Source organism: Cinclus cinclus, chromosome 5, assembly GCF_963662255.1.
Source record: "Cinclus cinclus chromosome 5, bCinCin1.1, whole genome shotgun sequence".
Taxonomy (NCBI): domain Eukaryota; kingdom Metazoa; phylum Chordata; class Aves; order Passeriformes; family Cinclidae; genus Cinclus; species Cinclus cinclus.
Window position 1 is genome coordinate 72,991,603 of NC_085050.1, and position 68,282 is coordinate 73,059,884.

General features: G+C 48.0%; 5 protein-coding genes across 9 annotated transcripts in view; 2 read left to right on the forward strand and 3 right to left on the reverse strand.

Annotated features, from left to right (window-relative positions):
* Nucleotides 1–320: 320 nt before the first annotated feature.
* STBD1 (starch binding domain 1) lies at nt 321–1,466 on the reverse strand. Its single transcript, XM_062492870.1, has 2 exons — nt 1,229–1,466; nt 321–1,117 (listed from the first exon to the last, which is right to left on the reverse strand). The coding sequence occupies exons 1-2, from the start codon at nt 1,464–1,466 to the stop codon at nt 321–323; spliced, it is 1,035 nt and encodes a 344-aa protein (XP_062348854.1).
* Nucleotides 1,467–13,128: 11,662 nt separating this feature from the next.
* Nucleotides 13,129–29,666, forward strand: SCARB2 (scavenger receptor class B member 2). 2 transcript variants are annotated; one of them, XM_062494056.1, is made up of 12 exons: nt 13,129–13,246; nt 18,072–18,229; nt 21,651–21,798; nt 22,908–23,096; nt 23,676–23,767; nt 24,011–24,130; nt 24,943–25,121; nt 25,295–25,413; nt 26,058–26,131; nt 26,858–26,909; nt 27,473–27,631; nt 28,936–29,666. In XM_062494056.1, exons 1-12 carry the CDS (start codon nt 13,130–13,132, stop codon nt 28,975–28,977), a joined length of 1,449 nt encoding a protein of 482 aa, XP_062350040.1. In that variant the 5' UTR covers nt 13,129; the 3' UTR covers nt 28,978–29,666. The 2 variants fall into 2 exon arrangements, with proteins under 2 accessions (XP_062350040.1, XP_062350041.1); XM_062494057.1 differs by lacking the exons at nt 21,651–21,798; nt 22,908–23,096; nt 23,676–23,767.
* Nucleotides 29,667–30,691: 1,025 nt separating this feature from the next.
* Nucleotides 30,692–42,763, forward strand: NUP54 (nucleoporin 54). 4 transcript variants are annotated; one of them, XM_062493186.1, is made up of 13 exons: nt 30,764–30,815; nt 32,430–32,591; nt 34,553–34,636; nt 34,742–34,879; nt 35,492–35,721; nt 37,853–38,040; nt 38,490–38,686; nt 39,473–39,527; nt 40,067–40,160; nt 40,611–40,718; nt 41,068–41,187; nt 41,529–41,639; nt 41,961–42,763. In XM_062493186.1, the coding sequence occupies exons 1-13, from the start codon at nt 30,764–30,766 to the stop codon at nt 42,087–42,089; spliced, it is 1,668 nt and encodes a 555-aa protein (XP_062349170.1). In that variant the 3' UTR covers nt 42,090–42,763. The 4 variants fall into 4 exon arrangements, 3 of the variants coding, with proteins under 3 accessions (XP_062349171.1, XP_062349170.1, XP_062349172.1); XM_062493188.1 differs by lacking the exon at nt 32,430–32,591 and adding an exon at nt 31,041–31,047 and having other exon boundaries at nt 30,764–30,802; XM_062493187.1 differs by lacking the exon at nt 32,430–32,591 and having other exon boundaries at nt 30,692–30,815.
* Nucleotides 42,764–43,927: 1,164 nt separating this feature from the next.
* On the reverse strand, nt 43,928–56,635 carry PPEF2 (protein phosphatase with EF-hand domain 2). Its single transcript, XM_062494059.1, has 16 exons — nt 56,575–56,635; nt 53,789–53,916; nt 53,202–53,259; nt 52,531–52,706; nt 51,415–51,529; nt 50,533–50,579; nt 49,979–50,145; nt 49,859–49,895; nt 49,624–49,773; nt 48,597–48,932; nt 47,728–47,913; nt 46,910–47,052; nt 46,307–46,413; nt 45,264–45,427; nt 44,637–44,724; nt 43,928–44,412 (listed from the first exon to the last, which is right to left on the reverse strand). The coding sequence occupies exons 1-16, from the start codon at nt 56,633–56,635 to the stop codon at nt 44,231–44,233; spliced, it is 2,145 nt and encodes a 714-aa protein (XP_062350043.1). The 3' UTR covers nt 43,928–44,230.
* Nucleotides 56,636–63,675: 7,040 nt separating this feature from the next.
* Nucleotides 63,676–68,282, reverse strand: part of NAAA (N-acylethanolamine acid amidase) — a 7,706-nt gene continuing 3,099 nt past the window's right edge. The window contains exons 5-10 of the mRNA XM_062494060.1: nt 66,685–66,761; nt 66,053–66,225; nt 65,671–65,733; nt 65,077–65,143; nt 64,576–64,604; nt 63,676–63,751 (exon numbers count right to left, since the gene is read on the reverse strand). Coding sequence (XP_062350044.1) covers nt 63,676–63,751; nt 64,576–64,604; nt 65,077–65,143; nt 65,671–65,733; nt 66,053–66,225; nt 66,685–66,761 — 485 coding nt within the window. The remainder of the gene's footprint in view (nt 63,752–64,575; nt 64,605–65,076; nt 65,144–65,670; nt 65,734–66,052; nt 66,226–66,684; nt 66,762–68,282) is intronic.

The following is a 68,282-nucleotide window of genomic DNA, read 5'->3' on the forward strand; positions in this document are numbered from 1 at the left end:
GATGCATCCCATAGCCCCACTCAACACAGCACTAACTCAAGTCCAGGGTCCAGATGCACCTGGACAGGCAGGTGCTTGGAATGCTGCTTGTGCCTTCTTAGCCTACTCTGTGTCTCTTCAGCACTCGCTCAAAGCTGATTTTTCAGGTTGCCCAAAGATTTTCTACAGAGATCTGCTGCTTACGTGGTTCGATACGGGATTGCCAGAGCTTTGCGCTTTAGAGGGTCTCCTATAGAAGAAGGGGAGGCCCCCTGGGCTTTAGGGGCTCGGTGATTCACCTAGGCAGGTCTGCCATTAGATCAGCAGCTTCCACCTTCCCATTAATGGTATCCCCACCACTGATGAACAATTTGATCTTCGTGTTCAGTCACTAGGGTCCTGTTACTGCATTCTTCCCAGCGTCTGACCTTCCCATTCTCCACCAAGATGAATTTCCACTGTACTCTGGTGTCTGCAGGCAGGCTGATGGATTCAGACCAGAAGCCATCCTTGTCACACTTGAGGGGGACGTAGCTGTGCCATTGGCCCAGACACTCGTGGTCCCCTGTGACCCCGATGAGCTGCGCCTCGGAGTGGGTGATGTAGTGCACACGAAAAGCCACGTGGATGTTCTGGAACATGGGGGGCACAGCTGCAACTCTCTTGGCTTTCGAGTCCCCATCACAGCAGTCTCCTTGTTCCCATTCCTTGCTCTCTGAGTCTTCCATGCTGACATCCTTGCCATGCTCCCCTTGGACCAGGTGCTCAGAAACAACTTCCCACTCTTCATGGTCCAAGTCCTTCCTCTCAGCTGGCTGACACGGCTGCTCCTCACTTCTGTCCTTACAGTCATCGTCACAGGCTCCTGCCAAGTTCATCACGCACCATCCGTCACTTGCCTGTCCCACCTGGGCTCCCAGTTGGCCTGCCCGGCTGCCGGCCATATCAGCCGGATACTCCCCGGTGTCCGTGACCCCGTGCTTCGGGATCAGCTGCCCCAGCTCCACAGGTTCGTCCGGAACTGCGGCGCTCGGGGCATGGTTAAGCTCTTCCCTCGAAACAGCCGCCAGATCTTCTCCAGGCTCCCAAAGGCCGGACGGGGCCGCAGCCGCCGGCTCCCCGCCCGCCGCAGCATCCTCTGCAAGTGACATTGAGGGGAGAACGGGTTAAGCTCAGCGCCGGCGAACCCGAGTCCTCGGAGGCTCGGGCAGCCCGAGCCACCCCCAGCCCCGCTTCCCCGTCCCGCTACCTGTGGCCGTCGCGCTCTTCCGCCGGGGCCCCCCTCTGCCGGCCGCCGCCTCCTCGCCGCCCGCCTCGGCTCGCCCGTCGCTACCGCCGTACCACAGCCAGGCGACCACGGCGGCCAGCAGCCCCACGAGCAGCGCCGGCCACAGCCCCGCGCCCAGCCAGCTCCAGCCGCGGGGCTCGGCGGGCAGCGCGGCGGCGCCGGGCGGCCGCAGCACGGGCGGCCCGCGGTCACGGGCCATGGCCGGGCGCTGCAGCGGCGGGACCCCGCCGGAGCCGCCCCCCGGAGCCGCTTTAAGCCGGGCTCCGGATCCGGGGAGGAGCCGCCGCGGGCCGGGCGGGGCCGGGCTGAGCTGCGCCGCGGAGGCGGTGGGAAGGCAAGAGCTCCCGAAGTCGGGGCGGAGAAAGTTTGCGCTGTACGCGCGCCCACGGCGCTTCTCTGCCTTATCTCCGAATCGGTTGGGTAGGGTTGGGCTTAAATGCTCCAACAGAGGTGTGCTGAGGGGAGCTCATTTGCTTGTAATTTTAATGCTTGTGCTCGTGAAACTCCTGTCCTGCCCTGTTGCCTTTGGGAAGTGAGATGAATCCACTACTGATTTTGTAACCTCTTCATCATGCTCTAGTGACTACAGGTGGATTCCTCAACATTGTCCCGCAGTCCTGGCTTCTGTATTATGGCCAGGAAGCCTTTTAGACTACCAGGAGCTCAGATGCCATTAATGCAGAGGCTATTTGATGTTTGTTTAAATTCGCCTTCGTTTTGCTACTCTTGAGGTGATGATGTCAAACCTCATTTCAAAATTAAGAGGTTATACAGATAAACCTTACTAGAAACACAAGAAATTTAGTAAATGCCCCTGGGGGTTTTGTATTTTGAATTGGCAGTTCTGGAGTGACAGACTGTGGAAATGTTGATAACACCAAAGATTGACAGCAGGGAAGGCAATTCCATCAGTCCTGATTGGTGCCTTTTTTTAATCCATTCTCTTCACCTGACCAAAGGCATGGCCACGACTGCATCTCTCAAGCCCACTGATGAGATTTGGCCCACTATCTCATTAGACAAGAGAATGGCTAAGTGGATGTCCCAGTGAGTCTATTTCCAGTGTGTGAACTTCTTAATCTTTCAAGGCCAGTTTGAGCAGCCCTCCCTCAGCCTAGCGGGACAGTAAATGTCAGTCACATTTATAGAAGCACAGGGACGCCTCCCCTCCGTGGGGCAGCACCTTGGCTGACATGGAGGAGGGTGGCTGTGCAGAGATACAGAATTCATGATCTAAATATCTTCCCTTTCTTTGATTACCACAGTAGCTGAGGAACCGTCTCCTCCAGCAAAGTGCTGGGCTGGTGCGCAAGTCAAAATATCTATTTTGGTACTTGGCTGTCTGGGCTATGTCCTGGCGTGGGCTCAAAGTGCACTGCTCACATCTCCTGCTCAGTCACACAGGGAAGGACAGAGCTGTGGAGCCAGGAGGTGCCTGGGCACTTCCTCAGTGACTGAGGGCTTGGGTGCACTCTCTTGTACCGCTGTCAGTGCTTCAAGGTGCTGCTTGAAACAGACCCTTGGCTGTAATGGGCTGTGCTAGCTCCTGAAACTTTGCAGAGTAGGTGACATTTTTGCAGTTTACTTACCTTCCTTTTTTCCTAGCCTTCCAAACAGCCAGTTCCCTGCTCTATGTCTGTGCACCACCTTACTGAGCTGGGATTGTCAGCTGGGGCACCTACACGCTGCTGTTCTGTAATTACATTACACTGGAAGGGAAGCCTCCTGCCAGCTCTCAGCACAGATGAAGAGGTAGTGTTTGGAGCTGCTCACCTCACATTTCTCTGCTTAAGCATATTGGCTAAAACAGCGTAGGAAGGAAGAGACATGAAGCAAACAGCCTAGAAGAGACTATTAGCAGGAATCCTTAAGGAAAGGTTTATTTTGAAAATATAGAAATGCACGGGATGAAAGGCAGGGTGCCGCGTTAATGAGTAGAGCAAAGGTCTCCTCTGCTATTCATGTCCGTGCTCTTTGAGGCCTCTTCTAGTGCCAGACTTTCTCAGCCCGTACCTGCAGAGGAAACTGAAGCAAAGCACCTTAACTGCTTTGGGTACTCAGGGTAATTGTTGATACCACAAATGCATTTGGATTGTTACAAAAAGAGGGAGTCACCGAGCTTGTGACAGAGACAAGCTTCCTACATGGACAGGCAGGGAAGGATAGCTGAATAACCCACATTCCCAGAGCAGTCCTGCATACTCCCCAGAGCACCTTTCCCTTGGAGAGGCAGCATGGATTTGTGTGGCTGCAGTGAGCTTTACTTGTGACTCTAACAGTGATTGCCTGTGTGGGCAACAGCTGAGTTGTTTGCTTTGCAACTCCTCTTAGGGTCCCTAAAATTCATTTGGTGTCTCCTGTTTTTGTTTTTTTTTAAAAAAAACAAGGGTCTCGGTGAATCCTAAGGGTGAAGTTCCTGCTCAATTGCAGAGTGTTAGGTATACAGATGCTGGACAGGGGAGAACTGAGAAGGGTCGCTGAGGTTTCTCTTCTGAAGCAAATGCATGGACTGTTGCAGAACATAATTTATCCCTTTGAATCAGGCTTTGGTCCCTTCCCCTCTAGGAACTCTTGAAGTGCTCATATCCTGTAGAACTTGGAGACTTCTGTCTCCTTAGAGAGTTTCCAAAGCAGATAAACAAAAATGCTCCAAAATGCAACTGAGATTTTTTTCCAAAAGCTTTCATCAGAACCAGACATGGTATCTGTACAACAGAGGGACAAGGAAAGAAATTATTAAAGTCTCAGGGACATAATTCTGTTTCTGATTAACTTCAAGACTTCCAAGTCAAAGAATGACTTTGTTCTCACAGTCATTCCTGATGTAGCATTACTTTGGACAGCAGTGTTCTGTGAACCAGCCTCTGGTGCACCGTTGTTTGTTCAGCAAGTGGGAAAGCAGTGGAAAAGCAGGAGAGTATTTGGAAAAGCCACATGGGACTTTGTGGAATTCCCAGCCGGCTGGCCCGAGATCAGGAGCCCCAAGCCTGATACCTTTCCACGTTTCAGAGCCAAAACGAAAACAGGAGGGTAGATGTTTCCTGTCCCAGCTCTGGGACTGAGGCAGCAGCCAGAGGTGTAGTTAGGAAGGGCTGGCCCCGGGGCAGTGTCTCCCAGGAACTCCGTTATTGTGCCAGCTGTGCCATCTAGTGTGGTGACAGGGAATCTCTGCTAAGGAACAGAGCTCCTGCTCAGCCAGACCCGTGTGCTTCTGTCCCACTGTCCTGGCTCTGACATAGGCACTCGGAGATGTATTTGGGGAGCTCCTGTGAGTCTGGCCACCACCTGATCCTGGGGAGAGAATGCTCTTAAAGCCTTTTGTGTGTACGGTGCTTCCTCCAGCTCTTCAGCGGGACAAAATGGAAATGTGAGTAAGAAAGAAATACAAACCTGGGAGCCCTGCCACTCCCTGTGGATGTGCTCTTGGCTCATCTGGAGAGCCACAGGCAGCTCTGTTGCTGAACAGATGCCAAGTGCTGGTGCTGCAGCAGTGTGCTTTGGGAGTTACCCCTTGCAGGAGCTGCAAGGTATAGCCATGTTCAGCACCACTGACTCTTTCAGTGTGATGAATTCCTCTTCTGGTTCAACTGCAAACAGTCAGGTGTTAAAAGGAGGTGGAAAAAGGAGCCATGTCATCTCTGCTTTGTCCCATCTTAACCATAACCCCCAGAGCCCAGGCTAAAGTAGCCTTCCTGAGAGCCATGTTCAAATCCCAAATTCAACACTGATGCTGTGGGGCTTTTCTGGACATTTGTTTGATGCTTTCTGTATTGGATCCCCACCCAAGCAGGCAGAAAAATAGGAAGGACAGAGTATTCGTGTGCTTTGGAGGAAACCATGACCCTGACTGGCATTCTGTCCAATCTCTCTCCCATATTATTTGGAGTATCTCAGCTGTGAACACTGGACACTCTTGTGTAGCGCTGCACAGCAGTCAGCAGGTGGCACAGGAGGAGTGTGGCTGGCAGGGAAAGCTCTTCCCTCCCAAACAGAGAGGAGATGCTTTCTCTCAGTTGCTATTAACTTCCTGAAGAGGGGTCGGTTAGCAATGAGGACACCCCAGATCCAGACCTGCTTTCCATTATGAGCCACTAAAATCTGGAAGGCAGCTGAACAGGGACTTCAGGAGTCCCCTTTCGGCTTGGTGTCATACTTCTTTAAGAGCAGCGACCCAACCTGGACACAGATGTCACCCCTCTCAAAGGTCTTAGCCAGGCTGAGAAGCACATAGCACACAGGTTTTCCACCTATTTTCAAGGACACAGTTGTGATTCTGAGTTTGCTCTGCTGTTCTTCCATGTTAGAATGCATTTCATCCTTGCTTAGCTGTCTCAAAGCATCTAAGAGGTATAATGCCATTCTTTCCTCCTTACCCAGGGTAATTTGCCTTGGAATTCTTTCTTGGATTTGAGGTAGAGCTTATTGTTTGCCCTGCCAGTCTCTCACTGCATTTCCTGTGCTTTCTCTGGATTTCTGTACTGTGACAGTAGTGTCAATGACACTGTGTCAGTGACAGCTTTCCCTACATCCCTTTTCCTCCTGGCTTTGTTTCCCATGAGCCATTATTTGCCAGCTTTTTCAGTTTATTAGTCACTCTGTGCAAGTCCAAGTCACACTTTCTATTTTGTGGTTCTTCCTTCTCTGTTTTCCCAGCTGGTACAGCTGCATTCTAGGTGCCCTTTCATGGTTGGTACCTGTTGCTTTTTACCTCCTCCCAGGTATAAAACAAAGTATAATGTATTTAGCTAAATTGTCTCAAGCTCATCTCAGACTTCACTGAAGTTGTGGTACTCTGCAGCTCTTAGAAATTGAATTGTAACTGAGATTTCCCAGCAAAATCCTGCTGACCTGTCTCATGGTTTTCTCACATCTTGGAGACATCATGCTTTGACTTGCATGGGGATTCTTTACATTGTCAGGCCCATAGGAAAAAGCAGCATGAAAGGCAGGTGAAGTGTGCTATTATTTCCACACTCTTTCTTTGACTTAGGCCAAGAAATCTTTTTAGGACTTGTGAGTATGAGAGTTGATGCCCTCATATTTTAGATGCTGCTTTCCTGAAAGCTGCAAGAAGTTGTATTGTTTTCTAAGTTGCACGATTTAATTTAAAATGGAATTTTTTTGCTGTTGTTTCGTTTAGTTTTCTGTGTTGCCTGGCCGCTTATCATGTGGGGATTCATGGGAAAGGATTCTTCCAAATGGTCTGTAAGCTCTGATGGCAGTGCTTGTCTTCATGACCTGAGGAAGTTGGATCACAGGCCTGGCATCAGAGAGTTGCAGGCAGGTGCCTTCACCGGTGGTACGTATTTTTCCTGGCTGAAGTAAAAAGCCAGGGATATAAAATAAGGCCACAGCAGGGATCTTTGGTGTGCCTTGCAGTTGTGCTGCCATCGAATCTGCGTGTCCTGCTCCGAATGCATCCCCACAAGTTCCTCTTTCCCGGGTTCTGTGTGTGAGGGGGGATGGCACTGGTCACTTAGTCATGTGCTGCTGAGTCTGGTGACAGGGAAAGGCAGGAAGTCCTTTCCCACACAGTCTTGTCAGAGGGCAGGGCGGGCCCTGAGCCAGCACCTGATGCAGTGGCTCTGTTCTGGGGCCAGGGTCACATGCTAGAACCATGCCAGGGACACTTTTTTGCTTCCCCAAAGTATCCCCAAAGGGACACAGCTGACCTACACGAGGTACGCAGCAGGCTGTGCTGGAGCCTAGTGGCTCCCATGCTAGGGCCCAGCTCTGCTTTTGGCCTATATTTAAGATATAAATACTCAGAATTCAGGTTGGCAGGCACCCAAGTGCAACAGGGCACTGGGACTGGAGCCTGGGGTCTGACAAGGAATGGAAACATAGGAGGTGGGTTCTGGAAGAAGCACAGAGCTAGAAATAGCCAAAGGGTGCTGAGTTGCTTGGCTTTGCTGTCAGGCACCGTTTGCCTTCCTTTTCCCCCTCAGTGTTTTTTTCCTCGGTGCCTCCCTCTGTGTTGAGCAGAGGACAAGAGCAGCTGAAGGCAGCATGGCTGTCAGCAGCTGTGAACAATTCTGGAGGGAGCCTGGAGTCCTGCCCACCCAAACAGTCCTGGGATTTTGTTTACTGCACTGGGATAAAACCCTGCTCCGCAGCCGTGCTGGCACATCGTGGGGCCAAAGCTTTGCCTTCAGCAGGGATTTGCAGCCACATGCTGCAGCCTGGCTGGGGGTACAGGGAAAACTGGTCCAAAGGTAGGAATTAGACAGCTTCCCTACCAGAATTAGACCTCTTTGTTCCTTTAATCCTTTGCACAGCGTTTCCCTCATCCTTCTCCTCACCTGCCACTTGGGACCTCCACCCCGTTTCCAGGGAAGCTGGTGGTGTCATGGCCTCAGACAGTGCTGCCCTGGCTGGGGTGGGAGCTGAGGGCTGTCCCACACACAGCCCCACTGTCTGAGCTGGCAGACAGGAGCTCGTTGTATCCAGGCTGACATACAAAGCTTTTGTTTTCCAGTGGCCAGCTGGGGATAAGGATTACTCATCCTGGGCCTAGCAAGTATTCATTTAAGTGCAGTGGATACTGGGAATCAGGGAGACACTTCTAATGTGAGTTTTTGGTCTTTCCTGATCTGTGGCAGTGAGTTGGGTACACTTCAAGGATGGACACCGAAGGTTTTGTGGTTGGGTGTTCTGCTCTGGAGCCACTGGTGCTGCCAGCTAGAAGGCACTTACACTGTAGAGTTTTAATTAGCGTAAGTTGATCACCCAAGTTAAATCATAATGTGATGCAGGCAGGTAGGATCATATAATTGCAGCCTTCAATCCCTATGTTTACTTCAGGAACGGGGGAAGATCTCAGGCTGTGATACAAGACAGGCTCAGAACAAAGCAGACTCTGATTGTAGGCTTGCAGCCTCTCTCAAATGCAGTCAGCAAAGACTCTGAAAATCCCTGTCTCTCTGTGCAAGACCTCCACTTTACCTCAGTAAAACTGTGTGCTGAGGTAGTGTGCATCTAGTCTTTAATGCAGCAGCAGACATTCCAAGGGCTGGAGTCTGCCCTTGAACTCTGTCAGATCAAAAAACAGCTGAGGACAGGCTGCAGAAAGGTGAAAATGAGACTCCTAGAGTTTGTGCTATGGAGCATCCCTCACCTTTGTATGTCAGAGTGGCATTTATGTGGGACAGGGCACTCAGGTGAGGGAAATGTGTGCCATTGCTTTGCTCATTTTGAATGTGCCCTCCCTGGTGCCTGCAGTTCCACTAAAACTGGGGATAGGTTGAAACTCCAAGTCCTGAATGGAGCAAACTAATGGAACAGCTCTCTCTCTCTCTCTGCCCCCTCCCTTTGGGAAGGTCTGGGTCAGGGGTGGAGTGTTCATCCACTGCTGTGGGATTTAGGCCCTGAAGTCCCACTGGGAGTTGGTTGTAGACTGTAATTATCTCCTTTTTAGGAAGCATGCCTGCCATACTATAGGAGAAGTGTGTGCTCACCATGGATTCTGTTTGAATGAGGGGTTCTTTATAACATCTGTCACGCCCAGGGTTACCAGGAGAGGTTTTCGAGGCTGGAGGGTCAAGTCTCTGCTCTGCAGTGTCAGATATTGATGAGGAAGTGTGTGACTGATCAAGTACCTGGCCTGCATGACTAACCTGCCTCTGTCAGTCACCTGTGTCAGTAACTTTGCCTGCTCCTTAAAGCTCTCCCTAGTATAAAAGCAGCGACGTATTTTTATGGTGATTCGGGCTTTGTTGTCTGCTTCTTTGTAAGACAAGAGTGAACACAATCCTGGTCTGGTTTTGCATTTCTCCAGGCTGGTTTTGCCAGGTTCTCCTTTGCTCTACTGCTGGGAACACCATGGGCTCCTATCAGCTGTGTTTTTGATTCCTCCCTGGCTGCTTCCACACCTGTGCTTATCCCTTGGTGTGCAGAGGATGTTCCCAGTAGTCCAGGGCTGTTTGCAGTACTCAGCAGCAGCAGAACAAGTAAACCTGGTTCATCCTGGAGCTGCCTCAAGGGCTGGATAGAAAACTGAGGGCTTGGAATACTGTGTCAGTCTCTGTGGGCAATGCTCAAGACTATCAGATCAAGCACTTGAAAAGACAGCGTTCTTCCTGCTGCAATCTGCGTTGCAGAGGCTAAAACCTGAATTAAGGTAGTAAAACTCTGACAAGAGGAGCTTCACTGATGAGATAGGCTTGGCACTGCAAGCCAGGCCCTCAGAAAACCTGTGTAAGGTGTCCAGATGGTGTGACTGGCCAGAGCGTCCCATCCATCCCTGTGCAGATCCTGCTGCTTCCATGCCTCCCTTTCCCAGTGAGGTCTCTTGTTTCACAGCCACTGGTGACATGCTCCCACCCCAGAAGGTATTTCCTGGGTCAGCAGAGAGGGCTCCAGCACTGCTCTATGCCAGTGCTGGGCAGGAATTGTTTTGAGTGAGGGATTCAGCTTTGGAAAAGCTGCGTGAGGGGAGAAATCCGTGCGGAGAGGCCGGTGAGGAAAAGGTGGCCTGGAACGACGCTCAGTCCCACGGAGGCAGCACAGCTTGGCACCCCCGAGTCACGAGGCTCTTGCTGCACAAGCAGATGAGTCAGGGGAGCAGCAGACCCAAGCACAAGTGACTGATGGATGTGAGTGGCTGTGCTTGCTGGTTTTGGTACGGCTGAAGTTACGAGGAATATGTTTGTGTGGTTATAAAATGTGCCACGTGGCTTGTATCACAATCACGACGTGCATGTGCGTGTGAGCAGTGTACAGTCCACGAGGGCTGCGGTTGTTTAGCTGGGCAGTGTCAAAAATATGAGGGTCAGCCCTAAATTTCAGAAGGAAAATTATTTTTGCTGCTAATATCATCACAGTTAAAAGGAATAGTTTCATCAGAAGCAAAATTAAGTGCTATTGCAGGCAAATTTGTAATTTCTTGGGATGTCACGGTCCCAAATCTGGAACTCAAGCAGTGTTCTAACCCAAGAGCAAAGGCAGCTATTAGAAAAGCACCAACTTTACTCCCAGGCCTTTCTAGGGTCACTGATGGACCCAGTAACTGCAGTGTAGCTCTGCCCTACAGTGAACTGCTTTCCTGCCAGTAATTCATTTGTCTCTGTGGGAGGAATAAATTGAAGCTTGAGACAGTGAAATGTGATCACTACCCACTTACAAACCTTTCAGAAATGTCTCAACTCTCAGCTGAAATCAGGATCTTCTAATTAGCTTATTATTTTATTAATTAAACATAGAGTACATGATAGCCACAGTAAGTGTGACCTCTCTGGTGTGAGCTGTGCAGGGAAAGCAGAAGGGTGAAGCCTCTGGAATGCTTTTCCTTGTGTGGTACTGATGCACTTGGGTGTTTCCTAAGAGCTGCTCCTCCAAGGCTGGGAGTGTGCTCTGCATGTGCTGCTTCTGCATGTGCTGCTGTCCTTTTTGGCCCTTGCTGTGGAACTGCAGCCAGCACAGGCTCTTTGTCAGGAAACTGGGAGTGAGCAGGACCTGCAGGTTCCCTGCAATTTGTTTTATGTCATGTGGGTGAGCTGGGCAGCCAGGTTCCAGGGACCCACAGAGAGAAGTGGACTGCAAACATCATGCAACAGCAGGAGATGAATGGACAAGGCTACCCAAACTGGAGATAAGACAGAAACTGGTAGAGTGTTTATGAGGTAAAGCACTTTTTTCTAGTTACAGCTGCATTTTCAGCGTTGAGATGAAACTACAGTCACTCTTGGAGAGGCTGTTTGACGTGTCTGTGTGCCCTGAGGTCACAGCTGCTGAAGGGAGCAGTGCAAGGCCTGCAAGTCAGACGTGGTGTGAACAGGTCTGTCAGCAGTGGCAGATGATTAAGGAAGGGCAAGCAGGATTCCTATCTCAGGTGTCAAAGTCCAGAGATCCATGAGGTGCCATGGATGCACACCAAGGGACGAGGAACAGAACCCCACCCTCCCGTGTGCTCTTCCAGCCCTGTTGTGGGCAGCATTAAACAGCCACTGGAGAAATGTCTCATAGTTACTAAACCACAGGAGTAGGATCAAGGATTTCTGAGATCTGTTCTGGTTTGGCTGATAGTGTGCTGTGTGATTTCCTTATTCTTTTCCTTACAAGCTTTTCCTGCCTTGCATAGACTCCAAGGAGCCGAGCAGCTGGTGTTTCACAAAGTGAAGGAACCGCATCACAACCTCAGTAAGCCTGGCTTTTTATGTTGAATAAGATATTCCCAGTGCATGGGACAGGACACTTTCACCACGTCCATGCTTTCCAGAATGTGGAAAAGCCTCTTCTCAGTAACATCATCATCATGGTGCTGGAAAGGCAAGATGTGCCTCTGCTTGTTTCAGGGATCTGTAATTATGACACACGATTGTGCCTGGAGCCAGCAGAGCACCCACTGCATTCCCAGGCTGCACTCCACAGGTGGAGCCACTCCTTACAGGAATATTTGCAGTGTATCAAGGCTGGTGAGCACTTCCTTGGCTTCCAAAGCTAAAATAATTTGCCAAAATAGAGAATTTCATTCACAAAGAGAATCTATAAAATCTGTATGGAGAAATGATGTGGTTCTGTGCATCACGTGGGTAGATTTTTGTGGGAAAATAAACCAAAAAGCTGAATTAACCAAAGTTCTGTAGGAATCTTTGCTTCTATAAATATTTGTGCAAGGGTTCAGCTACAGTATTTTATGGTCGCCGGGAAGGTTTATGGTTCCAAAGAAAGAATTCCCATGGAAGACTCGTTCTAAGGGGAGGGTTTTATTGCGGTAGTCACATGAGCCTTCAAAACCAGATTCTAATTATGTACTTTGGTTTTTGGAGAAACGGTGAGGAAACAGGGCTAAGAATGCCACTCTGGAATGAGAATCTAAATGAAAGCAAATTGCCAGAACAACCTTTTGTTGTTGTTGTTTTTGGGCTTTTTTAACTGCATGGGTGGAACCACAAAAATTCTGGTTTTCCAAACAACCGTGACACGTGACCTCAGAACCTTTCATAAGCAAAAATATCCGAAGGGGCACATAATAACATAACACTGTTGCTGCAATCACAATGGCAGGAATAAGTGTTTATAAGGGAAGGTGCTTCAGTCCATCTCAGCAGGAAATCCGCCTGATGGGCCACTCGCCCCCTTGCTCAGGAAGGCATGGCTTGGGTCAGGCTGCCAGCTCTGGCCAGCTGCCAGCCTCGTGCTTTGGAGAGGGAACTCGCTCGTGACTCGGGAGCACCAGTGCTGCTGGGACCTGGGTTGTGTCGCAGGGCTTTCCTTCCTTTTGTGCCACAGCAAGGCCGTCCCCGCGGGAAAGGGGTTGGCGTGACGTCCATCGCTTGAGAAGCCCCTGTTGCAGGTGTCTTTCCCTGCTGCTGGCAGTTTCGGGTGGGAAAGTGGAGCGGTACACCCCCCTGGCTTTTCAAAAAGCGGGCACGTGGATTTGATTGAATTTTTCAAGAGCGGCTTAGCTTAGTGGGAGCTGAACCGCGCTGACTTGTGGCAGAATCCCCTCCCTGCGATGCTTAATTCAGTCTAGAGGCGCGTCACCCTCCCCGCAAGTTTCCCCCCAGTAATCTCGCTGTGCAATTCCCTGTCTCGTTTTCCAGAACGCCCTTTGTTTGGCGCTGCCTGCCGCACCAAGACAGCCGCTCCAGCAGCGCCATCCCCAGCGGGCAGGAGACTTTCCGGCCGCGCCAGGAATCCGTGCGGGCAGGAGCCACGCCCCGTTACTTTGGGATACGCTGTCCCGGCGCCGGAGAGCATCCCCTGGGCGAGTAGAGCATCCCCCGAACTCGGGGCGGGGAGGCGGCGGCTCCTCCCGGCGCTGGCGGGCGGGGCCCGCGATGCGCCCGCCCCGGAGCCCCGGCCCGGCGGAGCCCCGGCGGTCCTTGCTCGGCAGCGGCAGCAGCAGCCAGAGCCGCAGCCATGAAGTCGCTGTGTCTCGTCACCGTGGGGGTCCTGGCCATGACGCTGCTCATCGCCAGCATCTCCCTGCTGGTCGCGCACGTCTTCCAGACGGTGGTGGATCTGCAGGTGAAGCAGGTAAAAACACTGCCGCCTTCCCGTCTCGGTCCGTGTTTACCCGTTTATTCCTTCTGGAAACAGCCGAGGGAGGGAGCTGCTCCTTGCAGTAGCTTGGGTGAGTGGGCAGGAACATCCCTGGGCCGTGAACCCCCCCTGCTCAACACCGCCCGGCTGGGCTGGGGCTCAGAAAGGAGCTCAGGCTGCACTTATCCCTAGGCTGGGTGAAAATGGTGTGAGGATGGATAAAAATGCCTCTTCTTGAGGCAGCTTTGCTGGTTGTGGGGCAGCAGCTGCAGCAAGGAGCTCTCTCCAGAGTAGCAGCACCTGAAGAGAGCAGGGGGCACGTAAAGCACCCCTTTTTGCAGTCTCTGCTATAAATTGTTTGCAGCTTTCTTACTTGTTCTGCTGCTCCATTTACTGGTGCCTCTGGAGCACAGCCAGGGCTACTGAGGGCTGGAGCACGTGGTGTCTTCCCAGTTCCCCAGGCCGGGTGATGGCAGCCAGGCATTTCACCATGGTGTTCCACACCTGGGGACACCCATCCTGGCACCGCTGTGGATGCAGAGGCCTGCACTATTCCTGCTCTGCCTAAGCTCTTTGTTTGTCTCCCAAAGTGGCTCTGTGCATTTACCCAGGGGTTCAGCAAAGGTCAGCTGTATTAGTAACTCTGTTGGAATTCCTTTGTAAACGAACAATTATTTATCTGTCTGAGGACTATCGTCTTAATTCTTACTCTGACAGAGAAACCAGGAATGCTAAACAATGAAGGGATTTGACCAGTGCTGCTGTCTAATTGGTGACCAGATCATCTGTGATCTCCTGCCCTACTGTTCTTTCCTCTGGGCTACTGACATGTAGCATTTCCTGCCATGGAAACTGCATTGTCTCAAATCACTTTGGTTTAGCAAGTACGGTTTCAGGTTGGCAGTGAGCTTACAGCAGGCTGTGCCACTTGGAAGTGCAGCTCCCTCCCCTTGATCTTGGCTCTCCTTGGGAGGGAGTCTTCCCTCCTCTGCATCCTGGAAGATCTACTTCCAGGTGTTCTCCATGCAATTAGCGCCCGAGCAGTGGGGTGGAAGCCGCGGTTTGGAGCAGGACTGTCGGGAATTAGGCGTGATCCTCCTTACCACGCATTATCTCCCAGCTGCCTGCTCCTTCCCCGGAGCGGAGCCTTATGTAACAGCAAGTTGGTATTCGCTCAGCAGGGCTTGCAGTAATGCAGGATAAAGTTTCCAGAGCTCAGTCTTTTTCCTGCCTGCTGCTCTCCAGCTCCTGCTGGCACACATCTGGATTGCAGGGAATGAGGTGTCCGGCTCCCTGCGAGAGCTGCCAACTCCCTGAGGGCCTTCTCCAGGAGCCACACCCCCCAGACTGGGCGAGCACAGCTTTCAGCCACAAAGCGGGGTGCTCCCAGTCACTCTGCTGATCTGGCTTCTTTCCACATTTGCTTTATCCCACGTGAGCTTCCCCTCATTTGTGTGGAGCCTAGAAAGCTGCTGTCTCTTGTGTAACCATATGTGTAGGTTAGAAAATCTTGTGCAAATAGACAAATCTCAATTTGCCTTGGAAATGGGGCCAGACCTGAGCTTTTGCAAGGAGTTCCTGTTCCTTTGAGGGCTTTCCAGCCGTCCCGAAACGGAGCTGCCTGGCAGTGAGGGGCTGCCTTTGCAGACTCAAGTGCAGCTGGAGTGCAAAGCTGTGTTTTGGAACAGCTGAAGCACCTGTGTCTCCAAGCCCAGCACCTGTGAACCGCTGAGGATGGCTTTACTTTCACAGGGGGCTGTGTGCAGCAGCCTGTCCAGCCAAAGGCAGGATGTGGGATACAGAGAGGGGGTGGGAAGAGTGGGAATCCAGCCTGCTGTCACACTTCACATCCCCTTGAAAATGAGTGGGCAGATGTGTTGTGACAAGAACACTGGCAGGACTTTTCCAGAAGGCATTCACATCTCATCAACATAGTCTTTATTTGCTATTTTATTGGATTTTTGTAGAGTAAATGTGCCATCCCAATCAGGTGGCCAAAATCTGTTTTTTATCAGGGCTTAGCACCTAGAACTCCAGAGAGCAACAGGAAAAACATTTTGAATAAACAAGGCTGAATCTTCCCCAGGAGAAGGGCATTCCCAGCTGCCAGAGGTGTTGCCTTGTGCTCTCTGATGGGTAGTTGCTGGTGTATTTACTGCCATAGGTGTGCAGGTTATGAATACAACCTGATATCGTATACATATATGTATATAGCATTGTATTGTGTGCACAATGTATTGTAATGTATGCACACAACACACGCAAGCAATCTTGGAGCTATGCTCCTAATTTCACATTTGGAAGTCAGTCAGTCCTTTGGCCTAGGTGTTTCCTTCATGCCACATCCCTTATGCTGAGAATTTTAGAAAGCACTTCTTCCTCAAACCCCTTGAAATTGCACTGGACTTGTCACCAGCCATCTCTCTGGAGCTGAGTTGGCTGGAATGTTGAAGGCCCAAATAAGGAAGATGTTTTCTCCTTTTATGTAGCTGTTGTGCTGATCATTTATTGCTGATGTTGTTTAATGCAAATTACTGGAGCTCTCAGGAAAGTTCAGTATGAAGGCCTAGCTGAAGGATCCCTGGGGATGCTCCTCTGGGGCAGGGCATTCCCAAGGTGCAGGAGTAGAGAGGTCTGTTCATGCTGGTCTGAACACTTACCCCTCACCCTAAGAAGTTGCAGTTAAACCCTGTCATATATGTTGAATTACAACATTTAGGCGTTCCAGGAGATGGAAAAAAAAATAAAGGAATTAAATTTCTTGTGTAGGTTTCAGAAATGTTCAGTACCATTTCCCACTCCCACCATCGCTGCCCGTAGCAGTTACATTTGGGAGGGAAAGCTCCCTTTTTATTTCCTGTGTGTAAAGCACAGTCAGAGCAAGGAAACAGCAGCACATTAGAGGGCTGTGAGTTCAGGGATGGCTGATAAATGGAGTGAGCAGGAAGGATGCTATAGAACACTGGAAATGAGAGTGGACTTCACTTGGAAAGGAGAAGCCCTGATGTCCTTGTAACATCATGTGATAAACTGAAATATCCCTGGTAACATTTGGTGAAAATCAGAAGGAAAGAGCTGACCATGTTTCATTATTTGACAGTTCTTGGGAGTCTCTCTGAATCCAGATCAGAAGTTTGTGAATCTGGGTTTGCTGTCACTGTACAGAGCTATAAATAGACACTTAATTTCTGTGAGAGATGCAAATTGTGCCATGCAATCCTAGAAATACATCTGGAATGAAAATGACCGGTGGATACTTGTGAATAGAGAGATGAGTCTCCTGGCCATAAATCATAAGAAAACAGGATCAAAGGCATCAGGCTGTGTAGGAAATGGTAAATATGAGGTGTTGGTAGTTCCAGAGAAATGCTCCAGGCTCCCCAAGGTGTGCACAGAATACATGGGGTTTAATCCCATGGGGAAAGCAGGCTGCAAGTGCCAAATGCCACCAGCTGGGCTGGCCCTCGCTGCCACTCGGCACTACTGCTGCCATGCCAAGCTACTGCCACTGAGTTTGTCTTTGAAACAGTCTTCTCTTTATCTCATCCTCCAAAATTAGGGTCTGCATGGAGAGAAAACAGCTCCTTAAGTGGGAAAGCCAAGAATGAGTCCCGAGGCAAGTGTGGCTGATAAGACCCCGTGAACATTGACCATGAGCTGGCAGCTGTCCAGCCTGCCCTGCTTCTGAGCTTCCACTCACAATATTCCACTTGTTTTCTCAGGCGAATGAAAAGAATGAGTGTTGATGAGACCCATTTAATTGCAAATCGTTCCCCTCCTCCCTTTCTTCCGCCTACAGGTGATGTGGTTTTTCACAGATAGAGTTTTCTTTGTGTTTACTCCTGAAAATTCACTCTGCCAGCCAGACTTCTCAGTGTGACCCCTGAAGCAGTTCCAGAGTTACAGATGCATGAAAAGCCTTGGTTTTGGTGGTGAGGCTGCTTTATAGGTGGGGTGAATTTAATCCAAAATGGCACAGTAATAAAGTGAGAGATTGAGGCCTCTGTTTGAGCTCTACATGACAGGCGTGGTTGTGACTTTCCATTTAACATGTGTGTACTGATAAGGGGTATCACTGAGGTAAGGGCATTAGTGTGTCATTTCTTAAGTGCTTCTGTTATAAAAGAATGGCTTATTGCTTGGTTACAAAATAAGATGACAGACTGTGGGTCTGGAGATGCTCATGTTGCTGTAGGAAAGAAATTACAGACAGAGGGCAAACAATCTTTCTCCTGTTCCAGGACCTGGGGAAGGCACAAACCCTACAGTGCCTATGTGAAAGAAATTTGTCATTCACAGTTTTTCTCTCAGGCCGTTGAAAAACACTGTCTCCAGTTGCTTCGGATACAGAATCTCACAGCTGTGTTGGAATCTGACATTGTTGGGCAAAGAAATCATCGAGGCCAAGACTCTTCTGGCCTCCCAAGATTTAGTTGTACTTTTATCTGTCTTGTTGGCTCGTTTCTGTGGTGTCTTGCACCAGGTGGAGGATTTTACTGATGCAGGAAAGGAGACAGGATTGCTGAGTAATAGCTGATCAGTCTCCATTGTGAAAAATGTTCTGAAAAACTGCCTATGGGGAGAAGTGGAACTACAAAGCAAGCAGTGCTGCCCCTGGCCTGTTGCCAGGAGAGCAGGTGCCTGGGCTGGCTGATATTGAGTGATATTGCTTCCAAGTGAAGCAAATCTAGAACTGGGGTCTTGAGTCTTGCTTACTGTAAGCCTGTGCTTGTTCCCGAGGCATGGAATTCCTCTCTTCCCTGTTGGCACCGTGCAGCCTGGCAGCATTAGGAGCTGATGTGCCTTTGTCTGGTTTCAGGGAACAGTCTTGAAGAACGGCACGGAAACCTTTGAGGCCTGGGAGGACCCTCCCCCCCCAGTCTACATGCAGTTCTACTTCTTCAACGTGACAAATCCTCTGGAAGTGCTCCAAGGTGCTACTCCTCTCGTGGAGGAAATAGGACCATACACCTACAGGTAGGACCCTCTCAGGAGTCCCACACTTGACAAAACCTGTAGGGTTTGTGTGAGGAATCCAGGAAGCTTGGGATCTTGTTCTAGGAGAAAACCTAGGTGCTCATGGGTGAGGGAAGGTTTGTCCAGGGGAGCATGGTCACAGCCCACACAGACAGCACCACCACTTGTGACAGCTTTCAGGTGAAGCCAGGGACTTCTGTCAGATATTGGGCGCAGTTTTGCTGATGTGCTGCTGTTCTTCACTGCTGAACACAGAGGAAGCTGATGCATCCTGAACTGCTGTCTCATGACCTGGGTGATGTTTGGGAAGCTGGGGAGAGGAGTGTTGCACAAAAGTGTGACTCGTGCACACTCAGGAATCGGTTCCTAGCTGGAGTTGCACCATGCACACGGGCAAAATGTGGCCAGAAAAACACTTGGCGTGATACTAAAAGGGTCTTCTGAGCCAACCCTCACTGAAAAACCTGCTTAGGTTTTAAACCTCTCTCTCATTTTTACTGATGGATTTACTAAGGCCACGTGCAGTGTTCGATATTGTCCCGCTCCCAGAGCTGTCCTGTGTGGCATGGAGAGATGTTTAAAGTTACCTTATACACGAGTTTTCCTTTAGGGCTGTGTTCTGCTCAGCTGCCTGCAGCTGTGTAAACCAGGGGCAGGCCTGTGGCAGGAAGGGCTGTGGTCCTGGGAGTCCTGACTTAAGAGGAACTCTGTCACCACAGCAAGAAGGTGGATTTCTGACTGTCAGCCTCACTTCTGGGCACACAGTCTCACCCAGGCCAGGCACTGGCTCACTGCCAGAGGGAGCTGTCTTTACCTAAGATGTAAAATTATCTTGGGATTTGAAGAAGTGCTGGATGAAAGCGGGAGCCTTTGTGGGAGTCTCGGTTTCTGCATCATCTCTTGCCTCTCAGTTTGCTTCTTCCCCCAGCTCAGCTTTGCTTCTCCCTCTGCCAGCAATCCCTTCCCCTGTCTCCTCTGCATTCTGGTCCTGTGTCTGTTTAGCCCTGGCAAACTCCATGTGGTACTTTGGCAAAATCCCTGCTATTACATGAGCCAGTAGAGCTGGAGAAAAGATGATGCACAAGCTCTCAAGTTCCCAGGCTTTCCTTCAGGTGTGTGCAGCCTAACGGTGGGCATTAGTCAGCAATGCATTCTGTGTCAGGAAGATGAACAGGACCAGCTCCAGGGTTCACAGAGCTGCAGGGAACCACACAAGCTGGTATTCGGTCCACTCTACCAGCTGAGTGGACTTCTTTTCCCTTTCCTTAGCTCTGAGTCTCTCCTGAGCATCACACACAGCCTGCTTTGGGAAGCTGCACCTTGTCCATGGAGGAGCTCAGCAGGGTGAATGGGGCTGGTGCTGTGCTGGCCGGGCTGGTCCCTGCCCCAGGGGAGGCCCAGCGTGAGCTGTTGGTGTGCTGGGAGAGCCTTTCCCTGCATCCCGTGGATCCCTGGCGCCGGCCCTCCCTGCAGTGCTCTTGGTGGGGACGGGGAGGGAAGGAAAGAGGCTGCACGCTCCAGTTGCTTCTGGCTTGTTTGCTTAGCCCGATTCTTGGCATGTCTGGACAGGATTCCCCTGTGTTTTGCTGTGTCTCATAGGGGAAGGAGGGAAGGTTGGGAAGTGGAGTGCTCTCTTGCAGCAGATTCCATAACCCTCGCCTGGCTGAGGCTGTGCATGGCCCCGTGTTTTTATAAATCAGGGAAAGGCTGGGAGGGAACTAAGCCAGACAAACAAAGGGAAAAAATGCAGTCAGTGACGGGGAGGAGGTGGGAGGGCTCAAGGCAGTCTGCTGCTGCAGCTCAGAGTTTTCACCAGCATACATAGTGAAGCACTTGAGGCAGGTTCTGTAACAAAAACATAGGAGTGCTGGTGTTTTTAGATCCTGGAAGTTGAACTGACAGCATGTAAAATAAATAATTACCAAGTGCAAGCTGCCTATCTGCCCAAGCCTGCTGAGTCCCAAAGAACACTGGAATATTGTCGGGTCTTGCACGCATTTACAACTTTTTAACATCTTAGAGCCTCCTACTCATATCCCTCATCAGGGAGTATTATTTTCCTCTCCAGAGCTGGAGAGATATCTCAGGTTACCCCTGGCCTATTTTAGGAAGGCATTTCACAGCTGGGCATTTCCATCCATTTCCATGCAGTCCCAGCCCTGGCCTATAAAACAGATTGCTGTTCAGGAGACTATTGCTGGAAGTGTTGCCGCACCAAAATGTTTCTGGGTGGCCGGGAGGCTGGGGACTGGTAGAGACACTGTTTGGGTAAGGAAGATGGGAAGTGGCTGGTTTCTAATAACAGCAGGCCTTTCCAGTTTGCTTTAACTGTGAAAGCTGAGCCAGAGTAATGCAGCCTGTTGAGAAGCTGCGCTGATGGATGCAGTGCAGCCAGGACAGAATCTCAATCTGAACTGAATGCAGAACATCAGAGCGCAACATCTGGCAGAACAATTCTCCCTCGCATCTTGTGACTTGAGATTTACCCAGGCAGATGTGAAAGTCAACAGCCTCCTGAGTCATTGCAGGCTGAGGAAACAAGGAGTTTCCCCTCCAGTGTGTGCCAGGCAGTGAGCAGCCTGCCTGCCATTTCTCTTTTGGGGTTTGTTGTGTGTCAGCCTGTTCTGCATAACTGCAGAACCCTGGTTGGTCAAGTGCTAATGGCAGTGTAAATTGAGTTGTGTTCCTGACATGTGTTCCAGGGTAATTAGGATCTGACTTTCTCGTCGGGCCAGCAGGTAGCATTTGATGTTCCTTGCCAGTTGGACTGGTTTGTAAGCAATCCTGAGTTTTATCCTGCTGTCTGAGTGCTTAGACAGGAACCAGGAGCAGCCTCCCAGGCCATGGGTAGCAAGCAGCAAAAGTTCAGTTGAATTTCTGTCATGCCCAGGATTCCTGCTCCACAATTAAAGGAGAACTAAAATGAGCTTTGTTCTGTGGTCGTGCCACATGTAAGCCCTAGTGCCAAGTGCTCTGAAGCCAGCAGAAGGATTCTGGTGGGTTCTTAGGTCAGCTCCATGACACACATGCATCTTTCCGGGAGTGGCTTTTGCCTGCGGCAGAGGTAAAAGTTTCCTTTTCAAACTGGACTTTGAGGCAATCTAATTCATATGCAGTGCCTCTAAGTCCTTCTAAGCCCTCTGGAATTGTTGTCCTTCCTTTGAGGTTTTCAAAGATGAGGCCAAAATTTGAAGTGCCATTAGCATAGAGGGTGGCATTTTTGGAAACGCCCCATGAGGTCTGACTCAGCTGGCACTGATACGGCAGGGAGTTTTGTGTCAGTGGGAGAATCTACTTCCAGACAACTGAAAATGCCACCATTGAAATTGTGCTTAAAGCAGTAGAACAGCCCTAAGTTAACTGCAATGAATGCTATGTCTTCTTGTTTAACTTGATTAGAGAACAAACTCTTGTCTTTCAGGGAATACAGGCCAAGAGTGCACGTCCAGTTTTTGGACAATGGAACCAAAGTGTCTGCTCTAAACCCAAAGACTTACGTATTTGAACCTGAAAAGTCAGTGGGAGACCCTGAAGTGGACCTGATCAGGACAATAAATATTCCTGCAGTGGTGAGTTCTCTTTCATTCCTGCTCAGGATTCATCCTGACACACTTCAGAAGGAGCACTGTGTTGTTTCATCCTGTCTCACCCTTTGTGGTAGATCAGTGTGATGGAAGGATAAGAGAAGCAGATGCTGGTCTCAATTTGGGGCTGGACTCTTGTGGGGGGCTTATTTTGTTCCTCCTTCTCCTCACACCTCTGCCGGGTTAATGCCTTCCTCTGGTGCTAGGAGATCACATTCTCTCCAGGGGCAAGGGGAAATCAGGCTTGCTGAGCTTCCATGAGTCAGTAAAACCAGGGAATTAGTGATGTCAGATGCCTGGGAGGAACTCCAGTTCCTGCATGAAGGAGTTAGGAATGTTTGGGGTTGTTTTGTCAAAATTGGAGAAGTTGCCTCTAAGTCTGCTTCTCAAACCAGAAATCAACTCCAGCAGAGAATGAATGCAGAACTCAGCAGAGCTGAATGAAAAGGACCTCTCAGAGTATTAAAAGTCAAAAATGGATCCCCAGACTGTGCTAGGTGAAAGAGAGTCTCCTGGTGATCAAGGGCAGACCATTATTTCAGTCTTACACAAGGACAGCATTGAGCACAAGCAGATCCAAAGCTGTCACAGCTTCCAGAGGCAGTCAGGCTGTACTCCAATACTTGGGGGTGTGATTCAGCCTTTACTCCCCTTCCTATTTTAGTTTCAGTAGCAGGGTACCTTCATTTCAGCTTTTCCCCCAGCATTTCCAGAAATGCCTGATGTTGTCCATGAGTACAGAAATGCCCTGTGAATAGCAGTAGATAGGACTCGGCTTACTGAAAGCTGCAGACAGTACCAACACTGTGTTTTCAATTCCTCCCAGGCATCTCGTGGTGGTAAGGATTGTCTCTCCTGATTTTTGGCTGTGATGTACTGTCACAGGCAGTATGAGAAGAACCACAGGTTGGTTAGCCCAAAGAAAACCCTTCTTTTGTTATGACCTCTGTTGCAAACCCCCTTGTCAGCTAGAAAGGAAATAAACGCTCTTAGTGTTTGCATTTTGGGGAAATGAATGTGCAGCGGTGGGAAGTGCAGATATTTCATTCCCCAGTGAATCTGACCATTGCTCCCTCACTGCAATGCCCTGGCAGACTGCCATGGAGTGGACCAGGTCAACCCCTCTGCAGTTTGCCACGGAGGTGCTGCTGCTGCTGTACCAGGAGTCGCTGTTCACCGTGCGCAGCGTGCACGAGCTGCTCTGGGGCTACAGGGACCGGCTGCTGTCCACCATCCACGTCCTGCACCCCGAGATCGACCCCGTCTTCGGGCTCTTCAGCAAGGTAACAGCATGGCCGTGCCTGCTGCTGCTTCCCCTGGGGAGACAGCTGGTAGGGAGAGCAACTCTTGCCTGTGCTCCCTTGAATAACGTGGGCTTTGTGGGGCCATGTGTGCAAGCTGCTAGACAAATGAATCTGATTGCCGTGGCAATTGTCTGAAATTGGGTGTTATTTCTGTGCTGGAGCCATTCCTGGCTTGCGCAGTGTTTCTGGTCATTGCAGGTCGTTTTCTTCTGGGGGGAGTCCTTGCTTCTGGGAGGTGTCTGCAGTGCTGAGGTTATTTCTGTGGGGTTGTTTTCTCCCTGAGGGCTCGTTATTCAAGGGCAGCTCTCAAAGGGAGAAAAGGCTCATCTGGCTTTGTGTTTCCTGCCTTTGAGAGGTGTAAGGATCTCGGCCAGTCACTTCCACCTCGTTCCTGTTCAAGGTGGAGTTCAGTGAACTGCACAGATCTCAGGGGCAGGACATCACTCCTGGGGTGGATTTGCAGCGGTGGCCGCTTCAGCTCCCGCCACCGCATCGCAGTGACCAGCCAGGTGCCACAGGCTGAGTGGAGCCACTGAAAGCTCCTGTATCTGTTTGCAGATGAACGGATCTGATGATGGAGAATATGTTTTCCTGAGTGGGGAAACGAACTACCTGAACTTCTCCAGGATTGTGGAGTGGAAAGGAAAAGAGTAAGTTTTTCCATGTACTGTTGCCTCTGTCAGAATCTACCCTTTGCTTGCCTGGTGCCAGTTCAAAGAGAATGGAAGTGCAGCTTAAGGAAAGGGATTGAAATAATTTTGTTAGCAGAGCTGAGGCAAGAGGACTTGGTCCTGTACAGGTCTGATTCCCATTTGCCTAGGCCAGGAGCTGGCATTGCCTGACTGCTGCGGGACATCTTTTAGCCCTTGCTCTCTGTGCTTCCCTTTGTTCAGGTCCTTGAACTGGTGGACAACAGAGGCATGTAACATGATTAATGGCACAGATGGGACATCGTTTCACCCGTTGATCAGCAAAGATGAGAACATTTACATCTTTTCTTCTGATTTCTGCAGGTATGGAGAAGGCAGTGGCACTCAGGCTTCAAAGCAGAGCATTTACACCCATTCCTCTCGAGGTCTTGTGTTAGGCTGGTGGTTCTCCTCCTGTGATTTCGTTGAACAGTCGCAGTGTTCTGCATTTACTTGTGGTGGGAAGGATGAGACACACAAAAAAACCCCTCCCAATCTGCAGTTAAGGATGTGTTATTTGGAAATGAAGATTTGTGAGGTGAAAATTAGCAACAGTCTGGACTGCAAGGCTAGTAAGAAGGGGAATGGATGGATTTATGTGAACTTTTCTTAAGCTTCATTGCTCCAAAGCCTTCCTCTATGCTGCTTGAGACAACCCAGGTTGCCCTCTTCAGAGATGGATGACTTCACGTGATGCTGTCTGAACTGTGCCAAGGAAATCTTGGTGTTTCCTTCCTTATGTAACCCCTCGTCTCCCCTCTTGCTGATTTGCCAGTGTGTGAGGAACAAAAGCGACTTGAAATTATTTAAATCAGTACAATTATTTAAATCAATACAGACGTGTGTTAGGCTGAGTTCAGGACGTGCCAGGTTGTTCTGTCTCCCACGACCACGATCCTTTCCTGGTCCCTCTCAGCAGAGGTAGTGGGGTGCAGCAGTGACGTGGGGACCGTCTGCTTTGTGTGGCAGCAGGGTGATGAGATGCGTGCTTGCCGATCAGAGCCTGTTAAATTCCGTACAGAAAGCAGGGAATGCAGCCCAGGGCGGACATGCGGGCATCAGCTGGGGGACACGTGCTGCTGGGGTCAGCGCCTGCTGCACCCTGACACAGCCGGCTCTGCTCTGCTTCCCCGCAGGTCCCTGTTCCTGGTGTACGACAGCTCGGGAGCCGTGGCCGGGGTGCCCACGTTCCGCTTCGTGCCCTCCTCCATGGTGTTTGCCAACACGTCGGTGAACCCGGCCAACGCCGGCTTCTGCGTGCCCGCCGGCAACTGCCCCGGCACCGGCGTGCTCAACGTCAGCGTTTGCAGGCAGGGTACGCCCGGCCTCAGGGGCTTGTCCCGCACGCACGGGGCTCTGCGGCTCCGCAGGGGCCTCTTCCCCTCTCTGGAAACACCTCTGAGCTCTGACGTCCCCCAGGGCTTCCCCTTCCCATTTTTTTTTTCCTTTTTTTTTCTTTTGTGATCTCTCGGTGTTTTCGTTTTCCAGGTGCTCCAATATTTCTGTCAGCTCCGCATTTTTACCAGGCGGATCCGAAGTTCATTGAGGACATAGAGGGCATGCATCCCAGGAAAGAATACCACGAGACGTTTCTGGACATCAATCCTGTAAGTGGAGCCTTTTTGCAAGGGTTTTAAGTGAATGGATCCGATGGATCCTGGGTTTTGGTCACTTCCTTGGATGGTGTGCGCTGGTGTAGCCCCATTGACCTCAAAGAATCTGTAGGAGTTCCGTGATGCTGAATGGAATGGGAGATCCCTTTTTGGGGCAGCTGTCCCGTCCCTGTCCCCTCCCAGTGTGTCATATACCCCACCCACTCACGGCAGGGCAGTGTGAGAAACAGAAAAGGCCTGGAGCTGTGCAGGCCCTGCCCAGCAATCACGGGAACATCCCTGTGTTACCCACGGTGTTTTCATCACAGTTCCCAAACACAGCCCGATACCGGCTCCTCTGGAGAAAATTAATTCTCTCCCAGCTAAAACCAGTACAGCAGTGATCTCTACACCCCCACAAACAAATGTGGGTCGAGGAGAAGAGCACAATCTCCACCTGCCTGGTTTACAGAAACAGTGCTCTGACTCCCCGGGCTGTTACGTGCAGCTAAATCAGGAGGAAATTCCACAGCTCCTCTCCTCAGGTCCAGTGCAGACCCTGCTGTGTGGTGTGTACCAAGTTCTTCCTGCATTCCCACAGTTCTCATTCTTTCACCTTGACTGGTTTTTTTTTAACACAGATCTCTTTTGTTCCCCAGCTGACAGGGCTCGTCTTGCAGGCCGCCAAGCGCATGCAGGTCAACGTTCACGTCCGAAAATTGCCTGAATTTTTGTGAGTGTTCTCTGCTGCTGGGTGGAGTCTCATAGCTACACTGGTATCCAACATGCAGCGTGATTAAGTCCAGTTGAATCTCAGTTCTAACGGGCAGTATGCTCCCCTCTTGCAGATCAAGCAGATTCCGTAGTTCCACCTGCAGAGTAAAGAATGCTGAATGGTAGCTACTCCTCCTGATCTTCATTGGCACAGCTTGGCTGTCATGACCACAACAGAAGTGTTTTATCTGCCCAGTCCCCTTGAGAGATTTGGGGGTGTTCTTCAGGCTTGTTTCCCAGTGCCCAGGAGCTGTCAGAGTAACACAACTCCTGCCTGAGCTGGGATTCCACGTGTGCCAACTGTTGGGGGATTTTTGCTGCTGCGCCCATGTTGTTTGGACAATAGTTGCTGTGTTTTATGCATAGGAGTAACCTTCAACATCAGCTTAGTTAAATTCCTGCTGCCTGGGCACAAATCTGTCACTCAGTTAATTAATGAGCCCCAGATGGATCCCTGTTTTTCACTGCCCACCAAGTCCCAAAAATACGCCCTGCTCCCAAACCAGAATTTATCCATCTCTGAGACTGAGATTGTCCTACTTCAGCAGGGGTGAAAGTCCGCAGCAAAAAGGAACAGCCAAGAGGTATTTTAGGGACACTTTGTTTGCTCATTGTTCTTGTGTAATCTATATTCACAACCCTCAGGTCCAAACACTGGATTTATTATTTTTTTTTCCCCACACAGTGAAACCGGCAACATCCAAACGCTGATTTTCCCAGTGATGTATATAAATGAGGTAAATAGTTTTGCCATGTCTCGTCAAGCATTGTGGAATGGTAATGCTTGCAAAAATACCCTCTGAGCTAGGCAGGAAAGAAAATGCTGATTTTTCTTGTTGCTTGTACAGCAATAGGTAGGAAGCTGTTGCTGTTTGTTTACTAACAACCTCCTGGCCGCTTGTTGCAGTGCTGTGTTCAGCCCTGCCAAACGCTCTGTCAGACATTCTTTTTAAACTCAAAGGAATTGGCCATGAGGAAAAGGGGTGCTCAGACATAGGCAGGACTTGAGGAGATCCCACCTTGTTTTGAGTCATCTGTTGTGAATATTCCTGTGCTGTAGTTGGATCATTGAATCAATTTGTATTAGTCCATTCTAAAAATCAAAAGTTAAAAATCCCTTTTTTCCTTTGAAATACAGACTAGGTGACCCCTCTGCCCCCTGGAAGAATTTTAGGGAGGAAGTGTGTTTGGAAGCAGTGGTGGAGAGTTGTTGGAGTGTTGTTTCCCTGCCCTTCATAGAAGTGATCTTAGAGAAAGCACAGAAATCAATAAACTTCTTCTTCATCTTTCTCTTCTCCAGAGTGTTCTGATTGATGAAGCATCTGCCAGCAAACTCAGGCATGTCCTGCTGGAAGCCAGTGTTGTGACTGGGATCCCCTTTGTAATCATGGCTCTGGGCATTGTGTTTGGGATTGTTTTCATTGTGCTGGCGTGCAGGTCCCAGAGGATAAGTGAAGAGGTAAGCAGCACTTGGATTTGACTTTGCTTGCTCTCTGTCTGCCTGCATTTGATTTTTTTTTTTTTTTTTTTGTGGTTGATTTTACTTTTTGGTGTCTTTCTGCACGTGTTTTTATATTGTTTTTGTTGGGAATGACCTTTCTAGGGAGGGGAAGTTTTAATAGACTCAGAATAAACGTGCCGAAGCAAAGGAGCGGAGTTAATCTGAGAAGCCTGGTAAGGCAAGTCCTGTCTCTGTGCCCAATTCCCTTGCCAACAGTAGTGAAATGAATCAGCCTGTCTAGAGGACCCTGAGGGACAAGATGAACAAACTCCACCATATTTGATGACAGATTTAGTTAGTGTCAGTGTTCTCAGCAGAAAAACTGCCTTGTGCCAGTGGATTATTTCCCAGAATCACAATGCAGATTTGTGGCCAAAGAACAGATGAATTGCACAGACAGCAGCAGCAGGAAGTGTTCTCCAGTGTTGTCTGTTTACAAGACAACGTCTAAATCTGTTTACGAGAAGTTCTCTCCCAAGGTGACATGCTGGCATTAAGATGCCTGTCACCTTAAAAAAAAGCTGATGCCAGCATTTCACCACGACAGGATTCAGATGACACCAAGCCTTTGGTTAGAGGAATAGCCTGAGTTCTCTAGGAGGCTGTTTTCTCCTCATGGTTGCTGTGGCCTTACTGTGTTCTTGTGTGTTTGGTGTTCCCTAAATGCTGTCTCACAACTTCCCTCTGTGCCTGCGGGACCCCTCCGGATCCATGGGTCCCGCTGCCATCCCATCCCCACGGGATGTACCTCAGGAGAGATTGGTCCTTTTTCCTTCCCTTTCCTTCTGGGCCTGCCTACGTTGTCAGCAGCTCAGCCAGGGTGTCAATCTGTCCCACTGCCCAAGGCCTGTCCCCGGAATTCTTGCCCCACCCTACGTGCACAGCTTCAGACCAGATCTCTTGGATGTTCTGGAATGCTCTACGGGGGTTGAAATGACAAAGGGACACCTGCGTTCTGTGCTTTTCCTGCTTTGCTTTTTGTTGCTTTTCCTGCAAACAAGTAGTCCAGCAGTTTGCAGCTCTTCTTGTGATGCCTGCATGGCTCTGGCCTTCCTGCCTGTGTCAGGGGCTACAGCGGGTCACTGCCTGAGATGCCACTCACCCTCTGGTCCTTTCTTAGTGCAGCCCTGGCTCTCTCAGAGGGAATTGTCCTTAGGAGCAGGAGCTTTTCCTTTCCCTGCCTGGAGTCTGGGCAGCCCAGCTTCCCACGGTGGAAAGGCCACCATGGCCACAATTAACTTGCTGTGCTTTTGTTCTTCCAGAGCACGGAAGAAGAGAGGTCCCCACTCATCAGGACGTCTTAGTAGATTTTCTTTACCCCGTGAGCTTGGAGAGTAAACTATTAGAGCTGACCTAATACCACCTGTCCCCTGTGGAGACACGGTCGTGTCCAGCTGCACTTTTGGTGGGACAGAGGTGGAAGGCAATCTGCACTGTCAGCCAGGGAGGAGACTTCTTTCTCGCCAGCTACGTCACAACTTCCAAATTCCATTTTAAAACTGCTCCAGATCCTGCTTTTCTCAACCCTGCCCTCTGTTTGTACCCACACTGGCAGCCACAGAGGATCATAACCACTGGACGGGCGACCCCAAGCCGGCCTGATTCCCCGCAGGGGGGCAAGTGTGGACGACCTGCTGGGAACACGGCGGGCTCCTGGCTGGCCCCGGGCCAGGGACAGATGTGCTGTGGGCCGGGCGGCGTCCTGTCCTGAGCGTGTCCTTCTTCCAGTGTGCGCCGAGCGTTTGTTACTCGTGTCCTCGGTCCTGTCCCAGCGCACGGGCCCAGCTCGTCCAGCCCGGAGCCGAGCTTCCAGGTGGAACCGAGCCAGCGGATGGAAGTGCTTGTCCATGCACACCGCCACCTCAGTGTTCCCGCTCTGCTTGTTAGCCAGGCTTTTATCCTTCAGGTGTGGGGTTTGTTGTGCAGCTCCAGGCAGCGCCGCTCAACCTTGTTCTTGGGGTGGAGGGGGCCCAGCCGCTGGGGGTTTCTTGGGAATGTGGACTTGGCCTGTTTGCGATGAGAGCACCCCTGCGTGCTCCGGACAGGATTCTGACAACTCCTGACACTTTTTTACTTGTCGAGCAGAAACTTGTGTTAAGTCATCAAGGTTCCTCCGCCACCTTCCCAATTAAAATTATATTATCATTGAGGAACGTTTCCAGTGGACAGTGAAATGTGTTTTTAAAGAGTGTAATGGGCTTCTGAAGAGGGGCATTGGGGTTTGCATTGCGTGGGCATAGTTTGGGGTCTTTTTCCTGGCTGCTGCTTTGGTGTCTTCCTTGTGAGGGTGCTGAGGCCCTGGCACAGATTACCGGGAGAAGCTGTGGCTTTCCCGGGATCCCTGGAATGTCCAAGGCCCGGTTGGACATTGGGGCTTGAAGCGCCCTGGGACAGTGGAAAGTATCCCTGCCATGGCAGGGGGCAGAGCACGATGGGCTTCCACGTGCTTTCCAACCCAAACTTTCCCGGGATTCTGTGCTCTGCTGTCACCCTTTCTGCCTGTTCCCCCTAAATGTTGTTTTCCGGGCAGCTTTCCCAGGGAATAACCCTGGGACAAAGCTGCGGGAACTGGCTTTGCTTTTCACAGCCCCGTGAGATACACCGGGCGCCGGTACCACAAGAAAGCGTCCAAAGGAGCGGGGGCTCCGCGGTGCCGGCGTCGGGATCCAGGGAATGCCCCCTGAGCGGACCCAGCGAGGGGAGACCGCTGCTGGGGAGAGCGCAGGCTCAGCTCCCAGCTACCCGGAGCTGAGAATATTTTCCTTCGCACGAGCAAAGCCGGACCTTCCTCCACCACCGAGACTGCGGGAAGAGATGTTTGTCTTTATTGTCCTTCATTTCCCCGCGTCCCTTTGGACATTAAGCCTCTCCCGCGCCTTCCCCTCCCCCCCCCTTCCCGGTTCCCGTAGTGGTACGGTCCGCTGGCGCGCGCCGATGCGTCACCGCGCGCCGCCTGCGTCACCCGGAAGCGCTTGCGGCGGCGGCGGAAAAGCGGCGCGTGCGGTCGGTGTTGTCTGCGGCTGGACCCGCGGCGGGGGCTCGTACGCGCCTCCCGCGGGGGCCTCCGCTCGCCGTCCCACGGTCGGCCCCATGGCCTTCAACTTCGGCGCCACGGCAGGAGCCGGGGCCGCCAACCCGACCGGTGAGCGCCGGGGGGAACGGGACGCGGAGGAGCGGGGCGGGGGGAGCCGAGCAGCGGGCAGCGCGTGCCCCCTTCCCTCTCCAGGGCAGTGAGAGCCGCGGCGGCCGGCAGCGCGTGCCCCCTCACCAATGGGAATCGCGGTCCCCTCACGGACCCGCGCGTGCCCCCCCGCCAATGGGAATCGCGCTCCCCTCAGGGACCCGCGCGTGCCCCCCCACCAATGAGAATCGCGGTCCCCTCACGGACCCGCACGTGCCCCCCCACCAATGGGAATCGCGGTCCCCTCACGGACCCGCACGTGCCCCCCCACCAATGAGAATCGCGGTCCCCTCACGGACCCGCACGTGCCCCCCCACCAATGGGAATCGCGGTCCCCTCACGGACCCGCACGTGCCCCCCCACCAATGGGAATCGCGGTCCCCTCACGGACCCGCACGTGCCCCCCCACCAATGAGAATCGCGGTCCCCTCACGGACCCGCGCGTGCCCCCCCACCAATGGGAATCGCGGCCGCCTCAGAGGCGCCGTCCCGCGTCCCGGCCAGCCCCCGGAGCTGCTCTTGAGGTGATTGTGAGGAGGTGGTGCGGGTCCCTCGGATCATCGTTTTGTTTGTAATAAAGTCGTCGTTTGGACGAGATGCCCTTGGAAGTTCACTTTTGAGCAAGGTAAAAGACAGGAGTGTTGTAAGGGAGGACCTTTTCCCTTCTCTTTTTGTTAGTTAGTCATGAGAGCTTTCCTTACCCTCACTTAATAAAGTGATTGATTGTTGGCTCCGAGCAAGTCCTTTGGACAGGACTCATGTTTTGTGTAGTTAGCCTGAATTTTACTTTCTCTTCCACTCTGGGACTTTTACACACACACTTTCTGGCCCCATCTGAAAGTGAAAAATCGCCTTGTGCCAACTGTATGCTATGGCAAGGTTTATGACACCCACAGACCAGTATCAGAGGGAAATCTGGGATCACACCTTAGGACTTCCCATTGTCTGTCCAGCATGAACCTGTTTCAGCTGCATCCCAGGAGTGCTGAATACATCAATAAATCCAGCAAGGCTGAGGTGGGCAGATTGATTTTGGCAATAGAACCTGGATAGAACTCCTGCCCCGGAGTAGCTGAGGCTTGTGTGGTGCCTCAGCTGGTGGAGCTGCGTTTTGTGGTTGTTCTGCTGTCACATATCTGAGTGCATTATTTGTGTGAAGATGATTTACTCTTGCCTTCCTGATAGTTTATGAATTAATTTTACTATTATCTGTTGCACTTAACACAGATGCAGCTATATCAAGCAGTCTTTGGCTGTTAAAAATTACTCTTAACATGAATATTGAATCACAGAGATGGTTTCATGTACAGCTTTGAAATAAGGTGGGGAAATGCTGCTGCTTTACTCGTAATTGGGAAAATAATGTCCTTACAGCAGCAGTGTGTGGAGCTTTTAACTGTTCTCCTTGTGTCCAGTAAATAATGTTTAATGCCAGTTAATACCTTTTACTCTTGTTACTAACCATGCCTGTCTTGCCCATGGGGTTGGAAATATGCTTCAACTTTTCTTTCCTGCAACCTGCCTTTCGCTCAGAACTAATGTTGCCTTGCTCTTTTTCTGCTTCCCGCTCGTCAGGATTTGGTGGGCTTGAAACTGCAAACTCCACTGCCAGTGGGTTTAATTTTGGGGGTTTCGGATTAACCGCTAATCCCGCGGTGAATTTTAATATTGGGAATTTCGGTGTTTCCACTACCGCAACTCCGCCGTTCAATTTTGGTAACAGTCTGGCAAGCGCAGGTAGAGAATGTGTAAATACGTGTTCCGTGGTGAATGTTACCAGCAGGGGTCCAAGAATTGCATCCCTCACTGGGAATCTGTGTCCGCTACTAATCCTCATATCCAGTGAACTCTGGTGGTAGAAACTCTGGAAAAGGAGTGGGTTGGAGAGCCATAGGCTTGGAGGGGTTTTGCCTGTTAAATTCTCAATGAGTAGCTTTTGAGGAAAAATAACGCTGTAGCCAAAAGTCTCTGAAATGGGAATGAATCCAGGTGGTCCCAAGCAATCCTAGAGCTGGTCCCTGTGCCACGTTTCCTGACATGAGATTCTTGGACTACTGCAGTCATATTTTCATCTTCCCCCGTGTCTCCTCATTGGCCTTGCGTTGGCTGTCGTGAATGCACTACACCTCGATGGTTTCTGTGGAGAAACAGATTGTATACGACCGGCACCAAGTCAGAGCCCAGCTGTTCCCTGTTCCCTGAATGCCCCTGTGCATCCCAAAACTGCCCAGCCCCAGCTCTCCGGAGGCACTCGTGCTCCTGCACAGGATGGCTGCGCTGGGGGGAGCCCTTTGTGGCCCCAAAGAGATTGATCAGAGCTGAGCAATCAGCTGATGTTATTTCAACTTAGATATTTCCCATTCTGTCTCAAAACACTGGACTGGTGTTCTAATGCTTTTGTGGGTGTGGAATTAGCCGGGGGGTCCTGTTGCTGCTGCTCGTATAGGAATTCCATCCATCCCACAGTGTCATCGACCTCATCTGCTGTGTGCACTCCAGGGATCTCACTGGGGCTGATTTGCTGTGAACATTCTTGGGCTGCATTTGTTTGGCTTCATTTGAGCTGCTCCAGAAGAGACCCTGGGTAGTCCCTTAGATATTTAATTTGTACTCTCAGATGATTAAATCTGCTGTGAGTACCTAAAAATGGTGTCGTCTGTGGGGTTCCTGCTGGCAGGACTGAAACACGGGTGTTACAGGGAGCAGTTTCTTGTGCCCACTCGCATTAAGATGTTTGCTGAATGGAAATGAAATGCAACTGCATATCAGCTTTGATTTATGCTTTTGCTTTTCTTTTTGCTTTTGTTTGTGGGCAGGACTGTGAGTGTAATAGATCTAAAGATTTTTTTTTATTTTTTTTTTTTTTGCTACTGCCATGAGAGTTAGGAAAGTCAGCATCTTTGTGACAAATCCTTTGTAGCAGACTGTTTTTTTTTATCTCATTTGAGCACGTCTAAAAGTAGCACAAAACACAGAGACCTTGGTTTCCCAGGCAGGTCAGCGCTCTGCAGGCTGCACCTTCACTGGCACCATGGCACCACTGGAGCTCAGGCACTCACTTAGGTCCTCTCCTGCTGGCCAGTGACCGCTTTTCCTAAAAAGCTGTGGAATGCTGATTGCTTTTGCATCCATCTTCCTATACTAGTGCTTGAGCCTCCAAATGAGATGTAACAGGGAGAATCATTGAGAAGCAAGGCTTTTAAAAAAGAAAGGACCCTGTAGAATTTTACCTGTAAATTTTGCCTGTAAGCACAGCTACTGTGTGTACCTGGCCTCAGGCTTTGATTTCCTGAGGCTAGGACTGCTTGTAAAGTTCACAGACATCAGGTTGCTTATTAAACACTTAGCAGTGACACTGGCCAAAAGTATTCCTGCCAACGAATCTAGGAAATAATACTGTTAGTTCTGTCTGTCACTAGGGAAAGCACATCCCTCTGGTAAAGGAACAGGATGTCGGTTGACTGCTGCCTCCTTGTTTGCTTTGTTTTCACACCATCCCAGTTGTGGCTTTGTGGTCTCTGTGTTTTCTCCCCATTTCCTTGGACGATGAGCGGGATGCCCATGCTCAGTGTGAAGGACATGCTTGTGCCCCGTGCCATCCGTCTGTCAGCCCCGTTCCCATCACACCCGAGGCTGTCCCGTCGTGCCCGGCTCCGGGGGCCGTGTGCCGCTGCCTGACCGCGGTCTGTGTTTGGCAGGTGCCTTCGGGGGCTTTGGGACCACCACCACCACTGCGGCCCCGGCCTTCAGCTTCTCTGCTCCCACCAACACCGGCACCAGCGGTAAGGGACTCAAGGACTGACTGCCTTTGGAGCAAACCCAGCGGTGCTCTGACTTACGCGGCTGCCGTGCTCTTTTTCTCAATCATCATTTACTTGTCTCCCCAGGGCTCTTTGGTGCTACCCAGAACAAAGGCTTTGGATTTGGTACCAGTTTTGGCACAGGAACTGGAACGGGCTTGGGTAGTGGGTTGGGAACCGGGTTAGGCTTTGGAGGCTTTGGAACCCAGCAGCAGCAGCAGACCAGTGAGTATGGCCTTTGGATTTACCCATCCCTTAGCAGCGAAAGCGCAGGACTGCCGCCTTCAATTGCCCAGCTAGCAGGACACAAGTGTATTGTAAACAGAGGCTGTTTCAACTTAAACCCTTCAACTAGAGCTCTAGCAGGTCCCTGAGCTTTACCCTTGAGCTTGCAACAATATTTATCTCTTTGTTTAACGCTGGCAGAAATTGCAGTCACAGCCTTGCAAGACGGAGGAGGAGAGATGCATTGAGGTTAATTTAAATGGGAGCTGGATAGTAAGCAGCTTCAGGCTCTGAGCGCACTGAATTTGTAACAGCCTCTCAGATTGAGACATGGAGAGTGCCAGATAGTGACATGGATCAATGCAGGTGTCTCGTTTAAAAAAATATAAAATTCTTCTTATATAGTATTCAGGAGCTTCTGTTGTAGATGAAGAATGGCTGTAAAAAGACACTTAAGAAACATGATCTGATTTTAATTCATTTATTCATTCGGTGATTTTATTTTGCTTCTCAGCATACAATAAGAAGTGATGCCAGTGATAGGCAGGTGGTGGGTGATAGCATGGTGATGGCTGGTCAAGGAGTTCACTTGTTTCTCTTCATCCCCCCCAGCGTTAGGCGGCGGGTTGTTCAACCAGCCTGCCCAGACACCCGCTCAGTCCAACCAGCTCATCAACACAGCCAGCGCCCTCTCGGCCCCGACACTGCTGGGAGATGAGAGGGATGCCATTCTGGCCAAGTGGAACCAGCTGCAGGCCTTCTGGGGCACGGGCAAAGGGTACTTCAACAACAACATCGCTCCCGTGGAGTTCACGCAGGAAAACCCCTTCTGCAGGTTTAAGGTATGGCGTGGTCCAGCTGCCCGCAGAGGGCGCTGATGCCCGCACTCTGCTGAGTCTGAGCATCTCGTGGGTGTTACAGCAGGTCTTGTCACTGGCAAGAGTATTCTGAAACAGTGTTTTTCCAGGTAATCTGCACAGTTCTGATGCATACTCATTAAAAGGTTCGAAGATGCTGGAAATCTGGGTGGTGTGGAGGGACTAGATAATGAGCCCAGATGTGGATGATGAAAGTAACATTTTCATGTGCTAGCATTCAGGTTAGTGTGTGTGTGTACTTGGAACAGATCTATGGGAATTAATTTGAATGTGTATCAGTGTGTCTTGCATTAAGAGAGAAACAATTTAAGATAACCTTCTTGTCTGAAAGAAGCTGTGAGCATTTGGAATAAGAACTTCAGGGTCTTTCTTCATTGCTTTGTCTAGATTAAGATAACCCTCTATGAACCTGGCCTGTGCCAGGTTTGAAATCCACCAGCCTTCAGCCTTCTTGTGCCTTTATCCTTGCCAGTGCTCCTGCTGACTCCATTCCATGTATGGAATCGTCAGCAGTTCCAGATCTTGCTTCTCATGTCCACAAAGAATGCGTGGCTCTCCATCCTCCACCAATCCCACACCTGCTGACTGTGTTGCTAAGCCTCAGGCTTGCAAGGGGATTTGGGGCAGGCGTGGTGATACCCTCCTTCCCTGAGCTGATCCTTTGGAGTGCTAACTTTGTGACCTCAATGTAGGTTAATACTTCATTAAGTCTAGCGCTGATTATGCACATTATCAGACTTCTCTAAAATTTTTGCAGCAACTGTGCCTGCCTCACTAATGTTCGGTTTTGTTACATCACCTTTTTGAGTGTTACCTTGAACATTTTGTTGGCAACACATCTGAAAATTTACTTTCTTGTAAGTTGTTATCTGATACCGCTTTCACGGTTTCTGAGCTTTGAAAAATTGCCCAGTGTAAGTTGTGTGATGAAAAATCAGTTATTTTGGATTTTCATTTACTGAAAAGCAGAGTTTTCAGGTTAGACAATGCCTGGTGCTAGGTTTACTCTTGTCCCTGTGACTGGAGTGTTTCTAATGCCATGAATTCACGTGCCTTAAGTGAAACACTGACAAATTCCATCCGTGCCACCAGTGGAAGATTCCCGCAAAAATAGGGGAGGGAGAAAGTGGCACAGGGATAGGAACAAAGCACTGTAAGCTAGCTAGGTTATTGCCTCTGCAAACACCCAGCATCAGATAAGAAAGAAGCATTACATGAAGGGTTCCACGGGAATCATCCACTTGTACAAAATTCCAGCCCTGGGACACATGAGAAGCATGCAGCTCCAGGCCAAGAAATGCACGCTGCTAAAGTCTATGTTACAGGCCTTGTTTGAAGGACCACCGTGAACTGAAAAAGATCTGTTCTAGTTTGAAAATACTGTCTTGCATAAAGAGATCATGGAAGAGTTATTTATTTAAAGCAGAAATGCCAGAGGTGTCATGTGCTTAAAGGCAAGTTCTTCCTTTGCCATCACTGTTGTGCTCCATGACAGGAAGGCTGGTTCTGCAAGGCTCACCATGGCAGGGGATTACCATCTGCTGACAAAACCAGGCTCCTGGGCACGTTCTCAACTCGTTTCTCTCTTCAGCTGAACTGGCACAAGGGGAAAGGTGCAGGTCGCTCACGCACGGGCAGTGTCAGGGCCTCACAAAGGCCCTGCTGTCCGCCCTGTCACCAGGGCTGTGCTGGGGTGACAGCTGATAGGGGGAGAGGTGAAAGCTGCCACTCTGCTTTTGCTTGTAATAAGGTCTGATCCTCCAGTTCCACTTGCACTTTGGACAAAGGGTCAGCTTGTAAAATGCTCCTGATTGCTGTCAGCTCTGCTGTGCTGGCAACTCCTGTGATGGGAAAAGGATACTTAGGAATTCCTTGTAAAAATCCAAACTGTTTCAAAAGCTGCCCTACTGATGGCTGTGTGGGAGAATTATTTGAAAGGAGATTCATTTTATGTTTCTGCAGCTCTGAATACATTGTGAGTTAAATTTTGGACCAATTGCTCTAAAAATTGAGAGACTTAGCCCCTCCCCTTCATGCCACAAGGATATGGTTTTGCTGAGTAACATACCTTCATTTTTAATTTGTTCCTTGACAGGCTGTGGGTTACAGTTTAATGCCCAGCAACAAGGATGAAGATGGCCTCGTGGTTTTGGTGTTTAACAGAAAAGAAGCAGACATTCGAAGCCAGCAGCAGCAGCTTGTAGAATCACTCCACAAAATTTTGGGAGGAAACCAGACCCTCACTGTCAATGTTGAAGGTGTTAAAACAATGCCAGATGACCAGTACGTGAACTTCAAACAGGGTTGCCCATTGATATTGCATGTTGGAAAGGGTTGGTGCCTAAGTCTCCTGTCTCCCCTTCTTGATTTTAGATCTGTTCATCCTGAGTTTGATTTGTATCTCTTATTCCTTCATCCACTTTTTCTTACGGCGCTAAGTCCAGTACCACCTTTCCAGAGATTTTAGGTTATTCTTATGGTAGTACTTGTATCACTGTAGAATATCATTGTTAAAACTGGGGAGAGCAGGGAATGTAATGGTATTTATGGCTTTTCTCTCCCCCTTGCTGCATTAAACCCTGCAGCTACTGGTACTTCACATCTCACTCAGCTAAGGGAAGTTAAAGGTCAGCTGGGAGAAGCAATAGCTTGGATTTTGGGTGGTTGTGGATTGTGTTAGCTCCTACGTGCCGCTGGCCTTTTCCTGACGTTCTGCGTTTGGCCTCCCTCAGGACAGAAGTGATCATTTACGTTGTGGAGCGCTCGCCCAACGGCACCTCGAGGAGAGTTCCTGCAACGACCCTCTACGCCCACTTTGAGCAGGCCAACATCAAATCATCCCTGCAGCAGCTGGGGGTCAGCCTGGCCATGGCCAGGACAGAGCTGTCCCCAGCACAGGTCAAGCAGCTCCTGCAGAACCCTCCTGCCGGTGCGTGGGCTGGGCCCTTGGGCTCTCTGGTAAAAAAAAAAAGCAGGTGTCAGCCTGCTGGAAAACACCTGTGAGAAAAATTAAAAAAAAAAAAAAAAAAAAAAGAAAAGAAAAAAAAAAGTCAAAAATCAGAATAATCATGTCCTGTACGCACTTGCTAGTTTTCAGATGGGTCTCTTAGTTTGCCTCTGTGGCCTCAGACAGTGCACATATAGCTTTGTTTTTGAGTAGTTAAGGACTGTTCATGGCATTTGATTAGATGACTTCCCTTTGTGTCTAGCTTGCTTTTTTATATGTCTGTGTTTAGGGTATGAAAAGTTATGAAATCTAGATTGGAAAAGGCACTGGGCCTAGTCTTGCAGAAAAGTGAGAGCTAACTCCTACTGGGATTATTTTGCCAACTGATTTGGTACTTTGATCACTTAATTACTGAGTTTTCAAATATTTGTTTGTGTTTCACACAAAAAAAAGAACAGGTGACCTAAGTGTGGCATATAGTGGGAGCAGTAGGAATTTCTCCCTTTAAAGTATGGATTATCTCATTCCCCTGCTTTCAAACCTGCAGGAGAGCTTGATGGCCTTTGGGTCTAAATTTACTGCCCCTTCTCAGGACCAGGACTTCCAAAGAACTATCCTTGTTCAATTAACCTTAATTTGTGTAGCAGGCACTCGGGTTAGCATAGTTCATAAGTGTTTGTCTATTTCATAGCTTTTCTTCCTGATTCGCAGCTGTAACATCTCTCTATTCAGATACCCATACTAAAAATCCTTTTTTGTTTTTCTTAGGTGTTGATCCTATTATATGGGAACAAGCCAAAGTTGATAATCCCGATCCTGATAAGTAAGTCCAATGGTCTGTCCAAGTATTGAAGTATTGCAACAAGGCTTGGAAAGGGGAGAAAGAGATAATAATTGAATAGTACTCTTCAGGTAACTTGTAAGAAAGTTACTTAAGTACAACTTGGCCAAGTGCTGATCCCTTTGAAAGCAGTGAGGATTACTGGCAGTGCGTGTCTTAATCCCTTTACCCATTTTAGGCGCTTAGGAGCTGTCAGGATAAAGAGTCTTACTTGGGTTCTTTGGGGGTGTGGTGTCCTCCATTCCATGGACTAGTTATTGTGACTTATATTGTGCAATTGCTGAAGGTGATGCACCTTTGTACCCTCCAGTGGTTACAAATAAGTTGGGCTGGTTTCTTCATGAAGGAAGTTGTTGGGAATAGTGAAGACTCTAGATCTTAACAAAAGAAGATATGGCCATGTATTAATTTATAAAAGACCAACAATCTGTAACTTTATATTAGGTTCTGTTCATAATTATTAATCCTTACCACATGTCCGGTATAAAAACGTGTTGTCAGAAATATTTGTGCTCTCATAGGCTTATTCCTGTGCCAATGGTGGGTTTCAAGGAACTGCTGAGAAGATTGAAGGTCCAGGATCAGATGACCAAACAGCATCAAACTCGATTAGATGTAAGGCTGCTCATCTTTATCATGACTTGCTGTTCACCAAGGATGTGCTATTAAATGCACCTGCCTATGTGTGTTCAAAACTGAGACATGAACCACATTCTTAATATATTCCTTAAATAGATCTCTTGCCTCAAAAACTGAGCAATGCGGTTTGGCTTTCATTTGTTCCAGGTTCAAGGTTACTGTTTCCCTGTAGACTAATCCACACCAGCTCCATTAAGTTGTAGTGACATGGACTTTTTAATTTGGGCAATCAATTTTCCAGTGCCTTCTGAAAATCCTGGTTGCATATGAAAATAAACATAAAGCAGAACAGTAGAGGTAGAAGAAAGCTTTCTAAAATCATCTGGGTGGTGTAGTGTAATGAAGCTCCCAGTATGAAATCAGGCCTAACATGTTCTGTTACCAAAACCTTTTCGGACTTCCAATTGACTCCCATCTCCTCGGCAGATAATATCAGAAGATATCAGTGAGCTGCAGAAAAACCAAACAACAACGATGGCAAAAATTGCACAGTACAAAAGGAAACTGATGGCTCTTTCGCACAGAACTTTGCAGGTAACAAGGATAATCTAATTACCTCCTTTGACACAGTCTAGTGCCACGAGCATTCTCAGAGGGAAGAACAAACTTCCATCTTTTGCAGGCCAGTGCTGAAAATCATTCTGAATTCAGCTAACAGGTGTTCCTTTAAGTACCAGGGAAAGCTTCAGGTCTGCCGTACTTGGGAACCTTTGTCTCTCACTTAGCCGAAAACACAGGACTGCCCTGAAGTCTTAGAACGGCAGACTAAATTACAAATCCAGTGAGAAAGAGGCTAAAGGAAAGGCAAAGAGATGTAGACGGGCTGGTGGGGAGAGGCATGGGCCACGTGTTCTCTAATGAACGTCAAAGGCTTCTTTTGTAGGTGCTAATAAAGCAGGAGATCCAAAGGAAAAGCGGTTATGCCATTCAGGCAGATGAGGAGCAGCTTCGTGTACAGTTGGATACAATTCAGTGTGAACTGAACGCACCCACGCAGTTCAAGGTGAGCGGCTGACAGTTTGGCTGACAGCTCTGGGGTTTCCTCACTAAAAACACATCATTTTTCTAAACAGTGTGTGTATGCTGGTTGTGGAAGGCTTTCAGTCCAGCAGTATGAGTAGGTTGTAGCATCATGCTCTTTGCTGAAGAGCCAATTTCAGGCATTTCATTAGTTTTGAGTTCTTGGAAATATTGGAGTCACTTACCTTATGCATGTCGTCAGAACATCTCAAAATTGGATGAGCAGCAATGCTTCCAGCCCCAGAGACTCAAGGAACAGTAGATGCTGAAGCTCTGCAAACTGTAAATGAGTTATGTTTGATTTAATCCTGTTTCTCTTCCCAGGGCAGACTGAATGAGCTCATGTCCCAGATCAGGATGCAGAACCACTTTGGAGCAGTGCGGGCTGAAGAGCGCTATTACATAGATGCAGACCTCTTAAGGGAAATCAAACAAGTAAGTATGACTGGGTAGAATCCTGGCCTACTCTTTGAACTAGATCATTTAAGCCAGACGCATGCTGACTGGGTCTACAATGTCTTGTTTGACAAAGCCATCCTTTTAATTGGCCTCTGTGCCAGGGCACCAAGCTATTGTACAAAACCACTCTGTGGAGATAGGCTGTTGGTACAGAAAACGTTGTTATTCCTTCCTCAAAGAAAACATGCCAGGCTTATCAATGTGACAAGGCCACCAGTCACAGCACTTTTGAGCGTTATTACCTACCAAGTGTGTGAAGCTGAGCAGTACTCACACTGGTTTCTGAACTATCTGCAGCACCTGAAGCAGCAGCAAGAGGGGCTGAGTCACCTAATCAGCATCATCAAAGATGACTTGGAGGACATCAAGCTAATAGAGCACGGGCTGAACGAGAGCATTCCCATCCGTGGGGGAGTCTTCAGTTGACTGGTGGAGGTTTACACAGAACATGTAGTCGAGTTCATGGCTCACCTTCCAAGGCTAAAACTGTTGAGGTAAAATAAAACACATAGCTTGTAGGAGCAAAATGGTATTTTGTCTGTTACTTTTGGAATTAGCAAAGCCTCTTCTAAGCTTTTAAAATTGACCTTTGGGAGGTTTATATTTTATAAAGCTGTATATGCTTTAACAAAACAAGGAAAACTGAATCTGTTCAGATACCACTTTACTATCAAACTATATGTACTATTGTACATATTTTCTTTTTTTACAACAGCATTGTCCTAAAAGTGCAGTGCTGAGGGGATTGTTTCACTAATGACTCGTTTTGTTGGAAAGCTTAGCCTGCTTCTGTGTTTCTGTCAGAACAATCACTCAGCACCATTGCATAAGCAGCTATTTTACACCATTACAGAGATGTTTGTTGCTGTAACTGTGTGGTTCTCTGCAATAACAGTCAATTACTGGGGCAAGCTGCACAAAGTTCCAGTTTCCAGTTTCTGTCCTTCCTTCAGACTGCAAGGGACCTGAAGGTTATGTTTTGATCACTTTACGTACGTGAATTACACAAAGCTTTGCTGCCCCTCTCAGTAACAGAATATTTGGACGTTGTCTTCTGCCTTTTTTAAATTGACCAAGAGTAATAATAAACTCAGTCTGAATTTGTAATAAGTGGTGTGTGGTGTTGACTCTCAGTGACATCAGCAAAGTGGTGAGGCAGCTCACAACTCAAGGTAAGTGCACTGCACTCTGCTCTGGGCACTGCAGGTAACAGGCTGTCAAATCCAGTGCCACAGAGCTGCTTGGCAGCCTCGGTCCCCAAACCAAAATCAAAGGTGTGGCCTTTAGATCCTGCCTACTGGCAAGCACTGCAGAGCAGGTACCTACTCCCTCCCTGCCATGGAGAGAGACCCGCTTTTCCCCTCAGTAGCAAAGTCACTGAAAGCAACTGCAACAAAAAAACTGTGTTCTCTGCAGTAGGAGTTTGTACAACAGCAACAAACATGGGAGAGGCTAAATCATTTCATTCATTAGCCATCCAAATTAATTCCATTCATTACATTTGAGAGATGGAAAAAGAGGAATACAGCTGCAAGGTGCTAGGACCTGTATTGTGCATTTGAGAGTGTTTGTGGAAGCATGATTTCATTACAATTGAAAAAGTGTACGTGGAACTACAGTTAAGGGAGAACAGGATGAGTTTCCTTTTGGAAGCATAGTTCCAGTTAATGTCTGCACTGGGCAGTGAGCTCTGTAAGAAATGCAGTGAGACTAGAAACCTTTTGGGGGCTGGCGTAGCAGTCTCAAGTGAAGTCTCCTGCCAGACCCTGCTGCTTGTATTTGCAAAACACATTGTTTCTCATTTTGCAAACTCTTCACACTCCACACCACTTCACAAGCTCGGTCCTACCATGCTTTGAAAATCAATTGAATGTGCAGCATAGGCTCCCTAGCAGGGGGCTACTTCATCTACTGCCCTGGGCTTTGAAAATGAAATTATCTCGATAGATTTCTTGAACAAGTCCCACTGCTAAAGACAGTGTTGCACATTTGAGGCATTTTTTCCAACATGCTGCTCTTACTACGTGTACTTAGTAGCCCCAAACTTCCAGAACAAGCTTACCACAGCAGAGGAACACCAGCAGGGAAGTAGTTATCATCACTGGAACAGCACTGCTGCTCACAGAGTTAGCTAGAGAAGAAATGAACAGCCAAGCAACATCATTGTAGAAAAAATGGTTTATTAAAAGGAAAGCTGTGTTCAAACAGGTGCTACCTCCTTAAAACACTGCCTACAACTAATACACTGACTTCTGCTTCGCTGCTCTTGAACATTCCTGTAACCTTCCCCATATTGACAGAGAAGCTATGTTGCATCTTCCCTTTGAGCAGCAAACTACTTGGAATGCAGCTTCTTTTAACCAGCCCAAATTGAAGTGCAGCTCATCTATTTCACCTGTTACCCTCCCCAGCTGGGTCACAGCTGTTGCCTACAGTGATGTCTGTTTTGGGCACCTGCCTTCCCTTTCTTTCTGTGTTTGCCACCGGCAGGCACACTCTAGGTTAGATGGGACAGTGCTGGCTTTGGAGAAATCAAGGCATGGGACATGGCAGCCCTGGGCAGGCTATCATGACGGGCACTGTTTGACCAGGCGGAAGGCTTCCAGGAACTCGTTGAAGTCAATGTTCCCATCCTTGTTGAAATCAATGCTGCGAACCAAGTCGTCAATGCCATCATCCGTGAGGCCAATGTTCATGTGGGAGCTGAACAGCTTCCAGGTTTGCTGGAATTCCTCAAAGGAGATGAGACCTGCGGAGGAGCGTTTTACATGCTGCAGCTGCATCTCCTAATGTAGAGAACACTGGCTAAAACACAACTTAAAGCAGCTAAGAGGCATAACACAAATAGACATGTCAGAAGTGTGGGAGGGAGCAGGAGGACACAAGCCTAAGCAAAAGCACTTCTGTACCTACTAAAGGAAGCTCCAAAGCAAAAGAGAACACAAGGCAGTAATCAACTGCCCACCTGCTTACCTGAATGGTCTCTGTCTATGATCCTGAATATGGTCTCTAAGTTGGATCTGTTTCGATAGATGACTTCCAGCAAGCTTGACTGGATGTGCTGAAAGATATGATCATTGTTTTTATCCTTCTGACACCTCTGCTCTCTGAGTTGTTACTGCAGATGTCTCCACAAATAAGAATATATTTTGCTCACAAGAACTTGCCAGCATTGCCTTATCAGCCAGGTGTGTGATGACTGGGACTTTTTGTGCAGCTGCAGAACAGACCATCAGCAATTTATCCCTTCCCCACAGTGCTGTTCTGGGCTAGCAGCGAGCCAGGCTGCATTTTATAACCAGTGCAGAGCTGCCTTTGCTGGGCAGAATTAAGAAACTGCTATTTGGAGAGTGGAATACAGTTTCCTAGAGTTTTCCTACTCATAAGCCTGCATCCAAAATTACCTCAAAATTTTGATTTCACATCCATCATCTATTTGTAAAATGGGCCGGGTGCCTCAGGAGTATCTGAGCTCAGGCAAGAATTCCTATCAACTGAAGTGTGGTTTTGGATTATGCAGGAACCATATCCACCGTCCTTTGGTACCATCATTGATTTGCACATGCTGGGGATTTTTGATGGAAGGAGCTGAGTGCTCACCTCTTGGCTCCTCTGCTCCATGGCCAGGTCATCCAGCCAGGATTTGTATTCCAGCATGCCATCCTCGGTGCTGCGCACCAGCTGTGGCCTCAGCATTCGCCAGGGCAGTCCCAGCCGCAGCACCGACTCCACTGCTGTCGCCCAGTTGCTCAGAGTGATCCTTCCTGTAGGGAAAAGGGAGACACCTCTGGGACACAGCTAGGGGAAAGCACGTGAAGGCAAAGAAAATAAAACAGTAACGCACGGTCTAGGTGCGGCTGACAGCACAGCATTGTTTTGCAGTGCAGGCACACACACACTTGCCACCCAAGCCTCAGCAACCTTTTCCGCATTGCAACAAATCAAAGCTAGGAGGCTGCAGACATCTGAACAAAGGCATGACACTAACTTTGGTTATTTCATTAGAATTTTGCAGCCCACTGCTCATTTTAGTAGCTGCTGTAACAACTGATCTCAATTCCTATGAAGGGTTTTGCTGCCAGGGAAACAATCAAGAAAGCAGTTCTCCCCATGAGCAGCTCTGCCAGCCACCATATCCCTGTTCTCTCCCAGCCCACCCATGGACAGTTCTCAGTGGTCACTGCACCAACACATCACTCCTGTCTGCCAGAGAGGAACTCTCAGCTCCTTCCTTAAGATTCTAACAGAGCCAACTGCCATGGAAGATATCCCTCACTTTCCTCTTCCCAGTGATTTTAGACTCCAGGGATGAAGGGGTCCTAGAGACCAGCCAGCCTTTCTCAAGTGACACAACAGACATGTTCCAGGTCATCTTTTCCAACGCTTCAGTACTCCAGCTGCAAGGAGCTCTTCTAGGACCAACCTCAGTTACTACACATTAGGCTAATGACATCCTGCTTTTCCAGCACCCCACATTATGGTGTCACTCAGAGGCATCCACAGAGACTAACAGCAAATTACCTCTGGCAAGGTCTGATACAGCTGTCAGTGGGCAGTCTCCCAGCCAGCCACAAACTCAACGCAGTCACCTCAGCCCCATCCAACCAGGAAAGGAACCCGCACATCCCTCAGCTCCGAGTTACCTGTATTGTCCCCGTCATAGGCCTTGAAGGCACTGATGAGAGCTGAGGTGTGAGCAAAGAGCTGCTCCCGCAAGGCTCGAAAGGCTGACTCCTCTACTCTGCTGATTCTGAAGGTTGCAGAACACAGAGAAGCATTAAAGGACTTGACATGAATCACAAGAAAAACTGACCCTTCCCTCCCAGGTCTCTACCTGGCTGGTCCATGGTTTGCACAGACCCTCTCAGAGAACTGCTCTGCACAGCTACAGCTGCCTCTCAGTGCTTGTGACAAGGCACTGCATGCCCAGGGTACAGTTCCCTGCAGCTGATGCCATGAGCCTCTGCATTCATGTCAAGTAACAAAGCAAAAGAGAACCTCAGCAAAGGTCAAAAGTTAAAACCTGACATGGAAAAGAAGAGCTGAAAAATCAGCAACCTGTAGAAAAAGCCCCTTCGAATTTTGTTAACACTCCCTTCTACAAAGCTTGGTCCCTCCTTTAGAGCTATTATTTAGAAAATCGAGCTGTGAAAGTTCATCTCCAGAGTCCAACTTGCAAAAGGCTCATGAAGTTTTCCCTTTGGCAATTTTGATTTAGCAAATACAGAGCGACTGGAAAGCCTTGCCTTTGGGTCATAGTGAGCGTATGGGCTGTCTTGTTTGCTTGGTACTGAACAAAGTGGGGGATGAGGTCTGGTCCCAGCTTCACATAGGCTCCCCTGTTGCTGCCAATCTCATAGTAGTTTGAGGCTGAAAAGATGGTCAGCACCTAATCCCAAAATAAAGAGGCATTTGCAGTCAGTACACACATCCTGTAATATTCGTGTATGTGTGAACAGCACACCAAATCCCCTCTGGAGTGCACAGCCTGTGAAAGCACCACTTTTTATGGAGAAGAGGGAGAGTCAGGTAGCAGCTGGCCTGGAAGCCTTACAGGTATGAGCTTCTCATGGGTGGCACTGGTCACACCTGGATCTGGCCACATGCTGGGCTTCTGCGGTTTTCCTGCGCTGTCCCCCAGCAATTCCGCTCTCCGGAGTCTGAGTGCCCTGACAAAGCCACTGACCTGACGGTGCATCTTCTCAATACAGTACTTGTCTGCAGCAGCTCAGTAAAACCCGGCTGTAGCTCATCTGCAGGAACAGCTGCATTAAGTGGGGGCCATGGCACGAGTGGGTTCAGATCTTTTCTTAAGCACCACATACAAGGACAAGGTTTGCCTGCACAGCCATGTCCCCAGCAGAGCAGGCAGCTCCAGATGGCCCTGAACTAAGACTTCAGATGGAAACACACTTCAGTTAACTCCCAATGGGCCTGTTCAAGGATTTCGCATGTGCTTAAAGCCCCACTGGCAGAAACGCAGAACTGAGACAAGCCACCCCCACAGAAGCCCCACCCTGGCAGGATGGAAACCCAAGCGTCCTTCACACCACCCCCAGCTGACCTTGCGGTTGTGACAGAACTCGTAGCCCTCCTGCTTGCACTCGTGAGAGCGGATCAGGAACTGCAAGCTGTACTTCTCCAGGAACTTCTCCGTCACATCAGGCCCAAAGTAGCAGCCACCACCTCGCACCTTATTTTCTCTGCAGCCCTCCTGAGGCATGGGGTCACTCCAGAGGATGTCTAAAATCTGAAAGGGTTGGAAAAAGTTCACTAAGCAAATAGAGCTCAGTCTCTGAATCCCACCCTAGACTGCTGCTATAACCAGAGCGCAGGGGAACAGGTGTTTCCTGCATTCCAGCTGAAGACTGGCACAGACCTGGGCCACCTCAGAAGTGGCAATACTGTTGGCCAGGAGCTCCAGGCACATCCAAAGGGTCTGGGGAAAGAGGGGTGTGCCTAAATCAGGCCCGATACAAGCCGTGCTTTTGCTAGCTTTAAGATGTCCAAGAGCCTTGCATGTCTTCCTCCATCCCAAAACACAAATCCCAGGGCAAGAACAACCAGCAGATCCTGAGGCCACTTAGCAGGCCTAGTACTAAACACCTTTGTTCTCTGGCCAGGACATGCTGCAACCTCCAGAAATACAAGTGCTAACTCAGTAACCACTGTTTGGATTAAAGCTTAATCTCTTTAACCCTGACTTCAACATACAGCACTATAGTGAAACAGTGTACAGCACTGCAAGGTCACATGTAGTGTCAACTAAATAACTGTGGTTTCAGAGCACACAGAAGAGACTCTCAGGCTGGAAAAGCAGGGGAAAAGTCCCCAGCTGCTCCTCCCAGGAGGCAACAAAGGCACTCAAGGCAACCACTGAAGGACCAACTGCTGCAGGAGGCACCCACAGCACACCCAGCTCAGCAGCCTCACCTGCTTCCACTCCTCCTGGCGAGTCCAGCACGGCTCATCCACATCCTTCAGGGAGACCATGCTGGAGTAGGTGAGCTCCTCTGGCTCTGACTCGCTGATGTCCACCATCCGGCGGCACGTGTCGATCTGCTCCTGCACCGTCTGCCGGAGCCACCTGGAGAACTCTGGCCTGTTGGCTGTGCTGGGAGCCTGGGCTGACTGGGGCTGCAGAGATAACCGGGGAGCTGTCTCCTTCCCTGCTGCATCAGTGCCTGATTGGCTCTCCCCATTTATGGCCTGCATTTCTGGTTTTCTACTCGACTCCTTTCTTTTCTTCAGCCTCAACACAGAAACAAACTGAAAGACAGGAGAGAAATGGAGCTGGTAACACAGAACGAAAACCCAGATCTCCAGCTCTGACATCTTCCATTGGCATATTTCAAGTGATTCAACCTCCAAGCCCCGCTCCCTTCATCCATCAACTGCTGCTTGACTGTGGCGAACTATTAGTGCCATCCTCTCAGACAAGCCACCCTGGATTTACAGGGAGTTTACAGCTGGGCCCCACATCCATCACATCTCACTTTTCCTCATTGACTTCATGCACAAAGATTTCATCTGCAACGGGCACTATGCAGCAGAGCAAAGGAAGCATTAATGAGCAATGCAAGAGTTACCATTATATTTGGAGATGCAAAATGCTATTTCCCAACTAGAGAGTGAGGCAGAGACAAGTTATTAAATGATTTATCAAAATACATCTGGAAATCTAGGGAGTAAAAACAGGCTAAGGAACTGTGGGATGACGTCTCATCATCACTGCATTTTTACTTCAGTACACATTCCAGAAACCAACAGTACTTCATCCCTTCACAGCTCATGCACACACACTCACAAACCAAAGCCTACACCGGAACACAAGCTTGTCTAGGAAGACCATCTGTTAGATTTGTCTTGTCAACAGCTAATCTGACATGGAGAAATGAGCTCCTCACCACAAATCAGCAGTACTGTTGTCTCTTGCAATAACTGGGAAATAAAAACCTACTTTGTCCCTCTGAATTTTCTCAAGCATGTCCAGGTCAGTGGCGTCAGAGATGCCCCCATGAATAATGAGGACTTTCTGATCAATCAGGGTGGCCAGGGGCAGCCAGCAGAATACATTCTGAAACATCCTCAAGATTTTCTTCCCATGCACCTGAGAGAAAGAAAACAAGAGATAAGGCATTAAATCTTTTAAATGTACATCTCACAGGGTGAAGGAGACACAAACATAGACCTACCTTGTATTTCTGCATCACTTCCTTGGTGAAACCATAGCTAGAGGAACAGGAGAAAGGAAGCTCAGTGGGGTTTTGCACAACACCCTCGACACCGTGCTCAGTCCTGCACGGAAGCCGTACCGTAAGTTCACCATGTGGTCCTCGTGGTTCCCGCGGTTGAGATGAACCTCCTTGGGATAGATCAGGAGGAAGGTAAAGAGGATAACAAGGATCTCAAGGGACTGCTTGCCTCTGTCTACAAAGTCCCCGTTGAACACGTAGGACTTGGAAGGGGAAGGAAGGCCATTCTGTAAAAGCAAGGAACGGGCAGATGTCACCAGAGAGGCCTGCCCAAGGTGTCCATACAACCTCCCCTCAGCTGCAGTCTCCTGCTCCTGTCCTACAACAGATCCCTGCTCATCTTTATCCTGTGGGCCCCAGCAGCCAAACTGGCAGTCACAAAGAATTGCCATTGGTATCAGCACTGCAAAAACACCCACTGGCACTAAAAACAGACATGGATATCAGATTTCCAAGTCAGCAAGGGAATAAGCTGCTGATTTGCGAAGCCATTTAAAATAAATCAAATGGACTTGGAGAATTGCACATGAACGGTACAGTTTTGCAAAGGCTTCTCAACACAACCCATGGGACACAATGCCTAGACAGCCTCCCTCTCCAAATTATGTGCCTACCTTGTAAAAGATGAGGAACAAGTCATCCAGCTGGCCATGCAAGTCTCCTGACAGGCACAAAGAGACAAGTCACAGTATGTTTACCTTGAACTTCAGAAAATACCAATACACAAGTCCCTATGAACTATGTCCTTTATGAATCAAGCACCACTGAAATACTTTGGCAAGTGCAAGCCTAGAGGAAAAGGACACGATGTAAGGTTTGAGCTCAAGTCTGAGAAGGACAGTAAAAAAAACCTACACCATCTGCTGAGGACTGATATAGAAGGTTTGTTCATTTATCTCTTGTGATGGCACAACATGGCACAACATTGTCATTACACAGGAGAAAACTTTGCATTCAAAATAATCTAATTCTCATTTAATGTAGTAATGGAAAGAGAGGCTTGTTTTCACGAGGCTGACTGTACGGAGAAGTCTGTGCTATGTATTTTTCGGAAATACCTCAACATTTTAACAGTAGTCACAGTAGGATCAAGTAAAAAGCTTTGTCTCTAATTTATTTATAGGATGCAAAGATGCATTACCATTCTGGATCCACATTCATGCACTGGTGCTCCCCAGAACAGCTCCAGGATCTTATTTGAATAATCCCAGACCACAGAACAGGTCAGACCACTACCAAGTTTTGTGACCAGTCCTCAGGTGGGTGCAGTTTCTGTGGTTTAGTCAAATGACTTGGAGTTTGGGGTGAGAGAAACAAGACCACCTGGGTGTTTCAGACAGACCCAACCGACTCTCAAGGCATCACAGCCTTGGCTTATAGAGAGCATTTGTGTTCCATGTTCAGTACAGAGGGGGGCATCGTGCTCTTGCTACCATTTTTTCTCTGTCCCACCCTCCCATGGGAACATCCCACCCCAGAGGCTGCAAGAGACCCACCACACACTGTGACCTCCTCGCTGTAGCAGGTGGAGACGTGGCTGATGTTTGGCAACTGCTTGAGGTGCTTCCTGGTCTCATGCAGGAGGTTTAAGACATAGCGAGCATGGAGCTGCTACTAGGAAAAAGTGAAGTGATTAAAGCAGGAAATCAGTGGCCTCTGAGCAGCACCACTGTGTCTGCAAAGACTCCACCAGGATATCCTGGGTGGCACAACCTCTCCCCGGGACAGCAGTCTGTGCTGACCTACAGGCTCACAAACAACATGAGGGAAATACAGGCCAACAGCAGCATGGCAGACACTTGCCCAAGGCAGTCCAGCTTCAGCACTGAGACTGCTGGCAATGCAACCCTAAAGCCCCAGCATCTTGTGGGCAAAGCTATACCCAGTAGCCCACACCACCTCCAGGAGCACCAGAAATTCCAGCCCAATATCACAGGTAAGAAATTGCTCCTCTACATCTTTCTTAGCTTTCCCACATGGAACCAGTCTGTGAGTTTCCACGTGTGCTGCAGTGGTAGATGGGCTCAAAGCCAGGGTGTAGCCATTTACTAGAGTTGGGATGTGAGACACCTTTGGTTTAGAAGCTCTCTTGGGAGAAGGGATGTTTTGGCCTGTTTTGCAGTTCAGCACATCAGCTAAGGGGTAGTAGCAGAACACTGCAGTTGTATGAAGGCTTGTCTTGTTAGTGCTGGGGTGGTACTCGACTTCCACACCAAAAAACTCAGAACTGACATTTTAAATTGGAGTCCAAGTTGCATAGCACAAAACACTGAGATGGGCTATTTCCCTTTGGGCCATACTTACTTACAAATTGAGAAATTGGAAAAAAAAAAAAAGATGAAAAGTTGCAACATGAGCTGTTGCTTATTTTTCCCTTGAAAAATGAAATTCAGCTTAATATGGGTACACCCCTAGGTAAGGTGTTCAGTTTTATCAGGAGTATATTTTCAGAAAGAAGACAATTTCTGTGGCATTAGGAAATACATAGTTTCCAACCCCATTTTATTTGACAGCCAGCCAGCTGATCTCAGTAAGAAAGCTGAGACCAAATCATCTATCCTCCACCCCTATTCAGCAAAGGTGAAAGCATGGTACCTTTTTGGGATCCTTACTTGTTTCTGTTGAAAAGCTTCCAGCAAGGCCGTGGCATGGTCAGGGAGGAGTGGGAAGGAGAGCCGGGGTCCGATGTAGGAGTCGGGCACCTCTATGGATTCATAGTCACAGTATTTTTCCAGCTCTGCCTCTTTGTAACTTTCCCCACTTACAAACATGCGACTGATAAAATCCCCTGCACAGCAGGGTTGATTTTTTTTTTTTTTTTTTTTTTTGGGAAAGAAAAGAAACAGACAAAAAGGTAATTCATTGACTCCAGGCACTGTTCTAGTAATTTGCTACAGAGGAGCTGTTTGGTTGGACTGGCACTCAGAAGCAATCACAGCCGTGGATGCTGGGTACTGCTTGGCACTGCTACAAAACTTGCAGTGGGGGAAAGGCTGCAGAAACCAACTCCCAGGTGCAGTGTGCACCATTCTGTGCTTCTGTGGAAACCTACTGAACTCTGATGCCTCCTTGCAGCCCCTAAGAGCAGGAATTCCCCCACATCCCTTACACAGCTCATAGCCTCCAGACAGTTCACTCTCTATTCCTGATGCCATCACTCTTGAGACTCCTGGCCATGTGTGCCATCCTAAACATATCCTAAAGGTACTATTCATCTTAAACATGAATAGTGCAGGGTGCAGGCTTTGGAGCTGCCACAACTACCAACAGCACACAAACTTACTCTCTTTGCTGCTGCTTGGTGTGAATTGGTCCATGAGGTAACTGAAGAAGTTGTGAAGCTGCAGGAAGAGGGAGAGCCCGTCATTAACCCTAGAATGAAACTCAGAGTAGCAACCTATCATGACCTTCTTTCTGGAAGATTTCCTCTGTCCTTCGCATGCTGTCTGGTATGTACAGCAACTCTCATTGTACCAATTTAAGTTTTGACTACCTTGAGATGAAGTCAAAACAGTGGCTTTACCTTCAGCCACAGGCTGAGCTATGAGCCCTTCATGTCCCTGAGAGCAAGGCAGCCGTGTAGGAGAACTTTAATCAGAGTTAAAACATAACAAACAAAATAGACTTGCCTGTTGTGTTCAGACTCCAGAAAAGCTCTGTTAAATGGCTCTTAGGGTTTGTTTTTGAGCTTCATTGCTTCGTGTTTTATGTAATGCAAGCAGGCACGCAATCAGTAGGTTAAAAAGCAGCAGGAAACCCAGCCCCTGGCCACTGAAGTACTCAGAGTGTTCCCAGCCAGAGAACCGGAGTCTGGCACAGAAACCACCTTCCCATGTGTTTTCCTTCCTGTTTTTTTTCTTGGCACCATACCTTGATCTGATCCTGCTCACAGGCATACTCGATGGATTGAAAGATCCTCCAGGTGCAGCGGCGGCGCATTTCCAGCCGAGCCACGTGGCGCCGGTACCACTGCTGGATCAAGACAGCCGCCTTGAAAGCTGGGGGACAGGACCAACAACAGAACCAAGCTGCTGAGCAGCACTGCCTGCAGCTGAGGTACCTGCAACAGCTCCTTCCCCACCCCTGAACATGGAACAGAACCTTGCCATTTCAGAGAAGAGTTTCCAAGAGCTGTATTCTTGTGCCTAAGAGCAAAAAAAACCCCTCTTTTTGCAAGAGGTTGACCTGACCCTGCCTGACCAGAGACCTCTGAAGCACTTCCAACCATTGCTGCTGGTTCCTTAGCACCAGCGTTAACCACAAATTATTAGGGCCTAAAAGGCCTGACATGTCCTTCAATATTGTTAGACAATATCCTCGCATTCTACCTACCTCGGTCATTTCTATGTGTGTCTTACCATCTCTTGGTGCTGGGGCTCCAGGAAACCAGAAATTTAACTGAGGCCATGCAGAGAGTTGGGGAAAGACAGGATAACATGCATCCTTCTAAAGTCATAGAAATATAGGGGTTTTCTACCTCGCTTTAAGCCAAATAAACACCTCAGCTTTTACAGTTGTGAAAGAACTTTACAAGGACTCTATCGTAGCATAAATATCAACATACCATGACCTTACAATTAAATAAAGACAAAACTACACCCACAGTGAAAACAGGGAGGCAGAACTCTGGCCATTTCATGACACAGAATGACTGAGATGCCAGAATTTCCAGGTGCCTGCTTGAGGTTCAAGCCACAGCCAGCACTGACACCAGGTGCTTCCCACCAAATTTGGGCCATCTGCCCTTTGATCTTTAAAACACAGCTTCTGTCTTCTCCCAATTTCAGTGTGTTCCCTTCAAAGATTATTTCAGCTGGGGCATGTGCATCATTCAAGTGAAGCACATGGGTGCAGTTTCACATTTCCTTTTCCAAGTCCTGCCACAGAATTTGATAGGTTCTGACACACCTCTAGAATCTCTCATCCTCCTTAGCTGGCCTTGATCCCACTTGGACCAGGTGTTCCTTGGGTGGAGCCCCACCCAAGAGCCCTCTACTTAAAACATCTTCTAACACTGCTTCTCTGTCATCTTTAGTTGAGGGGGTAAAGGGGTCACTGCTGTATCCACAGGCTAGCTTCAAAATCCAAGGGAAACAACAGAGGTAGGGAACTAGACCTGCTGCAGAAGGTATATTCCCTCGCCAGGTTCACCAAAACAAGGAGAGCAATGGTAGGTGTGTGGGAAAACCTTCATGGAAAAAAGCAAAATTCCTCACCTCTACCCAAAGGCTGCTATACACCAGCAAGAGACAAAGAGATCATATTGATTCAGTCTGCTTGCATTCATTAATTAATTGCAGCAAATGGCCCTCCAGATTCTTCAGCAGGAAACAGCGACCTTGCCCTGAAGAAGGTATCTCAATGAATTATATATCAAAAATAATAATCCTTTTAAATTATTATTCTCTTTCAGCACTGGGAATTGCAGAGCACAAGAAAAAGCACGATCTGCTGATCTGCGCTGGGGCTGAGACACTCTGAAGTTGTGGGCCAGAAGGTAAGATTTGGCAAGCCTTAACTCAGGAATAACTTCTGTATTCTTTGCCTTCTCTCTTGCTGACAAAAGGGATGACATCTGGCACGCTGCATTTGGGGACTAAGTCCTAAGCAGCTGCCCTGCTGCAGATGGCCAAATCTGAAGCAGAGCCTAGAAATTAAGAGAGGCTTTACTGGCATGAGAAACTGTTGGTGAGGTATCAGATGTAATACAAGGCTTGGAATAAGTAACTAGTGTTGTGTTACACTTGATCATCTTAAAATAACCCTGAGCTTGTTGGCAAAGTCCACGGACCTCTGGCGCTGTGGATGACAAATAAGTCTAACTTAAATAAGTTTTTCAACAGCGGACAGTAACAAACAAAAGTCTGAGTCACAACCTTATCCCCACTCGCATTCCTTATTTTCTCTTCCAAGCACTTGCAAACAATTTTCCCCCCCCTTGCTGCTCTGCCAGTGCTCATGACTGCATGATTGAAACAAAGAAAGGACTGTTTATTGACTTCTTAACTCTTCCTTCTATCTAAGGTCTCCCTCATCAACTCCCTTTGTTCCCCAAAGGACACAGGCACACACCCACCAAATCAATACCATTACAGAGGGCTTCATAAAAATAAATGACCATAGCTTTGAGAGCCATAAACAAGTCTAGATTATAAGCAGAGACTAAAAGCACTGTGCTGACATAATTAGACAAAAAGCACACATTTTGCTTTACAGCTTTTGTGGCCACACCATCTCACCTTCTTTGTAAGGGGATTAATTTTGGCTTTGCTAACGCTCCTGCTTAACCAGCCCTGCACCAGTAAGAGCCTTGGAAAATAATCCAGGGGAAGCAGCAGGGTGACATCTGTCTCACTGTCAGCAAACACAACACCTGCATGACCCAGCAAGTGTTTAATCCAGCAGGTGTCGGTTCTAACTGCTGCTTCCTTTCTGGTAAGGCTTGGGTGGACTTTAACCTACTCCTCATCTAAATAGCTGTTATTTCCTGTTGTCTTCTGCCTGGCACCTGAGATTCCTTGTCACTGGACACTGAAAGACAGAACCTCACTTGAATGCTATGAAGAAAACCCAGAGAAGAAACACATTCAATGCAACCTCCCAACAGCACATGCATGAGAAAACAGGAAAAGATCACTTTTCTAACGATCACTCACCATTTTCAGACTTCTGCAGGGAGTACTTGTACTGGACATTTACAGAACTACCAGATCCCATGTTCTCCAGCCAGTGCTCCAACGTAGCAGACTGGCACAGTGTCACCAAAACCACAAAAGGGATGCAGGGAAGACCATTTGGTCAGAATCCAAACAGCTGAAACACGTCCCACAGTGCCAAAAATCTACAATTAAATATATTAACACTTAATATTAATGATCAGATGACCTCTCTTGTGCCCCAATACATTTGCCACTACCAGGTTTCCCCAGCTACTCCCAGACAATCAGATGAGGATTTCTGTCTCACTGCTTCACATTTCAAGCGAGCTTTATAAACAGGAATCTGTTCAGCACCTTTAGCTACTTATATAAAAATAGGTACTGTGGTTGTTTGGCAAACATATAAAAAGCTTTTCAGTACTGATCAAGAGCTACAAAGAAGTCATTAAGAAGCAGTATGTGCAGACAAATATTCTGTAGCATTCTGCTGTGCAGACCAATATTCACATAGTCCCCTATGAAGGAGAACTCATTATGAAGGATGAACACAAACCTGATATTTAATCTAACACAGCTAGCAGGAAGGCAAGTCTAAAACAACCAGTAGCTATCAGAAGAAAATAACCAGCTTGGTTAAACACTGCTTGCCTTCATCTAGTGCATCTGCTTGAGTGTGGGAGTGTTTTATGCCATCAACTGCCAGTATAAAAGGACAGATATCCAGAGTTGAGTAAGGTCACTGTTGTGGAAGCTCTGGTCAGGGTAAACAGATCCTAATGCAAGATTAGGTCAAACTCTGAAGTCTCTAACTTTTACAACAACCAGAATGTCATTCACAGTCAGACATTTTCCCTCCAGAAAATAAACAGTCACATCCTGGTGCCAAAGTAGCCCCAAGCTGCATCACTGAAGAACTCAGGATTTTCATTTTCCCCTGAAATTCAAGGAGGAGAAAGCTGAGACAGGGAGGGAAGGAAATAAACACCTGCAAAAACGTTAAGACTGGTGTTGGCAAGAAAACACAGCTCCAAGTACGTTGAAGGGTCAGGATAGAGTAACTACAAAGGCACTTTCCCAGGAGATGGCCAAGTCCTCCTCCTTTGCTCACTTCCTGCAATCCTTTTGCTCCTTCAGTCTCTTTCCATCTAACCCAAAACAGCTCGGATCTGCACAAACGCTGATTGAAGGAGCATGTCCGGTGTTGTGTAAGGTGAGCCCTGCTGAGCCACACTGCAGCACGGGCAGGTTCTAAAGCACAGCACGACTGGAGCTCTCTCTCCCTTGCCCAGGATGCCCAATTGCGCAATGGCATCCTCAAATGCCACCAGTGGGTGACACAGAACAGGGCACAGCGCAGTGCTCTCAGCAAAATACCTACATCGTTTTATTCTTGCAGTATCATTTCATACCAGTCACAAATGGCCTGAAAACCGCCAAATTACACTATTTTACCTAGTGCTTTACCTGCTTTGTGCTCAAAAAACCACAGGTACTCCGACAGCTTATTAACTAACTCCAAGGGGCAACTGCACACACAACTTAGTAGCCAGAGCTCTTATTTGTAACCTTCTGCACCAGGGAAATCAGAGTTCAGGAAAAAGTTCAAAACTTTTGAGCATAGGGCCATCTGGACTATCTTAAAAAAAACTTCACACAGATCAGCAAGTTTTTAGCTTTCCAGAGAAGCAATGTTACAAATTATTCATTCTGCATTGGCCCCTTTCCCAGGAACTAGAATACTTCTGGGTTACTTTTAACACAATGGAGTGCAAACTTGAAGCAAACACTCAGGTGTGGCATTCAGTACCTCACCTGCTGAGCATGTGTTCAGGGGTACCACCTGCTTGCTTAGATAAAATGTGACCCTGGATTTGAGGTCACCATTGGCAACAATTTGTCTCTCATCTCCTTCCCTTCCTGCCTGCCAAACAGGAACTTACTATTAGGGCAGCCCTACTTCAAACACATTTCAGCCATCCATAGCAAGGGATGGCCTAGTATTACTGTGCCCTAATTATCATATTATTACAAGGCTTATTAACAGGTCCCTCCCAAGCAGCTCTGGAGTTCAGGAGTCCTGAATCTTGTTCATTTGTTGCCCTCAGATTTTTTCGGGGGCACAACCTGAGCCAAGAAGCACACAGAAGTACATCAGGCTCCAATACAATCAAACCTCTTCCAAGGCTGGATGGACTGAGAAAGAAACAGAACCAGGCCATTGATCAGCACCTCAGATCCTTCCTCATCCACCCAACAGTCACATGCATCCTTCCCCTCCTGAAGTCCTGTAAGAAATGGAAGAGGAACAGAGACCCATCCGGGCAGAGCCTCAAAGACTGGATGAACTGAGCAGCAGCATCACTTCAGGTACAGGTTGTACTGAACTTCCAGGTGAGAAACATGATCCATCCAGGTAACAGCCAGCTACCAACCACTCCATCTTGCTGTCTTGCCACTCCTCTCCTGCAGATACTTCCTTCTCTCTGGTTCCATCAGGAAGCCTCTGCAACAGGTTGTTCTCACACCTCCTTGGCACAGGGCTGTCCATGGTACACACCAAGGCACAAAGCACTGGCCAGCAAACACCCACACTCTGTAAAGCCAGGCGACAAAAGCCACTGCACACACAAACCACCACTAAAACGTCACGAACTCGAGAGCCCCACATGGACACAGACAATCAGTGGAACACAAAGTTCAGGGCCTCCGGAGAAGGCCACACACGCACAGAGAAGACACACATTTCCCGACCACCAGAGGTCATGTTTCACAGGCATAGCAGAGACGTAGCAGCCAGAATCCAGGCACTTCCCGAGCCACTGGGTAACAGTTCTTGCAACTCTTCAAACCCAAGCAGAAGAATTGTTCAATAACACCATCTAGTAGCCCATGAAATTCAGAAAAGGAAACCCTGTACAAATCCACTTGAGTCAATGACCCCAAAACACAAACAAAAGCATAGGTAACTTCCCTGGCTTGGCCTGATGACTTTAACTTCTCCAAAACCAAAGCAAGGGACAACATTCTGAACCAAATCCCACATGCGGGGAACTTGTGCACATCATAGATCTTAGCAGAACGTGGTGCTCAACCCACAGGACCAGCCAGAAATACCTCAGCTAACGAGAAGCCCGCTCCTAGGAAAGATGATATTTCATGCATCATGAATCAGGAGCCCACTAACCTGGCAGTTCTATAGACATTCCAGCAGTGGAGGGAACCAGTGAGCAGAATATGGAAGGCAACAGGACATAACAGACTAGAAAGTTTACTAGGGAAAATCCTAAGAGAAATATTAAGGAAACAAATTTCAAGTTCTGCTAAAAGAAAAACACCAAGAGTTTAAGAGCTACAGATGAATTAAAAACCAATCAAACACGTCTCCCAGGGGTAAAAATGCTAGCTGGCACTAGGGAAAGTGGTGATGCTACCTTGCCTCAGAGTAAATGCCTATGTATGGCCCATGTGCACAACAGAACCAGCACCACTCGTAGCTGCAAACAAGATGGTCCAGCGTGCTGCATTTCCAACACACACCTGCACAGTTACCGCAGTGCCAAGAAGGGGAATTACAGGTACAAAACTCCCAAACGCAGTTTCATACACCTTGGCATACAATAAGGATATTTTACCCCAAACTTTAAGCTATTGCTGAACACAAAATCCTGTTGCAAAGAACTAAAAAGACAAATGCAACTTACCTTGCCAAGTACTTGTATTTGTAGATAAACACAACTGAAGCTCTCCACTTGATAAACTTTGGTTGTATTCTGTACCCAAATGTTCAATGATTTCTGATGCTATTTATTTAGTTACAGATGCAACATCTCCTCAGAAACCAAATAATAAAGTAAGGTGTTCCTTTGGGCAGGCAGCAAGACAGGCCAGGTCTCTGTGCACGAGCAGCCCAGAACTGGTGCAGACACTTTGATTTATTTACTGCCCAGTTATGAACAGTCTTAAGAATCCTCTACCATGTGATGCTTAATAAAGGCTACAGATCTCAACTGGATTAGGATTACTGAAGGGATTATGAATGAGAAATACAGCATGTTGGCCTCTCATCCTAGGAGTCAGCTCTTACACATTCATGCCGCCCTCCGCTAAATGCAAACTTCTGCAGGAAAAATAATGCAAGGTTTCACCCCTTATTTGTGTCAGGCTGAAAAAGAATTTGGGGCTCTGTAGCTAGGGAATCTCTAGTGCAGAAAGGAAGGGATGTGGAAAAAGCAAGGATAATATACCTCATTTTATTACTTCACAATTGCAGGGCTTGAGAAAGCAGGAAAAGCACTGTCCTTTGCAGTCTTTAAGAAGCGTACATACAAAGCAGAGGACATCTCCAACAGAACTATGATCAGCTAGCTATTCAAACAACTACAAATTAGCTTCCTTTCTTAAAAAAAAAAGCAAAGTTGATACAAGTCATAGAATACCAGGCTAGAAAAACACCTTCAGGATGTTTTGGTCCAGTCTTTCTTGGCATAAATTCCCACAAAACATCCAAACCTACCTAAACAAACAAATCACTGCTGAGTTTTGATGCTTGCAGCATTAAGATGGTTTTATTTCAAGTGTTAACAGTCACATCTCTGCATTTTTACCACACTTCAGTTCTTAGCACCAGCATCTTAGATATTCACAGGTTGAATTAGCTAAGTTGTAAGATATATCACTTCCCAGTTCATCAGTATTTTTTGCTTGTCATTCAACTAAGACCAGGACATAATGTACCCTTTGGTTAGGAGAAAATCATTCAAGGTGGCAGAAAGATTTTATTTTATTGGCAGTCACCATTTTGGAGTGCTGGTTACCACAGAAAATTCAAGGCTTTGAAGAAAGTAATTTATAAGGGGGGGAAAAAAAAAAACTACATTCCTCACTTGTTTAAACCTCGTAAACCCAAACAGCTGCCAAGCCACAAACACAACAGTGGAAGCAACCTGTTGGCTGAATATTTATAGGTACTAACAATTTAGACATTCCTGATCGTTTGTACACACTGAAACAAACACATTTGGCCCAATTTATATACCAGAGGATAATCAGCCTAATGCTGCAGAAGTTGGGGTGACTACACAAAGCCACACCTGTAAGGATCCTGTAGCTGTGGGTGGCAGTTAGTTAAAGGAAACCTAGGGGGATCACAAATCACTGCCTAACCGGTGAATTAGACCAACGACATTCTGGACCCTCAAAGATAGTGATGATTTTTCAATCTTCCCCCAGGAACTCATCTTCAAATTTATCACCTGGCTGCTGTACATGGCTGTCTAAACTGGGTCAAGGCAAAGCTTGCAGCACTATTATCCAGGCAGGAGGAGAGGATGCAGGTAAGTAGGTTATGAGACTCAGCGCAAGGAGATAAAGGGTCCTCAGCTGCAGAAGGTGCTCTCAGAGCAGCTTGCATAACCAGTGCACATGCACCACAGCCAGCATGGCATGGATCTGCAAGTGGTGCTCTGTCACCTTCACACAGGTGACACTTGAGCCAGGGAAGAAGGGCACTTTGCAGCTTCACTGGAAGGTACACACTGCTCTTGACTCATCTCCCTCAGTATTTCTGGAGTACACCTAAGTGCCTAAAATCAATATACAGTCACAGCACAACCTGACAAAAACCCCACTGCTCTGCACTGTGAAACAAGTTGTTGGCTTTTATTGGAGATAATTCCATCTGAATGCGCAAAAACCAAATTGAATTGGTTTTTAACCTCACCGCCACCCAACACACCCTCCTCTCATCTCACAATGAGAAAAGTGCATTACCACAGTTCCTGAAACAGCTCCTGATTGCTGATAAATAAAACACCTATAGTCTACATCTGGGCATGCTGCTGACTGCTGCATCTGCCCTTGCTAGGCCCAGGATCAACTACTCCTCACAGATGAGGGAAAAGAATGATGACACAGGAGTAACCCCATAAGCCCTCATACATCAAGCTATCAGCTGAATATTTTTATTTACTTATTTAAATAATTAGTTATTACTTAAAATTAAATTATTATTAATTTCAATTAATAATACACCTACAGGCTATATAAATTACAAAATGTATTTATTTGTCAGCACAGAACTACATTGCAGTTGCACAACTCCTACCCAAAATAATACAAGCTATTTTTACCCATCAGCATTGCTAGAGCCACAATTTAATTAGAAGAGATTTCAAACTTCCACTCGTGGGCATTAACAGGACCACCACACTTGAAAGAGTTAACACATCAGTGGTTCCTGAATGGTTCACATTCATGAACCAAAGCCACTGCATTGCTCCCAGGAGTGATTTAAAAAGCACATTTGTCTTGCACAGCTTCAGCTTTCACTCAGTGCACTGAACTAGAAAAATGGGCAAGAGAGTACAGGTTTGTCCAGGGTTAAGTGAAATACAAGTTCTATACAATCTCTATAAAAAATTACTCTTGCTAAAATCAGACCCGACAGAATTGCTCTAAATATAATAGCATTACTTTTTTTAAACTCTTTAAACTCGAATACAGCTTCTTGTGCTCTTGCCAAGGCCTTCCAACCACTTTCTTGGCATAGAAATTTTCATCTCTGTGAAGTTGTCCCATAAAGGCACCTTGTGAGCTCGAGAACTTGGACTTATTCTGCATATTCTCAGGACAAAGCCCTCAAAGGGTGCTGCTCATATGCACTCACTGGTGAGTGGCCATTAGCCACAGAGCTTGATTTTTCTTATTGTTAAGTGCCCTCTTGCTGGGATTCAGTTCCCTCTGGCAGGGCTTCCTGTTATCATCCACCTGGAGACAAGCAAGTGCTATAGCGAGCAGTGGTAAAGAGCCAAAACATTCCCAGAGGGAACCTCTACCTTTAGGTTGCAACATCCATCCCTTCCTCTCAGATCAAACCTCTAAGATCATCTCCCAAGAGTTTCCCTAGGAGAGTCAGTATTTAGCCCCCTCTAAAACAGCAAGGGAAGGTGTTTATCCAAGGGCAACAAACAAGCAGAATCAGGAATTCAGACTGGGTCACCAGAGTGACACTGCAATGTTTTGTCCCTCAGTGACTCTGCAGCTGAAATAAATGCTTGTGCAAGTACAGATGCCACTTGCACCTCTGCCAGTTGCACCTCTTCACTCCTCCATTCTCATCCACGTCTGGTAGCGATCCGGGAGCGCAGCACTCATGACTGTGGTGTACACTGTGTTACTGGCAGGCAAAGAGCAACAGAGTGAGTGACATGGCAAAGGCAGGAAGGGGAATTTAGCTAGCCAGCAAAGCAGCAGGACAAATTTTTGTGGAAGCAAATATTCTTCTTAAGTACAGGAGGATTAGCAGAAGACAAATTGAAGACCATTCGCACTAATTTTTAGTGCTTTCCTCCACATAGCACAACAAAAGAAGCGCATTAAACAGTTGGTACTGTATCTATGCCACAGCTGACAGGAACCTTTTCCTTTCCCCATTTCCTCACATTGACAAGGCAGAGGATGCCATTGCCAATGGCCAGCTCCAATAACAGTGACAGATGCAGACAAAATACCCAGCTCCATGTTAAAGTAAACCATAAAGTGCAATTTCTGGAACAGCACGGAAGAAGGGCATACTTTTGGAAACCCAGTAAATAGTACCTAAAAGCTTTATCCCACTTACTTTATTACACATAATCAGAGCTATAGCAGAACATGCAGAAAAAGCTACCCTAAGTGTTAACACCAAGCCCAAAGTTCCAAAAGCGGGCAAAGGAATCAGTGTGACATCCAGCAGCTCCTCCAAAAGAGTCATTTGTTTCACTACTCCAAAGTCATTTCCCATTTCCAGACTGAGCCCAAACAAGTGCAGTTCCCCAAATGAAGCAGGAGTCTCAAAAGGAACAGTGTTGGAGAAGTGAAAACAGAGGGTCATGAGCACAAGCCAAAATCTAAGCAAGGAAGCAAGACTCAGACACATAAGGAAGAGCACATAAAAAAAATCTGTGGTTTACTTTGAAGTGGCCTGAGGCACAGATCAACATCTCTCTATTTAATACTTACTTGTTCAAGACCGGCTTCACTGACAACACCTGTACAGAAAGTTGGAAGAGTTGTCATTTGGGTAGGCAAAGAGGGAAATCAATGGCTATTTAGAAGGAGCAGTAGGATGAAGTTATGAAAGGAATAACCAAGCCAAGGACCTCCCCCCTCTTTTAAACATCAGACCATGTTACAGAAGTTCTTTCAAAAACAGCCCTCTGAAAGACATTGCAATTGCCAAAGCTCACCATATCTAACACTAAGTGCCTGTTCCTGAAATAAGAAACTGCACTAAGATTATGGGATTTAGCTCCTGCACTTTCCACCTGAACTGGTCAAAAGGCCTAAACAGGAGTCCAGAAGCATTTTGAACAACTTTCAGTCTTCAACCCCCCTAGAGACAGCAGTGCAGTAAACCTTGTTCCCCACAATAAAGCACAGCTTTTGTACCCGATTAAAGAATACTTCTGCTTTGTGAAACAACTCAAAAGAGCAACTGACAAGGCAGAATTGGAGAAATACCTTAAAGAGTGTATCGAAGTTGATGTTGTGCTGTCCAGTAGCATTGAGAGCTTTGATGGCTGCAGTTCTGTGGGAAAGCAATACATGATCAATTAAACACATTCGTCTATTCCAAAGGCTACAAAGCACCAACACAAACACATTCTTACTAAAGGCCTTGACACTGAAATGCCTGCTTTGGTCTTAAAACAACCTCAAGTTGTGTGACTGGATGAGTACATAGTAGGAACATGAGTACAAGAAGGAACCTGCCAGTCCCTTTGGGCACACTACCCAGCCTAAAAATCCCATCCCTAGTGCCATCCAATGCTTTGGCACTGTGAATCTAAGTTACTGACTTTCTACTAAGTTTAGCTTCCTGAACAAGTTTTTGGCCTACGCATTATCTCTGCAATTTCTCATTCTTTATGCTACTCACCATCTCACACCCTTTCCTCTGGCATCTATGAGTATTGCTCTACACCATACAAATTCACTTGAGAGTGGCATTACAGGACTGAAAGAGCTGCCTGCTCAAGGAGAAAACACCTGCCCACACCTCCAGCCTCTTGCAAAACACATATTCGCTCCCCAGAGAGCTTCCAATCAGTTCACCTGCGATCATCACAAGGGGGAGGCGTAGTCCAATGGTCATAGTTTGTCTCCACACGAAACCACCTGTAAGAAGCACACAAGCAAACAAAAAGTGAATTGGTAGGTAATGCATCAAGTCCAACACACAGTATCCCTGTATTGCCAAAAGGAAAAAACTCCCTCAAAAGGCAACTCCCTCTGCTTGCTGCAAGCCCAAGGGCCCCGTGCTGGTAGATATAACAGCCTTTACTATGAACTAACAGGAACAGGGTGGGTGAGCTCTCATCCCCAGCTGTAACCATGACCAAGAGGTGCCCTGATCTCTCAAGGCAGTTGTGCCACTAAGCCAAACACTCAGAAGAGAACACGAGAAGCAAAAACAAAGGAGCTGTTTCCTACTTACTCTCCATCTAAGGGATTGAGAGGCCACAGATCTGCTGGGCCTCTTCTATTCCTCGTTATGACCATGCCTTCTTTAGGTGAGACGCCTCCCACAATATAGTAAACTTCAGCAATGATTGGAATGCTAGCCAGTCTGAGAACAGCAGACTGGAAGTCCTCTGCTTCACTCAGGGTCTAATACAAAAAGGAGATGACAGTGAAGTTAAGCACAAAAACAAGCACTGGGATATCCTCAAAAGGTCCAGCTTTGCTGAAAATGTTAAGTGACTCTGAAATGCTACTTGAAAATAATAATACAGCAACACAAGTAGTATAAAATAACCCCTGGCACAGGTATTCACCATCTAGGAGCACAGCTGTCTTAACTGGTTAAGACAAGTCATAGCTAGCTGAAACACTCCCTAGGAAGGAAGTGTTGGCACAGCCTCTCCAAGACCTTTGGCACTGAAGGTTGCCCTCTGAAAGGACCAGAATTGTCTCACTGCTGAATACAGGGTCCACACTTTGTTTCTCCTCAGAAATCCACTTGCTTATCAAATTGCTTAGTCTTCTGTGTCACTGAATCTAATTTACTAATGTTTAAGGACAGATGTGATAGGACTGTGAAATGCAAGAACAAATCAGAGCACTTACATCTCGCACAAGCCAGCTGACAGGGTAATTCCTATTGAGGAAAGCAGCTATAGCATTTTCCCACCAGCTACCACCTTCTGGGGAGAAAGGAAAATTACTCTACATAGAATTTATATACAGCGAGACAGGGTCCCAAACAGCACAGAGTATCAACACTTGATGGGAGAAATGCCAACAAGGAGCACAAGCCTCAGGTGAAACATATACAGACAACATAATTCCAACTGACAGTCAGCCACAGCAGCTGCACTAACACCCCTGCTTTCTAGAAATTATCTCAGACCTGTCATGATGGGAGTGATAATAATCACCTCATAACTCATCTTCCTGAAATACTAAAACAGGACTAATTCTACAGAAATAATAAAACAGCTAAAAAAAGAGGTAGTAATAATGTTTGTGTTACTGAGAAAAATGAGCAAAGTGCAAAAACTAGAAGGCCAAGCTTCTTACTATTTTAACACTCACACTCGGCAAAACACAAAAAAAAAAATAATAAAAAATCAATCTGCTTGTTCCCTGATAGACCCTGACCCTGATTTGGTCATCCTGCTTTCCAGGCTTAGTTCACACGCCCATTTCCCTCAATTAGCAGTTCAGTAGGAAAAAACTGAAAACAGCTTGCACTTTTCAGATCAAGCAAGCAAGCAAGTCAGCAGCAGCCCACAGACAGGACTGCAGCAGATGGGGAGTGAAAAGAGGATGTGGAGAGACAGAGGACTTTGGTATAGAAGATTTCCTCCATTAAACCCTTCAACAGACCCAAACATTTAACAATTGCCTTTAAGCTGAACTAAAAGCAGTTTGCCCCAATAACTGGAGCCCATGGCACCCCAGTTTCAAAAGGATTAACTAACTACTCCGGAATCAGAAGCAGTGGGCATTTAAACTACGGAAAGAATCTAGTGAATCCAACAAGGCAGCATTAAGAAAACAAACAGGAAGCAAGAGGTGCAAGCGCAGAATCCCTAGTCAGAGATAACACACTGGTGCAACACACAGAGTGAATATTTTTTGCATAGCTAAGGAGTTGAAGAACAGATTGTTCAAGATGAAAAACACTTATCACCATCACAAGGGAAAAATAAACATTTTAGATGATTATTCAGAGAGTACCTTATTGCCAGTTCTAACAGTCACCCAATGAAGAACATAGTACCAGCTTCTTTAAAGGAATACAAGAGGAGACAACTTCCCAAGCTTTGAGATGGACTTAACTGTTACTGCTTGTGAAACTGAAGCCCTGAGGAACAAGGAAGGCAGTGACCCTTCCATGCCTGCCCCACAGCTATAGGTTTTAGCTGTCACTAGTCATATCTCGGCACTCTGCTCTACTACTGATCTTGCTCACCGGCCTTTCTAGTGTCTCCAGGCATTCCTCCAAGCCCTGCTGCCTTTGCCCTAGATCTTTCCCTCCTCTCTTTGCAAATGCCTTATGAGGCCAGACAGCCATGGAATACAGCAAAACCAGAAGAGGAGCTGCTTCTTTGCTGTCCAAACTGCATCTTGTTATCCCAGCCCCATCTCTGCCACCTCCAGTGGTGTCTTCTTGACCACATCTGTTACAGCATTCCCAAGCCTTTCCCCATCCTTGGACA

Bases quoted from the DNA above. Each gene is read 5' to 3' on its own strand.
- PPEF2 (XM_062494059.1), bottom strand. From the start codon at position 56,635: ATGGGATCTGGTAGTTCTGTAAATGTCCAGTACAAGTACTCCCTGCAG. The intron at 47,053-47,727 runs GTCAGCTGGGGG...TTTTGGGATTAG, and splicing joins AGTTCTGTCACAACCGCAAG to GTGCTGACCATCTTTTCAGC. The intron at 44,413-44,636 runs GTAAGCAGGTGG...GCTCCTCCGCAG, and splicing joins CATAGACAGAGACCATTCAG to GTCTCATCTCCTTTGAGGAA.
- NUP54 (XM_062493186.1), top strand. From the start codon at position 30,764: ATGGCCTTCAACTTCGGCGCCACGGCAGGAGCCGGGGCCGCCAACCCG. The intron at 39,528-40,066 runs GTAAGTCCAATG...GTGCTCTCATAG, and splicing joins GATAATCCCGATCCTGATAA to GCTTATTCCTGTGCCAATGG. The intron at 41,640-41,960 runs GTAAGTATGACT...AACTATCTGCAG, and splicing joins TCTTAAGGGAAATCAAACAA to CACCTGAAGCAGCAGCAAGA.
- STBD1 (XM_062492870.1), bottom strand. From the start codon at position 1,466: ATGGCCCGTGACCGCGGGCCGCCCGTGCTGCGGCCGCCCGGCGCCGCC. The intron at 1,118-1,228 runs GTAGCGGGACGG...TGTCACTTGCAG, and splicing joins GAAGAGCGCGACGGCCACAG to AGGATGCTGCGGCGGGCGGG.
- SCARB2 (XM_062494056.1), top strand. From the start codon at position 13,130: ATGAAGTCGCTGTGTCTCGTCACCGTGGGGGTCCTGGCCATGACGCTG. The intron at 18,230-21,650 runs GTAGGACCCTCT...CTTGTCTTTCAG, and splicing joins ATAGGACCATACACCTACAG to GGAATACAGGCCAAGAGTGC. The intron at 24,131-24,942 runs GTATGGAGAAGG...GCTTCCCCGCAG, and splicing joins TTTTCTTCTGATTTCTGCAG to GTCCCTGTTCCTGGTGTACG.